General features: G+C 42.6%; 2 protein-coding genes across 2 annotated transcripts; one reads left to right on the forward strand and one right to left on the reverse strand.

Moving 5' to 3' along the window:
• The first annotated feature begins 2,437 nt into the window (after nt 1-2,437).
• LOC130079691 (ras-related protein Rab-14) lies at nt 2,438-16,660 on the forward strand. The gene is made up of 8 exons (XM_056245048.1): nt 2,438-2,594; nt 4,073-4,131; nt 10,911-10,964; nt 12,277-12,454; nt 12,829-12,895; nt 13,947-14,034; nt 14,109-14,139; nt 16,437-16,660. Exons 2-8 carry the CDS (start codon nt 4,080-4,082, stop codon nt 16,612-16,614), a joined length of 648 nt encoding a protein of 215 aa, XP_056101023.1. The 5' UTR covers nt 2,438-2,594; nt 4,073-4,079; the 3' UTR covers nt 16,615-16,660.
• A 2,342-nt stretch (nt 16,661-19,002) lies between these two features.
• abl1 (c-abl oncogene 1, non-receptor tyrosine kinase) lies at nt 19,003-54,728 on the reverse strand. Its single transcript, XM_056245047.1, has 11 exons — nt 54,214-54,728; nt 51,423-51,587; nt 45,506-45,801; nt 32,357-32,629; nt 31,775-31,859; nt 30,654-30,831; nt 25,575-25,759; nt 25,348-25,500; nt 24,596-24,685; nt 24,385-24,513; nt 19,003-21,737 (listed from the first exon to the last, which is right to left on the reverse strand). Exons 1-11 carry the CDS (start codon nt 54,296-54,298, stop codon nt 20,194-20,196), a joined length of 3,183 nt encoding a protein of 1,060 aa, XP_056101022.1. The 5' UTR covers nt 54,299-54,728; the 3' UTR covers nt 19,003-20,193.
• Between the last annotated feature and the right edge of the window lie 10,360 nt (nt 54,729-65,088).

The raw sequence follows: 65,088 nt of genomic DNA on the forward strand, positions 1-65,088 counted from the left end.
AGAGTCGTCGCCGCGTCACACACACACACACTGAGAGAGCCGTCGCCGCGTCACACACACACACACTGAGAGAGCCGTCGCCGCGTCACACACACACACTGAGAGAGCCGTCGCCGCGTCACACACACACACTGAGAGAGCCGTCGCCGCGTCACACACACACTGAGAGAGCCGTCGCCGCGTCACACACACACTGAGAGAGTCGTCGCCGCGTCACACACACACACACTGAGAGAGCCGTCGCCGCGTCACACACACACACTGAGAGAGCCGTCGCCGCGTCACACACACACACTGAGAGAGCCGTCGCCGCGTCACACACACACACTGAGAGAGGCGTCGCCGCGTCACACACACACACTGAGAGAGTCGTCGCCGCGTCACACACACACACTGAGAGAGTCGTCGCCGCGTCACACACACACACACTGAGAGAGCCGTCGCCGCGTCACACACACACACACTGAGAGAGCCGTCGCCGCGTCACACACACACACTGAGAGAGCCGTCGCCGTGTCACACACACACACACTGAGAGAGCCGTCGCCGCGTCACACACACACACTGAGAGAGGCGTCGCCGCGTCACACACACACACTGAGAGAGCCGTCGCCGCGTCAGAGAGCCATACAGAAATCATTACCGAGAAGTTTCAACATGTTTTATATTCTAATAAAGAGAGATATTAGCAGTGGATGCGCTGCTTTGAACACTTTTCCTGAGGAATGCTGTGTTTTAATGTTTTAACTACAGCGAGGAAATATCCCCTATAGAGTGCACTTCGGCATGTAGGAAACAGTAAAAGCGTGAACAAGTGACCGATGTCAGCGGCAGCTCTGTTTATAATGTAGGGGGCGGAGCTTAGGTTATAGAGAGAATTCGATTGGACAGAAAATCTGATGAGAAGCTGAAGTGCAGTGATGTCATCAAATGAATTGTATCATTGTTTCGGAGCACTAGCATAACAGTAACGCTAACATACTCAAAGCCAAAAACCTTCAGTTTTGGTTTCATGGGGACTTTAAAGGTTTTACATGGAACCAATAAAGAACCTTAATAAGAGTGTGTGTTATAATAAGAGCACCGCACACACACTAGTGGACCTTTCTTTACAAGAGTTAAGCCTAAATAAATAATATTTATTTAAAAAATAATAATATTTTAGGATGAATTTATAAATGAAACGATGGAAGCTTGTTTCAGCCACAGAATAAAACATTTTAAAAGATAATTGCGACTTCTTTTCTTAGTTCATACGTGGCAATTCGGACATCTTTCCTCAGAACTGTGAGTTATAAAGTCCAATTAGGGACTTTTTCCCTAAGAACTGCGAGTTTATTTCTCACAATTCTGACTTTATAACACTTTTTTATCTCCCAATTGAGTGTTATAAAGTCAGAATTGCGAGATATAAACATGCAATTCGGAGATAAAAAGTCAAAATTGTGAGATAAAGAGTCGCAATTACCTTTTTTTATTCTCTGGCGGAAACAAGCTTCATGAAACCGCTCACTTGAGGTTGTAGTTCAGCAATCTCCTTCACTGACGATTTTTACGTCTCTGACGAATAATAATCTAATTATTATTATTTATTTTTTTAATTTTCAAAATTACAGAATTCAATATCAAGTTCTTGACACATTTCTTTTACACATTTTCACATTTTGTGAGTAAATTGAAAGTGAGGAAAAAGGAAAAAAAGGAAAAAGAAACTTACAAATAAAGGGCATCACAAACATATGTTAAATTAATTTAGCAGAGATACAATTCTTAGTTTTTTGTATTTTTTAAAAACTTTCTTTAAAAACTATTTAAAAAATAATCTCAATACATTTAAAAGGCTGCTTTAAAATTAGCAAACTTGGGTTTTGAGTTACTCCGTTTAGTTTGATGAATATAAAACTTTCCTAATAACAAAAACTAATCAATAACATATTTTTCTTCTGGAAAACTCATATTCATTTGAATGAAGAAGATTACAGATCATTTCAACACCTATAAATTGAGACATCTCATACCAAAGATTGATAAACAGGGACATAAATAAACTAAAGTGCACAATAGACTCTCTTTCACAATGACAAAAACAGCAAACACTCAATATCCAGATGAAAACGCTCTAATGTGTCTTTCACATCTTATATTCTGTGCGCAATTTTAAATGACACTTCTTTGGTTTTATGTGTTACACAATAAGAACTCCCCAAAAATTTTCCCACTCAAATGAGGGAAACATAAAACATATAACCCGAACAAAATTAGATGGAGGAGAAGAGATATGAGCAAAGGGAGATCTAATCGGTTGGTTACTGCATTTATCATTATGGTTAAAGAGACTTCTGGTAGGGTTGTTCTTTCTAGGGTTATCAGACAACACTGGCGATTTGATGAAGGAGAAAATAAAAACAGACTAATGTTTTCCTTCCCTCGGGTCCACTGTAGTTCCCGGTGAGCGAGTGAAGCGCGCGGCCTCTGGCGCCCCCTGGCGGTGAGGCGCGGAACCGCTCCAGTCTTTGTGCCGCCGCCATCTTGACCAGAATCCGGATAATCATCATCTGAACACACTGATTTACAGCAAACACACACGACTACAGGTGAGGACATGCATCTGACACACAACGCAACTGACCCTGACCCTAAACTCGACTCGTGTGTGTACTTAAAATCACGTGTCGGCTCAGCGTTACCGTCAATACGGACCGGCGAACCTGCCGTTAGCAGCTCACGCTAGTTAGCCGTTAGCAGCTCCAAATCATCATAACAATGATAAAAAAAACGAAAAAATATCTCAAACACAGAACAAACTAACCCTAAACCCAACTTTTGTTACTCAACATTGCGTGTCAGATCAGCGTTACAGTCTCACGCTAGTTACTGTTACAAGCTCCAAATCATCATAACAATCAATACAAAACACATCTCAAACATTACAAAAACTTCCTTCAATAAAGCATTCAAAGGTTATTTTAAAGTCAATTTTTTTTTTTTTTTTTTTTACAAAATCTAGCTGTTATTCTGCCTGTGTGTTAATGTGAGTGCAGTGTGTTGTGTTGATGAGCTTCAGCGACACCCACACATCTTATTTATTTGTATGTATTATTATTATGTTACCAGTTTCACACTGTAATATCGCGTAACGAGGTGAAGCAGAATGAGCTTTTCCATCTGTCAGTCATCTGTTAAATCACTGTGAATCAAATGTTCACATGTTCTAATTTGTTACACTGTTTAAATTTATGTTATGTTACACAATGTTTTCTTCTATTATTTTGATGTTTTTATTATTATTCTATGTATTTCTAGCTTTGGCAGTATTGTATTATTTACATTCATGCCAATAAAGCAATTTTGAATTTGATGATGATGATGGTGTATTATGATTGAAGTCAGACTGTCCTTATGAATGTGTGTCAGTGTTGATTTCTGCTCAGTGTGGGTCTTATGCTGTCTTTAAATGCTTTATTAAACATTAATTATTATTAATTAATTATTTAACATTATTCAGACACCAAATATAATTTTTGATATATTTCTACTAGTGTGTGCAGGACACTATAGTTCATTTCTGTAAGTGAGGAGAGCAAAATAAAGTAAAGTGTGACATATTATACCCTAATATTCTTCATACAGTGACTACCAGTGACATTTATAATCATTCAGGAGCAGAAATGATTCCTCCACTTTGAGCTGATGATGTTTTGCTGGAGTGTGTTTTCTGTAACTGCTAATGCTCTTTTTACACACACACTGAACAACATGAAGCATTGCTTGGTCACTGGTTGAGCTAAACTGGTATTATCTAATTGTGGAGTTAAATTTAACAGCTGACAGATATTCAACATAATTCATGTGTGAGAGTCTAACAGAAGGACGGACAAAACCAGTCAAATATCCACTGATTTATCATATTTTATTAACATTTTCTAAACTATAGCGAATAAACTGATAATGTGAGAAATGTTGAAGGTGTCTGAATTAATGTTGGTTTATTAGTAACTGCACTTCTGGGATATTACAGTAGTGATATGGGATTGTTATTAGTGTGTGGTCTGATGTGTAACGTGTGTTTCAGAGCGGCGATGGCCACTGCACCCTACAACTACTCCTACATCTTCAAGTACATCATCATCGGTGAGTAACAGCAGACATGCTCTCAGTCGCAAGTCAACGCGTGTAATGGTTGTGGGCAATATTAGCCGTTAGCGTGCACATCAATCTGCACTTCGGATTCTGACCAGAAATAGTAGACCATCCGGGTCTCTCTACTGTACTCTACCTCTACTGTACTCTTCCTCTACTGTACTCTACCTCTACTGTACTCTACCTCTGCTTTACTCTACCTCTACTGCACTCTTCCTCTACTGTACTCTTCCTCTACTGTACTCTACTGTACTCTTCCTCTACTGTACTCTACCTCTACTGTACTCTACCTCTGCTGTACTCTGCTGTACTCTTCCTCTACTGTACTCTACTGTACTCTACCTCTGCTGTACTCTTCTTCTACTGTACTCTACCTCTACTGTACTCTACCTCTGCTGTACTCTACCTCTGCTGTACTCTTCTTCTACTGTACTCTACCTCTACTGTACTCTACCTCTACTGTACTCTTCTTCTACTGTACTCTACCTCTACTGTACTCTACCTCTGCTGTACTCTACTGTACTCTACCTCTACTGTACTCTGCTGTACTCTTCCTCTACTGTACTCTACTGTACTCTTCCTCTACTGTACTCTACCTCTACTGTACTCTACTGTACTCTACCTCTACTGTACTCTACCTGTACTCTACCTCTACTGTACTCTACCTCTACTGTACTCTACTGTACTCTACCTCTACTGTACTCTACTGTACTCTACCTCTACTGTACTCTACCTCTACTGTACTCTACCTCTACTGTACTCTACTGTACTCTACCTCTACTGTACTCTACCTCTACTGTACTCTGCTGTACTCTACCTCTACTGTACTCTACCTCTGCTGTACTCTACTGTACTCTACCTCTACTGTACTCTACCTCTGCTGTACTCTTCCTCTACTGTACTCTACCTCTACTGTACTCTACCTCTACTGTACTCTACCTCTGCTGTACTCTACTGTACTCTACCTCTACTGTACTCTACCTCTACTGTACTCTACCTCTACTGTACTCTACTCTACTCTACCTCTGCTGTACTCTACCTCTGCTGTACTCTACCTCTGCTGTACTCTACCTTTGCTATACTCTACTGTACTCTACTGTACTCTACGTCTACTGCACTCTACCTCTACTGTACTCTACCTCTACTGTACTCTACCTCTACTGTACTCTACCTCTACTGTACTCTACCTCTACTGTACTCTACCTTTGCTATACTCTACTGTACTCTACTGTACTCTACGTCTACTGCACTCTACCTCTACTGTACTCTACCTCTACTGTACTCTACCTCTACTGTACTCTACCTCTACTGTACTCTACTGCGCTCTACCTCTACTGTACTCTACCTCTACTGTACTCTACCTCTACTGTACTCTACCTCTACTGTACTCTACTGTACTCTACCTCTACTGTGCTCTACCTCTACTGTACTCTACCTCTACTGTACTCTACTGCGCTCTACTTTGCTCTTCCTCTACTGTACTCTACTGCGCTCTACTGTGCTCTTCCTCTGCTGTACTCTACCTCTACTATACTCTACTGCGCTCTACTGTACTCTACTGTACTCTACTGTACTCTACTGTACTCTACTGTACTCTACCTCTACTGTACTCTTCCTCCACTGTACTCTTCCTCTACTGTACTCTACTGTACTCTTCCTCTACTGTACTCTACTGTGCTCTACCTCTACTGTACTCTTCCTCTACTGTACTCTTCCTCTACTGTACTCTACTGTACTCTACCTCTACTGTACTCTACTGTGCTCTTCCTCTACTGCACTCTACTGCACTCTTCCTCTACTGTACTCTACCTCTACTGTACTCTACTGTGCTCTTCCTCTACTGTACTCTACCTCTACTGTACTCTATTGTACTCTACCTCTGCTGTACTCTACCTCTACTGTACTCTACTGTACTCTACCTTTGCTATACTCTACTGTACTCTACCTCTACTGTACTCTACTGTACTCTACCTCTACTCTACCTCTACTGTACTCTACTGTGCTCTACCTCTACTGTACTCTTCCTCTACTGTACTCTTCCTCTACTGTACTCTACTGTACTCTACCTCTACTGTACTCTACCTCTACTCTACCTCTACTGTACTCTACCTCTACTGTACTCTACTGTACTCTACCTCTACTGTACTCTACTGTACTCTACCTCTACTGTACTCTACTGTACTCTACCTCTACTCTACCTCTACTGTACTCTTCCTCTACTGTACTCTTCCTCTACTGTACTCTACTGTACTCTACCTCTACTGTACTCTACTGTACTCTACCTCTACTCTACCTCTACTGTACTCTACTGTGCTCTACCTCTACTGTACTCTTCCTCTACTGTACTCTTCCTCTACTGTACTCTACTGTACTCTACCTCTACTGTACTCTACTGTGCTCTTCCTCTACTGCACTCTACTGCACTCTTCCTCTACTGTACTCTACCTCTACTGTACTCTACTGTGCTCTTCCTCTACTGCACTCTACTGCACTCTACCTCTACTGTACTCTACCTCTACTGTACTCTACTGTACTCTACCTTTGCTATACTCTACTGTGCTCTTCCTCTACTGCACTCTACTGCACTCTACCTCTGCTGTACTCTACCTCTACTGTACTCTACTGTACTCTACCTTTGCTATACTCTACTGTACTCTACCTCTACTGTACTCTACTGTACTCTACCTCTACTCTACCTCTACTGTACTCTACCTCTACTGTACTCTACTGTACTCTACCTCTACTGTGCTCCACTGTACTCTACCTCTACTGTACTCTACTGTACTCTACCTCTACTGTACTCTACCTCTACTGTGCTCCACTGTACTCTACCTCTACTGTACTCTACTGTACTCTACCTCTACTGTACTCTACTGTACTCTACCTCTGCTGTACTCTACTGTACTCTACCTCTACTGTACTCTACCTCTACTGTGCTCCACTGTACTCTACCTCTACTGTACTCTACTGTACTCTACCTCTACTGTGCTCCACTGTACTCTACCTCTACTGTACTCTACTGTACTCTACCTCTACTGTACTCTACTGTACTCTACCTCTACTGTACTCTACTGTACTCTACCTCTACTGTGCTCCACTGTACTCTAGGCCATCCTTAAAAATATTTTGGTTTGCAGTAACAGCAAAAAAAAAAAAAAAAGGGTCGGTAGGTAGGTCTATATATTTTTTTTTCAAGATTCAATGTAAAAAAAAAAAGGATAATTTTGGTCATGGTGATTAGGTCGGTATGAATTTAAACAAATTTGCATATCGTGACGTCACTGACTGGGTCTTCAACCCCCATGCCTTCGGGCGCACCATTGCGAACCTCATTCTGATACAGGTCATAGACCACAAACAATTTGAAATCTTTGTAAAAAAAAAAACATATTTATTGCATTAATTCCAGCTGCATTCATTTGGAAAAAAATAGGCAGAATCAAAAGAAAAAAAGGAGCCACTAGATTTCAATGAAAGTGGATTTTCAGAGGGAAACAAATAAATTAAAATGACTAATCTCACCAGCGCCGCGCCGACCAATAAAACAGCGCGTTTGGCACCATTCGTTTACATTTGACCCATACTATTACAAGCCCCCTTTCTGGTCTAGGGGCAGGAAAGGAGGGTAACAAAAAGTTGCAGGGAGAGAGTGAGAGATTTGACCCATAAACATCTGCTATTATTAACGGAAATCAGTGTGGTCAAATAGCTAGGCGCATTGTAGGAAACTATAGGCCGATTAAGTAGTCCTGACATATTATGGAATGGTCGATTTTCTTTTGTGCAATTTAGTACATTTCGGTATGGGATGTGCTGTTTTATTGGTCAGTGCGGCGCTGGTGAGATTAATTCGCGCCGCTCTGACCATTGGCTGGCGCAAGCAAACACTTCTCCTGCGCTGTCGAGTCTGTCGCGCTCGCGCGTCTCGGTCCATTGAGCCACGCAGATTACAAGTCAGCGCAGCGCGAACTCTGTAACACACCGCGCCGTTTCGTCCCCCTTTCGGTGTGTTTGGCTTCCCACACTTATGTGTGTTTGTTTGTCAGAGCCTGCAGTTGCTGTGTGACGCGCGTTCGCGGTGGGCATGTCATGACGGGCTCCGAGAAAAGGCCGTTAACATCGATTCCCTATTTGACCATTAAGAATTTCGAATAATGAGCGACTAAATGTAGGCTCATACAGACGTATTTCACAAGCAGCCGCGCCGCAGCCATCATCACCGAGCGCGAACCATTGACAGTGAATGAAACGAAGCGAACGCACAGGCCATAGTGTGACATGCATAAACCAATGGTGTAAACATAATCATAATAGATGACGCCACGGGTTTTTATTTAAAAGAAAGAACGTAGCCTACGCAATTTATATTCACAATACTTACTATAATAAATGTATATTATTTTATTGCATTTGTATTAGTTGTTTGAAGAGTAAAAAAAAAAATCGGTCGGTCTTAATGCAAGTTTACAACCGGCAAGTCGGTCGGACTAAAAGGGGAAAAAAATAAATAATTGGGTCGGTCCTAATTTGAGAGGGTCGGTCGGGTTACGGCAAACAAGAATATTTTTAAGCATGGCCCTACTGTACTCTACCTCTGCTGTACTCTACTGTACTCTACTGTACTCTACCTCTACTGTACTCTGCTGTACTCTACTGTACTCTACCTCTACTGTACTCTACTGCACTCTACCTCTACTGTACTCTACTGTACTCTACTGTACTCTACCTCTACTGTACTCTACTGTACTCTACCTCTACTGTACTCTACTGTACTCTACCTCTACTGTACTCTACTGCACTCTACCTCTACTGTACTCTGCTGTACTCTACTGTACTCTACCTCTACTGTACTCTACTGCACTCTACCTCTACTGTACTCTACTGTACTCTACTGTACTCTACCTCTACTGTACTCTACTGTACTCTACCTCTACTGTACTCTACTGCACTCTACCTCTACTGTACTCTACTGTACTCTACCTCTACTGTACTCTGCTGTACTCTACTGTACTCTACCTCTACTGTACTCTACTGTACTCTACCTCTACTGTACTCTGCTGTACTCTACTGTACTCTACCTCTGCTGTACTCTACTACACTCTACTGTACTCTACCTCTGCTGTACTCTACCTCTACTGTACTCTACTGTGCTCTACCTCTACTGTACTCTACCTCTACTGTACTCTACCTCTGCTGTACTCTACTGTACTCTACCTCTACTGTACTCTACCTCTGCTGTACTCTACTGTACTCTACCTCTACTGTACTCTACTGTGCTCTACCTCTACTGTACTCTACCTCTACTGTACTCTACCTCTGCTGTACTCTACTGTACTCTACCTCTACTGTACTCTACCTCTGCTGTACTCTACTGTACTCTACCTCTACTGTACTCTACTGTACTCTACATCTACTGTACTCTACTGTACTCTACCTCTACTGTACTCTACTGTACTCTACCTCTACTGTACTCTACTGTACTCTACCTCTGCTGTACTCTACTGTACTCTACCTCTGCTGTACTCTACTGTACTCTACCTCTACTGTACTCTACTGTACTCTACCTCTACTGTACTCTACCTCTACTGTACTCTACCTCTACTGTACTCTACCTCTACTGTACTCCACCTCTACTGTACTCTACCTCTACTGTACTCTACTGTACTCTACCTCTACTGTACTCTACCTCTACTGTACTCTACCTCTACTGTACTCTACCTCTACTGTACTCTACTGTACTCTACCTTTACTGTACTCTACTGTACTCCACTGTACTCCACCTCTACTGTACTCTACCTTTACTGTACTCTACCTCTACTGTACTCTACCTCTACCTCTACTGTACTCTACTGTACTCTACCTCTACTGTACTCTACTGTACTCTACCTCTACTGTACTCTACCTCTACTGTACTCTACTGTACTCTACCTCTACTGTACTCTACCTCTACTGTCCTCTACTGTACTCTACCTCTACTGTACTCTACTGTACTCTACCTTTACTGTACTCTACTGTACTCCACTGTACTCTTCCTCTACTGTACTCTACCTTTACTGTACTCTACCTCTACTGTATGCTTGAATTTGCACTTCCTTAAGCCTGAGGATTATTCATCTCAATTTTGGTGTGAACGTATCTTTACATATTTGCCCAATAATAGCACTTTATCCTTATATAATGCACAGCCCAGGTGAGACAAAGTAACCCAAAAATAATGTAATGCATTACTTTTCTTAAAAGGTAACTAAGTAACGCAATTAGTTACTTTTTAAGGGAGTAACGCAGTAATGTAATGCATTACTTTTCAAAGTAACTTTCTGTTCGTCTCTCTCCCTCTCAAATTCAAATGAGATTTATTGGCATGACTTGTACAGTATTGCCAAAGCATTGGCCATTACATAGGCAATGAGCAAATAATCAATACAATTAATTAGTAAACAAATGCATGAATACATTTATATATCAAAATAAATAAAATAAAAATAAATCAAAAACAAAATAAAAACATTTGAACCAACATTCAGATTCTCGTAGTTTGTGGCATGCTATTACATACTTTGCTGTTGTTGTGATTGACCCTCTCTCTCTCTCTCTCTCTCTCTCTCTCTCTCTCTCTCTCTCTCTCTCTCTCTCTCTCTCTCTCTCTCTCTCTCTCTCTCTCTCTCTCTCTCTCTCTCTCTCTCTCTCTCTCTCTCTCTCTCTCTCTCTCTCTCTCTCTCTCTCTCTCTCTCTCTGTCTCTATCTCTCCCTATCTCTCTCTCTCTCTGCAGGCGACATGGGCGTTGGGAAGTCCTGTTTGCTGCACCAGTTCACAGAAAAGAAATGTGAGTATGAGACGTGAGACGGTGATGATTGTCAGGCCTTTCCTTCAGCATGTTAAACACACACACACACACACACACACACACACACACACACACACGATAAGAGACACAACCAACCTTTGTGCTGCTCTAAACAAACAGCCTCTGTGTGTTTCACAGTGTTTGTGAGATGATCACTCTGGGTTTGTTTAAGAGGGGTCATGATCTACCGTCTGAAGGAAACGCTGAGTTATGATTGCTCTTCATCATCACCATCATCAGCTGATGAAAGGGGTTTGCTGACGGTCCGATACAGATTCAGACTTTCTTTCCTAATACTGACATGCTTATGAAGTTCTTCTCAATGCTAAATTTGACCTGTTTTTAAAGGGATAGTTCATCTAAAAATAAAGATTCTGTCATTAATTACTCTCCCTCATGTTTTTCCAAACCTGTAAGAACTTCAATCATCTTCAAACTCAAAATAAAGGCATTTTTAATGAATTCTGAGAGATTTCTGTCCATTAACAGTCGATTCATCCAAGATTCTGACGCTTCACAACATTCATAAAGAGATCATGAAATATGAATGGAACAGTTTGATTCAAGTCTTCTGAAGAGACACGATCACTTTATATACATTCACTGATCAATGTTTATATGTGAATAAAGCTTAAATTAAATCTGTTCATCATATAAAGCACTTAAACAGGGTAAACATAATCTCTCAACTGTATTTGCTTGATGGTTTTCTGAAGATGCACAAAAGTCTGCTTGCATCTTATTTATGCATTTAAGTTTTTGCTTTATATTTATTTATAGGGGTGTAACAATACGTCGTGTGATTATTGCACAGGTGTGCTTTAGGCTAGCCACAATAAAAGGCCACTCTAAAATGTGCTGTTGCGCGTGAATTGAATGTTGATTTCATGTTCAAAAGTGTTGCATTTATAATTTTGTTCAGTGTACATTAAACTACTATATATAATAATGCAATGGGGAAAATTTGTGTAAAAAGTGGCCTACATTATTTTAAATATATCTAGTCAGTGACAGAGTGCAAGCATATTTGTCTAAAATAACTCATAATTTTCAGCTTCAGAATCATGAAAATTGTTATTCTGGTGTCTCTATTTTCCTATGCTTTGGGTTTCAGCACCAAGTCCAAGCCTATTCGTTTACACACACAATGTAATACCAAATTTAGCATTTACATTTTTTTACTTTTATCATATGTCTTGGAGTATCGCAATAATATCGAATCGTGACATGAGGGACATGAATGCAGATGCTCTGTTGCATAACTGTGTGTGTGTGTGTGTGTTGTCCTCAGTCATGGCCGACTGCCCGCACACCATCGGCGTGGAGTTCGGCACCAGAATCATCGAGGTGAGCGGGCAGAAGATCAAGCTTCAGATCTGGGACACGGCGGGCCAGGAGCGCTTCAGAGCCGTCACGCGCAGCTACTACAGAGGAGCCGCGGGAGCGCTAATGGTCTACGATATCACCAGGTGTGTGTGCAGGGGCTTGAAACTGAAGCCCCAACCCCAAATCATTTAATCCGACCATTACGGTCATATTTTAAGCCTGAACCCGATGTCCGTTTCTCACAGTAAATACCTTTTTTTTTGTTGCAATATGCTGTATTCTAGCTGCATGATTGCTTACAATGGTAATTAAAAAAATACATGTACACTCTGTAACTCAAACATTAAACACAACACAGCTAGCACACAGCACGCAAACTATATATATGTATAGCCTAAATAGTTCTTCTTAGTTTCCAACCCGAAACCAGGACTCTAGCGTCTGCACAGCTGTCACTCAACTGGTGCGGCTCACTTAGGGTCTGACGACGAGTGTTTATTAACATGTGTCTGTACAGGAGAAGCACATACAATCACCTCAGCAGCTGGTTGACTGACGCCAGGAACCTCACCAACCCCAATACTGTGAGTTCAAGCCTCCATCCGACAGCATGTGCACCAATAACTTAGTAGTAACCACTGAAATTACACTAGCAATGCCCTAGCAGCCACCCACAACACCCTAGTAACCATATCTGCATGAATAAGCCATATCTCAGCACCACATCATCGGGTTGGCCTCTATTGACATGTACTTATAACATAGGAACTGCCTAGTAACCACTGAAATTACACTAGCAACGCCTTAGCAACCACCCACAACACCCTAGCAACTATATCTGCATGAATAAGCCATATCTCAGCACCACAGCATCGGGTTGGCCTCTATTGACATGTACTTATAACATAGGAACTACCTAGTAACCACTGAAAATACACTAGCAATGCCCTAGCAACCACCCAGCAACACCCTAGCAACCACCCGCAATGCCCTAGCAACCACCCACAACACCCTAGCAATGTCCTTGCAACCACCCACAACATCTGAGCAACTGCCTAGCGATCACATAACAATGCCATAGCAGCTACCTAGAAACATTGTAGCAACCACCCAGAACCCTCTGCCAACTTCCTAGCAACCACCCACAACACCCTAGCAACCACATCTGCATGAATAAGCCATGTCTCAGCACCAGCACATTGTAGTACCATAGGGTTGGCTTCTATTTGACAGGACATTGTATAGTATTGATAACATAAGATCTAGCAACTCCTTAGCAACCATCTATGATGACTATCAACCACTGAAATCACCTTAGCAATGCTCTAGCAACCACCCTCAACAGCCTAGTCACCCATATCTGAACTTTATCTGCATGAATAAGCCATATCTCAGCACCAGAACATTGTAGGTAACACAGGGTTGCCCTCTATTGACATATACAGGGCAATGTACAGGACTGATAACATAGAAACTACCTACAACCCCTTAGCAACCATCTATGACACCTAGCATCGCCCTAGCAACCACCCAGAACCCTCTGCCAACCACCCAGAACATGCGGCTAAAGTTTATGCTTGTAAGGCATTGAGGTGGTTTGGCTCTGAGAGAGATGTTTCCCGTGTGCTTGTGCAGGTGATTATACTCATAGGAAACAAAGCAGATCTGGAAGCCCAGCGAGACGTGACGTACGAGGAGGCCAAGCAGTTCGCTGAAGAGAACGGTGAGTAAAGCCTGTCCTCGTGTGATGTGGAGCTGCGTTGAGTCCTGATCCTCATCAGTGTGTTTCATCCTCAGGTCTGCTGTTCCTGGAGGCCAGCGCCAAAACGTGAGTTATTCCAGCATGACGAGTGCTGTAAAGTGCAGTGTATTAATTCTCATAACATTACTGACATGTTGAACCATCTGTGTGTATTTCCCTGAACCCCAGACAATAGAGTCCAGACATCAGAATACATCTCTCACTATATACTCACTTATACTCATTACTCACTATATACTCACTAATATACTTAGTATGCACTATATACTCAGTACTCACTATATACTCACTAATATACTTAGTGAGTACTGAGTATATGGTGCGTACTAACTAATATACTTAGTACTCACTATATACTCACTTATATACTCAGTACTCACTTTATACTCAGTACTCACTATATACTCACTAATATAAATAGTGCTCACTATATACTCAGTACTCACCATATACTCACTATATACGCAGTACTCACCATATACTCACTATATATGCAGTACTCACCATATACTCACTATATATGCAGTACTCACCATATACTCACTATATATGCAGTACTCACCATATACTCACTATATACGCAGTACTCACCATATACTCACTAAATACTCAGTACTCACTATATACTCAGTACTCCCCATATACTCACTATATACTCGGTATTCACTATATACTCACTATATACTCAGTACTCACCATATACTCACTATATACTTTTGCCAGCGACAAAACCCAAGTTATTCCAGCATGACGAGTGCTGTAAAATGCAGTATTAATTCTCATAGCTTGACATATTGAACCATCTGTGTGTATTTCCCTGAAACCCAGTACTCACTATTTACTCGGTACTCACTATATACTCAGTACTCACTATATACTCAGTACTCACTATATACTCTGTACTCACTATATACTCACTATATTCTCAGTACTCACTATATACTCAGTACTCACTATATACTCAGTACTCACTATATACTCAGTATTCACTATATACTCAGTACTCACTATATTCTCAGTACTCACCTATTCTCAGTACTCACTATATTCTCAGTACTCACTATATTCTCAGTACTTACTATATACTCAGTACTTACTATATTCTCAGTACTCACTATATTCTCAGTACTCACTATATACTCAGTACTCACTGGTACTCTCTATATACTCAGTACTCACTGGTACTCTCTATATACTCAGTACTCTCTATATACTTAGTACTCACTGGTACTCTCTATATACTCAGTACTCTCTATATACTCAGTACTCACTGGTACTCTCTATATACTCAGTACTCTCTATATACTCAGTACTCACTGGTACTCTCTATATACTCAGTACTCACTGGTACTCTCTATATACTCAGTACTCTCTATATACTTAGTACTCACTGGTACTCTCTATATACTCAGTACTCTCTATATACTCAGTACTCACTGGTACTCTCTATATACTCAGTACTCTCTATATACTCAGTACTCACTGGTACTCTCTATATACTCAGTACTCTCTATATACTCAGTACTCACTGGTACTCTCTATATACTCAGTACTCTCTATATACTCAGTACTCACTGGTACTCTCTATATACTCAGTACTCTCTATATACTCAGTACTCACTGGTACTCTCTATATACTCAGTACTCTCTATATACTCAGTACTCACTGGTACTCTCTATATACTCAGTGCTCTCTATATACTCAGTACTCACTGGTACTCTCTATATACTCAGTACTCTCTATATACTCAGTACTCACTGGTACTCTCTATATACTCAGTACTCACTGGTACTCTCTATATACTCAGTACTCTCTATATACTCAGTACTCACTGGTACTCTCTATATACTCAGTACTCTCTATATACTCAGTACTCACTGGTACTCTCTATATACTCAGTACTCTCTATATACTCAGTACTCACTGGTACTCTCTATATACTCAGTACTCTCTATATACTCAGTACTCACTGGTACTCTCTATATACTCAGTACTCACTGGTACTCTCTATATACTCAGTACTCACTGGTACTCTCTATATACTCAGTACTCTCTATATACTCAGTACTCACTGGTACTCTCTATATACTCAGTACTCTCTATATACTCAGTATTCACTGGTACTCTCTATATACTCAGTACTCTCTATATACTCAGTACTCTCTATATACTCAGTACTCACTGGTGCTCTCTATATACTCAGTATTCACTATATACTCTACTCACTATATACTCAGTACTCACTATATACTCTACTCTCTCTATACTCGGTACTCACTATATACTATAAACATGGCACACTTAATCAGAGTGTTGAACTCCTGTAAGCTTCTAGATGACAGTCGTGTGTTTGTTGTCGCAGAGGTGAGAACGTGGAGGACGCTTTCCTGGAGGCGGCGAAGAAGATCTACCAGAACATTCAGGACGGCAGTCTGGATCTGAACGCAGCAGAATCAGGTGTTCAACACAAACCATCTGCGCCGCAGGGAGGCCGGATCACCAGCGAACCCCAGCCGCAGCGGGAGGGGTGTGGCTGTTAATGACATCATCTTCATCATCATCATCATCATCATCATCACACACGAACCCCAGCCGCAGCGGGAGGGGTGTGGCTGTTAATGACATCATCATCTTCATCATCATCACACATGAACCCCAGCCGCAGAAGGAAGGGTGTGGCTGTTAATGACCATCATCATCATCATCATCATCACACACATGAACCCCAGCCGCAGAAGGAAGGGTGTGGCTGTTAATGACCATCATCATCATCATCATCATCATCACACACATGAACCCCAGCCGCAGAAGGAAGGGTGTGGCTGTTAATGACCATCATCATCATCATCATCATCATCATCACACACATGAACCCCAGCCGCAGAAGGAAGGGTGTGGCTGTTAATGACCATCATCATCTTCATCTTCATCATCATCACACACACGAACCCCAGCCGCAGAAGGAAGGGTGTGGCTGTTAATGACATCATCATCATCACACACGGCCCGGATACGGCTACATGCTCTCATTTGCTCCTACCTTTCTCTTCATCTGTCCATCTTTCTTGCTCAGTGTTTTCTTATTTCCCCATCATCCTCCGACTAATCACGTGACGCATCGGCTTAGGAGAGAAGAATCTGCTGATCACCAATCAGGCTCTTTTTTATTGATATTCGTTTTCTATCTCGCCACATTCGTCTGCACCGCCCTGAGAAGCGAGACCTGTAGCTGAAAGCAAGCATGATTGTGTCGAGAGTTTCGGGTCGGCACCGCCGGTACGCCCGTCTGACGCCCCTGTAGATAAAGCACTCTGAATAATGCATACGTGTAAACCTGACCACACCAGATCCCAGATTTAAACGCGCGCGAGTGTCAAGGGTTGGACAGCTTTATGAATCGAAGACACTTTATGGAAAGATGATTCTTTCTTCTCTTCTGCTCCTTGATCATTCGTTCGTTCGTCTGTCCTTACCACTGTTATTTTATGTTGCCTTATTGTTATTCATGTTAATATTATTACCATCAGTTTAATCTTTACTAGCTCAACACAGTTTGGAGTTGAGTTTGGTTTTACAGCACTGCAACTGATTTTGTATAGATCTATGAAATGTGATGAAAACGCTCCAGTTGTTTAGCCTGTACAGTAAACGTCTGCGCCATTGGCTTGTATATTAACAACACGAGACTTCTCGTGAAGCAGCATCTGTCTTAATTCAGTGTACGTACCATATGAAGTCTGATTCAGCTGCTGTATATAAGGCCATGTCTGCTGGTGATGTGACCGACTCCTCACGCAGAAAGACGACGCTCACAAACTCTCCAAACATGGACGTCTCTGTCTGAATGACCTAGTCGAAACCGTACATATGTATAAACTCTGAATGAGCTGTGCTAACGTTTGAAAATCTGTTTTTGTGTATGTATATGATTTTAAAATGTTGACATTTTGATTTTAATGACGACATTAAATATGCTCTAGCCAGAAAACGGCTCAGTTTCATTCTGAACAAACCAGGTTTGATCAAATTTAACTATTTTTAAATATCTTCAGTGGTATAAGAAAAGTCTTAATTGTGATTTCAAGAGGTTTTAAATTTGGGGGACGGCAAACAGCAATTGCTAAACGTGATTATTAATCTTCAAAAGGCTACAATCTAATGGAATAAAAACGCTTGTTCTACAGGCCGCACTTTCAGAGCGTGAAGTTGTAAATTAAAAAAATCTAGAATATTATGTGTAATCAGATTTTAAATATATATTCATTTTATCTCTATATATCCATCATTTTTAACTCATCTATCATTTTAATATGCATTTTGTGGAAGAACATTGTTGTGGTAGAGCTTCGGTTCTGTGCGGATGAAGATGGACACCTGGATCGGAGAGGACTGGGTCTTGATTGCAGGGATGATCCTGAAACTGATATAATCCGTGTAGATGAAAGCATCTCAAGCTGAAGAGTTACTGTAGTTTTACCTATTAATAAACACGCAACATCCCGACAGGTCCAAAATATAAACTCATATAATAGGTTTGCCATAGTGAATCAGGGTGAGACAAAAACACATTTTGTATGTATTCACTTTTTTTTTCTTTTTCAAAATTAACACAATTTTAATAAGTTAGTGTACCTTTAAAAAAAAAAAAAAAGGCTTAAAAGCTAAAATGGGAAGTTTATCATTTTATATAACCCTTTTTTTCAACACGTATAAGTTGAACTGTATATTTGTTTAAATCATCGGTTTTACATTTATTTTATGGTTACCATAAACATTTACATGATGCCCCCCCCCCCCCCCCCGAATACAGTATTACATTTTTGTGCCACTCTTCAAAAGCCTTAAATTTGATTTGAACAACCATGTTTAACCCTATCTACACGAACACCTGCACAACATGCGAGAGGCATAATGACAGCACTAGAGCAGAGAATGAACTCTTTATGTTGTTCAAGTAGCAAAATTTCTTTGTATTTTATGCAACACAAAATTGCACCAAGGTTACAGGAAGAATCAACAGAAAAGAGAAAGCAAGTGACGTGTATTTACAAAGATGAGTCTACAACAGGGTGAGGTTGAATACACATTTAAAAAGTAGTGGCATGATTTTGAAGAGACAACAATAAAACATGATAAGTCAACACTGGGAGTACCATGTTGAATCAAAGGCAGCTTGTGGTTGGCTTTCTCCTCAGGCGTCACAGTCAGATGGCAGAGAGTCGGAAAGACAAACTAATACTGAAAACAATGCATTATTTCAATTACACAAGCTTTTAGCAAGACAGTCATTGACTCAGACATCCTCAATGAGAATTATAACTTTAAGACGGGCGTGTGGTCATTGGATAAAGCTGTTTCCGTCAGTGGCGTGTGGAAAACCTTTCAAATGACATCAAGTGGTAAATGCAGGACATTACAATAAAAACATCTATACATACACTGCTTCTTAAGCTCTGATTCGCACTTCCAAGTCTTTCTCCTCGAGACAGTAGTGTTTCATTCGCTCTTTAAGGCCACGGTGTATTTAGGGGAGTCATGTATGTGTAGTGATTGTGCTGAAGCAACACTTGTTCAAACCCTCGACAGGATCAGGAATGCTGGGAAGACCGCGCCGACTCTACAACCCCGCCGGTTAAGCGTCACTCGTGGCACAGTGTCGCAATCATACAATACGCAATCAGTCGGCTTCCTCATTTCACAGGGACCGTTCACATCTCACAGCAAAGCCCTTTCTTGACCAAACCACACACGCAAAAAGAGTTCAGACTCTGTCAATACTATGATCTTGAATGTTTCTGTTGTAAGCAAATATACTTTGATCCCTAAAAAAATATTGGAAATTGTGAGGTGTTGTTCGGTCACAATCACCCGCAACGCTGAGATAGCGCTCGCTTTGAGAAAATGCAAGAAAAAGTCAAAGTCAAGTTGTGGAATTGCTAAGAAACACGACTCGAGTCGACCTTTCTACCTTAAGATCGCCAAACGAACTTTCGGGGACCTTTCCCCTGCTTTAGAGTCGCTCGTAAATGTTTCTCTGTTTGGCATGAGGTGGGTTCCCGTAGAGAGTACGTCCACCCAGAGAAGAATCTAGAAATCGATCGCATCCGAGCTTTTCTCCGCTACCTCTGAACGATGTCGGTGATCTCCTTGACGGAGGACAGCAGCTTGGAAAAGTCTTGAGGCGTGTTGGCGCCCCCGGTGGCCGCTGGGCAGATCTGCAACTCACGAAGACTGTTCTCCAGCTTATTGATGGCTTCTCGGAAAGCAAACTTGTTGCGCATCTGTTGGATGGACTCGACGAAGCTCACGCAAAACTTGGAGAGGTTCTTCCCGGCCTCCAACACGGCACTATGGCTCCCGGTTTGCTCCGAGATGCGTCCGATCGCGGCTCGCAGAACATCCGTGCTGTCCAAGACCATCTCGCGCGTGATGCAAGAGTTGGAGAGTCTTTCCGACGGCTGGCGCGTTTTCCTCAACGAACGGCGAGTCGTTATGAGAGGAATGAAGTTCGATCCGGGGTCTCCGACAGTCGTTCCCATTCCCGGAAGCTGAGCACTCGGAGACACAGGAGTGGTTTTAGTGGGAGGAACTTTCGAGGTGTTTTTCTGCAATTTCTTGGCACTTTCTTGGGAAAGACCTCCCTTGCCTAGATCTGTGGATCCGGGATTAGAGGGATTCACTTCAGAAGCCTTGATTTTGGTATCCGAAGACACATCAAAAGTAGGACTCCTCGAAGTCTTCCCAGACTTGGTGCTCGAGACCGGAGGCGGAGGAGGAGGAGCAGGTTTCGGTTTCACGAACTTTCCCTTCTCCCGTTCTCTTTGTCCAGGGATCTCCGAGGTTTGCTTGAGCCTGCGAGGTCTGATTTCATCCAGAGTTGGAAACACATTGGGTTTGAAGAGCTCTGCTTGCAAGGCACTCGTTTTAGAGGTTTCTGTTTGCGGGCGTCGCCCGAGCTTCGGCGTCAGAGTCAAAGGACTTGATCCGGGACTAGACTCCGAGTCCTTGAAGACTTCATCCGACACATCCTCGGTTTTCTTGGGAAGGCGCGGAGGCGGGGTTAGGGTTCCACCTCTCGGCATGCAATCTGCTTTTTTGCGTGGCAAAGCCGGCTTGCCTCCGATGGTTCCCGACTCGAAGTGAGAAGACTGGATGTCACGAGGCAAAGTGACCGATTTCCATTCGGATCGGTCCGATCCTGGAGGCATGCTAGATGCGGACGAAGACCTTAGGAAGCGCTTTGAGTTTGACATCGGGTCTTCTTCTGCTGGCGGAGTTGTGGCGAGTTTCCCTGACGTTGTTCCCGTGCCCTTTTTCCTTGAATGAGAAGGGAAGAGCTGACCGGGATACACTAGGGCTCCATTGGTGACTCCGGACCCAATCAATTTGGAAGGATCAATGCCTTGCAAGGCATCATTGGCGGGAGCCCCGTTGTTGAAATCATCCCTGCACTCGGGGCCCCTCCGATCCAGGTGCCCATCCATCTTCCCGAACGAGCTGGAGCGTTTCGGGGGCGCCGGAGCCGTTCTCTTCTTTTTCTTGATGTAACTGAAGGGATTCATCCGGAACTTATCTTTATCTTTTGTCAAGAGCCGATCATCTTCGTTCAAGTTGCTGTCGAGGAGAGGCCTCGGGATCATCGGGAGCTCAGGCTCTGCTGCGTCTGCAAAGGGTTCAACTCTTATTAGTATCGCTCACTAATCACAGGGAACTAAAGGGATAGTTAACCCAAATATTTTAATTAGCCCATGATTAACTCTCCCTCAAGTTATCCTAGGTGTATATGACATTCTTCTTTCAGATGAATAGTTTTATTAAAAAAATGTCCTGGCTCTTCCAAGCTTTATAATGGCAGTGAATTGGTGTTTCTGTTGTGAAGTCGTTAAAAGTGCATCTATCCATCATAAAAGTGCATCTATGCACTTTTATGATGGATAGATGCACTTTTATGATGGATAGATGCACTTTTATGATGGACAGATGCACTTTTATGATGGATAGATGCACTTTTATGATGGACAGATGCACTTTTATGATGGACAGATGCACTTTTATGATGGATAGATGCACTTTTATGATGGACAGATGCACTTTTATGATGGACAGATGCACTTTTATGATGGACAGATGCACTTTTATGATGGACAGATGCACTTATATGATGGATAGATGCACTTTTATGATGGACAGATGCACTTGTATGATGGACAGATGCACTTATATGATGGATAGATGCACTTTTATGATGGATAGATGCACTTTTATGATGGACAGATGCACTTGTATGATGGACAGATGCACTTATATGATGGATAGATGCACTTTTATGATGGATAGATGCACTTTTATGATGGACAGATGCACTTATATGATGGATAGATGCACTTTTATGATGGATAGATGCACTTTTATGATGGATAGATGCACTTTTATGATGGACAGATGCACTTTTATGATGGACAGATGCACTTATATGATGGATAGATGCACTTTTATGATGGACAGATGCACTTATATGATGGATAGATGCACTTTTATGATGGATAGATGCACTTTTATGATGGATAGATGCACTTTTATGATGGACAGATGCACTTTTATGATGGACAGATGCACTTATATGATGGATAGATGCACTTTTATGATGGACAGATGCACTTATATGATGGATAGATGCACTTTTATGATGGATAGATGCACTTTTATGATGGATAGATGCACTTTTATGATGGACAGATGCACTTTTATGATGGACAGATGCACTTATATGATGGATAGATGCACTTTTATGATGGATAGATGCACTTTTATGATGGATAGATGCACTTTTATGATGGACAGATGCACTTTTATGATGGATAGATGCACTTTTATGATGGATAGATGCACTTTTATGATGGACAGATGCACTTTTATGATGGATAGATGCACTTTTATGATGGACAGATGCACTTATATGATGGACAGATGCACTTTTATGATGGACAGATGCACTTATATGATGGATAGATGCACTTTTATGATGGATAGATGCACTTTTATGATGGATAGATGCACTTTTATGATGGATAGATGCACTTTTATGATGGACAGATGCACTTTTATGATGGACAGATGCACTTATATGATGGACAGATGCACTTTTATGATGGACAGATGCACTTATATGATGGATAGATGCACTTTTATGATGGATAGATGCACTTTTATGATGGATAGATGCACTTTTATGATGGACAGATGCACTTTTATGATGGACAGATGCACTTATATGATGGATAGATGCACTTTTATGATGGATAGATGCACTTTTATGATGGATAGATGCACTTTTATGATGGACAGATGCACTTTTATGATGGATAGATGCACTTTTATGATGGATAGATGCACTTTTATGATGGACAGATGCACTTTTATGATGGATAGATGTACTTTTATGATGGACAGATGCACTTGTATGATGGACAGATGCACTTATATGATGGATAGATGCACTTTTATGATGGATAGATGCACTTTTATGATGGATAGATGCACTTTTATGATGGACAGATGCACTTTTATGATGGACAGATGCACTTATATGATGGATAGATGCACTTTTATGATGGACAGATGCACTTATATGATGGATAGATGCACTTTTATGATGGATAGATGCACTTTTATGATGGATAGATGCACTTTTATGATGGACAGATGCACTTTTATGATGGACAGATGCACTTATATGATGGATAGATGCACTTTTATGATGGACAGATGCACTTATATGATGGATAGATGCACTTTTATGATGGATAGATGCACTTTTATGATGGATAGATGCACTTTTATGATGGACAGATGCACTTTTATGATGGACAGATGCACTTATATGATGGATAGATGCACTTTTATGATGGATAGATGCACTTTTATGATGGATAGATGCACTTTTATGATGGATAGATGCACTTTTATGATGGATAGATGCACTTGTATGATGGATAGATGCACTTTTATCATGGATAGATGCACTTTTATGATGGACAGATGCACTTTTATGATGGATAGATGCACTTTTATGATGGATAGATGCACTTTTATGATGGATAGATGCACTTTTATGGACTTCAAAACAGAAACGACAATCCACTGCCATTATAAAGCTTGGAAGAGCCAGGACATTTTTTAAATAACTCTGATTGTATTCGTCTGAAAGAAGAAAGTCATATACACCTAGGATGACTTGAGGGCGAGTAAATCATGGGCTAATTTTTATTTTTGGGTGAACTATCGCTTTAACTAAGCAGAGCACAGCTTACCCGGGCCGTCACCATCCCTACTGTCCATATGTCTTCGTAGTGTCCTCGTCTTAGTGGGAAGTTCTGGGGCCTGTTGTATTGGACCCAGCGCCAGCTTCTTACCCTTCTTCCCCAACTCTTTCTCCACCTCTGCAACCCATGAACATTTAAAACATGAGCCACAAGAAAGGTACATGCAAATCTCTCTATTCCTCCAGAGATAAAGTCATACCATCAGAGATACTGGACTCTTGAAACATAGTCTCAAACGCCTGGTGGGTTTCAGCAAAAGAAGGCCGCTCTGCAGGGTTCCATCTCCAACCTGAAGACAGAAACACTAAAGTCAGTCCAAAGGGCAACCTAAGAACTGTAGTAGTTGTATTCATTTGGACCCGAATCAAATTATTATTTATTTTTTTTAATTTAGTGTACATCAGAGGGTCCAAGACCTGAGGACTTTAGTCACACTTGAACCACGAATACACAAAAAATAAAATTTAATTGAGTCGGAGGAGTTTTGTGGTTAAAATTGAAAAAAGTAACAAATCCTTCACTCTCGGGTCATTTGACCCCTTTAGGAATGAGTGGAATGCGAGGAATGCTTCAGTACACATAGAAAAACCTAAAAATGCTCAAAAATCAAACTAAAGATGCTAAAACTTTACCAAAAGATTATTGTATAATGTCTACATGTGTATGTGAGCGCACACTGAAGTGAACTGGCTTTAGGACCCAGCGGAACAGCTCCTCTGCTCCATATAGAGCTATAAGCCCATCTAGAGGCATGAAATATCATATTATATTATTTATTTAAAATAAGCTTTTTGGACAAAAAAAACTAACAAATCAAGTATAATTTTAGGGCTTCGGGTCATTTTGACCCGCGAGGGAAAGATGTGTGCCCACAGAGTGCGAGGGAAGGACACAGTTTACTCGTAATCATATTGGAGTCACTTTTCTTAAATGATCTGAAGAGCTGCTTACAGGCCCTCATGAGCTCATAGACTTTCTCCGGGCATCCCTCGGGCCGGTCCATGCGGTAATCCTTCTCTAGTAGCTCGTAAACTTGGGACAAGTCAATTCCAGGATACGGAGACATCCCATAGGTGGCGATCTCCCAAAGCAGGACTCCAAATGCTGAGGAGTTCAAGCAAGAATGTCAGTTCGACACAAGCACCAACAGCATCAGCATGTCATTGATCTGTGCTTACCCCACACATCGGACTTGATGGAGAATTTGTTATAGGCCAGGCTCTCCGGTGCGGTCCATTTAATGGGAAACTTGGCTCCGGCGTGGGCTGTGTACGTGTCTCCCGTCATCAGGCGACTCAGCCCAAAGTCTGCCACTTTAACCAAGTGGTTTTCCCCAACTAAGCAGTTACGGGCAGCTAGATCCCTGAAACAACAGCCAGATTGTAACGGGAAACATGTCATTCATAACAGTTACTAATTCTATGTTGTCCTGTATCTGATTTTTTTGTGCATAGAATGTTAAAACTGGAATCGTGTGATAGGAAAACTCTCCAAAAAATTGCACACAGTATTGTGAAGACTAGGGTTGAGAATCGAAAATCTATTCTAATTCTGGACTCGAATGCTTGAGGTCAGGGATCGGATACTTGGTATAAAATTAAGAATTCGATTCCTCTGTGAGCATCTCAATATGAGTGTGAAGCGTTGGAGCGCGAGAGACTCTGTTCTGTCCTCATGTGTATCAGTGTATCGGACCCGTGCGGCTCTTAAAGTGACAGCACTGATATTCCTGCCGTCTCTATAATAACACTAATCACACAACACAAGACTGAGAACACTCACTCGCTCTAGACTGGATATCTATAACTATATTTCTAATGTATATTTTATTTATAAAGTGCAGAGTTATTTTACATTTGATTAGTTTCTGAACCTGAACACCTGAAAATCTTAAAATAGTTTATTTCAATCGTATCTTTGTTCAGTTGTGTCTATTTGTTGCGATTGCTAATTTGTTATTTTTTAATAACTGAGTGTTTATTGTCTTTAATAATGCTTGAAATGTATATTAGTTCGGCTAGTTGTTTTTCTATGGTGTTTTTAAACCACAGGCAAACGTTGAATTTTGTTCATGATATTTCAGCAACAATTAAATGTTTTGCAATAAGACTAAATGTGAATGATATCCAAGTTAGTATTTTGTTTTTTACCTTATTGGAATCGAAACCGGAATCGTTAAAATTAAAACGATACCCAACCCTAAACACAACGGCGTGTGTAGGCTGGTGTTGTCAAACGTACAGACTTCGGTACCAAGTCGATGCTGAAATTGTAAAAATGTGAGGCTTTGAGCGGAATCATAAACGCCTCTGATTGGCCGTTGTGTTCACGAGCTCATCAGAAATGTCAAGTCAAGTCAAGTAGACATGTGCCGGTATTCGGTAATGCGATAAATCGCGGTAATGAATATGCACGATATTGTTATCGCGGGGACTTCGAAATACCGTGAAAAATAATAGATCCGAATTTAGATTTTTAGAACGCGCATCAGCTTATTTTCCATCAACCGCTTAAAAAACAATGCGTATATGCTGCGCAAAACACATGTGCACTTTGATGTAAACAATCCCCACATCACATGCAGGGTTCCAGACTGCGACCAAATTGGTCGCATATGCGACCATTTTTTGAGAATGTGCGAGTTAAAATGTTATGTGGTCGTATTAGTGCGAGTGGACGCTCGAGCAACAGAACGCCGTTGCGTTGTATCAGCTGCTGCAGTCCGTAACTTATGTTCAAAATGAACGAGTAGGCTACATCATGAATCCATTTTCCAAACCGTGTTTTTGACTTATTCTGAATCACTACGGTACGCCTAAAATAAGTGTTTATATTCAGAGTATTTTATCCCGGGCTCGGCTGCAGAGTTGCCCAGTGCCTGCGTGACTCGCCATAGACATTAACGGAGAGAAGTAGCTCCGGCTACAGTGTTCTTCCGCAAGACACGTGCAGTTTATTTATTGACGAACGTAGACGTCACGCGCATTGCACACTGATGGTGAAACGCGCCAATTACGAATTCCCGAATTAAGGCATATAAAAATGGTCTCACGAAACACAGAGCCCCTTCCTCCTACGTCTTTCCAGCGGTTATATTTTCCTCTGTTGAGCGATTAATCTCATGATCGCTCGACAGTGGAAAAAGAAATTATTATAAAATGCAGAAGGTAAGAGTGTGACATTTCTGCTTTTTGTTACAACTATAAACTTTGATAACGAAAAATCTGTATCATTTATTATAATACTCTAATCTTTTAAAATGTAATGCATACATTTGAATGTTTAATGATTTTTAAAAGATAGAAAGATGATAATAGACAGATAGATAGATAGAATATGATTCAAATGTAAATAGATAGATTCTATATATTTCAAATGTAAAATGCTTACAATTACAGATTAAAATTACTGTCCAAAATCCATGAAAATCCTGAAATTTGGCAATGATAATTAATATATTAGAGGTATTTCTGCTGCAACCCAGAAAGCCTTTGCTAGCCTTGGTCCATTAAAACCACTATTCATCAGCATGCATTGATTAATCCCATGGCATGTAGCAAAAAAAAGAAGAAAAAAGGTGCGACCAAATCATATGCTGGTGCGACCAACTAGGAAAGTTGGTCGCACCAGTGCAACCAGTGGAAAAGTTAGTCTGGAGCCCTGACATGTATAAGCACTGTGTGCATGCAGTGCGCACTCTAGTCTAATGTAAACAATCCTCACGTGGAGAAGAAGCACGGCGGAAGGAGGAACGCTGCCGACTATTTATCCCCTGCATGGCTGCCAACTCTCACGCATTCAGCAGCTTGAGACTCACGCAATTGACACTTTCACACGGTCTCGCGCCACACATCCATTTTCTCACGCAGAGAAAAATCGCGGAGCAAAGAGGACACTGACACCGACAGACTAGACAGAGCAGGTTACTTTTGATATGAAAAAAATATCAGCTCTCAGGTTTTATAACGAAATTCAGACAATAAATACTGTTTTGGTGCTTGTAAATGTGACGTGACAGATCGCGCGCCTCAGATCAAGTAAACCGATCATCTGTTACTTTTCATTAAAGATACAGTACAACCCACCGAAAGGTACGTACTTTCGATCAATCAGTGTTTTTCAACCACGGAAAGAGGTCAATAAAACTGCAGGAGAACAATTATGTCACAGAACGTTACATTTACCTCAGGAAAGCCATTTAATGTTAGTTGACTATAAGAAAATAGCTATAGAGAGGAGTATTTTGCTAAATATGTGCACTATAATATTTTAATATATGTTTACTTGTCATTATATAATTGTTATTATAATGAAAATTACGGCATATTACATTTTTATATTTATATTATAATTATATTTATATTGTATGCATTATATTTAATTTCTCTCTGTATGTTTACAGCATTATGTGAGATATATTTTTTCTTGAGAAACATATAAATGCAGGCTATCTACTGTACCCTACCTAATATTTATCCAAATGAGTCAATATTGAATCAAGATTGAAATTAAATCCAAGAATTTAATTGAAATCATGAAAATTGTGTTAAGCAATAATACAAACAGTAGCCTCAGTAACCATGTAAACATTATAACATGTTGTCACTAAAAAATAAAATTAATGTTTTGACAATCACAATTACACATTGTGATGCAAGTTTTTTTTAGATACCGTATTTTCCGGACTATAAGTCGCACTTTTTTTCATACCTTGGCTGGTCCTGCGACTTATAGTCAGGTGCGACTTATATATCAAAATTACCAAGATTTACTCGTCACAGGATCGCTGACGGCCCCAGATTATTATTTGCGAGTTTTTTATGTATGTGGTATGACGTGAATGCATCATTTGCCGAAATTGGGGGTGATATTACCGTCTACAGCCACGAGAGAGCGCTCTATGCGCTTTAGACTACAGCTAGTTTTACCGCTGAAAAAATTAACTGAAAACAAACAACTGATATTAACTGAAATATTAGACTGAACGCAAACAGTGGAATAAGATCGCGGGAGCTTGGTGAAATTGCTTTACCGATAACTGTTGGACTCGCTGTCTTGCTATGTTATTTTATTTTATCCTATTCAGCCTCTCAGGTATGTTCTTTATGCTATTGTGTTGCTAACTGTTGATGTGTTACGTTAACAACATACCGGACACATATTCAGCCTGTTGTTCTTTGTGCTATTGTGTGTAGCTGAATAACTTAAATGCCTTCTGTTTTAATGAATTAAAGTCTGTTTAAATAACTTTTTCTTGGTTGGGGATTTTGTTAAATAAATTTCTAAATAAATGCGACTTATAGTCCAGTGCGACTTATATATGTTTTTTTCCTCGTCATGACGCATTTTTGGGCTGATGCGACTTATACTCCGGAGCGACTTATAGTCCGGAAAATACGGTACCCCCAATCCATCTGTTTCTCTTGTGCAATTAAAATATCGTGATAATACCGTATACCGTGATAAAAGCTCAATCAATTAATCGCAGCATGAAAATTTTATACCGGCACATGCCTAAAGTCAAGTCATCTTCATTTATATAGCGCTTTTAACAATGGAGATTGTTTCAAAGCAGCTTTACAGAGATAAACATACAATTTACGGTAACAGAGATTGTTTTGGCTTTATAGCGATTTTGAATAATGTTATTTTCAGCTAAAGTTGGTTTTGATTGATTCACTTCCAGCTAAATTATCATTTGTTATTACATTAGGGGCCACTAAGACGACAGCGTTCTCTCTAAACAGACTTTAAACGCGAACCTGTGACCTGATGGCGTTCACATGCGCATTAAAAATTTATTCTATAGTTTTATTCGTTTGAATATGTGTGCGCATATGTCTGTGATTGGCTAAAATGTCAAAATGGCCAAAATGTCTGTGATTGGCTACGATGATCAGCGCGCGGGAGTGTGTGAGCGTTTATGAAAGCACAAGTAGGACCGATCCGCTGATATACGCCTGTTTCAAACGCTCGTGTGTGTGTGTGTGTGTGTGTGTGTGTGTGTGTGTGTGTGTGTGAGCGCTCGCTGAAGAGCCTCACTGATGTATATTTACAACATGTCTTTGAAGCGCTGATCATTGTAGCCAATCACAGACATATCCGATGAGCTCGTGAACACCACGGCCAATCAGAGGCGTTTATGATTCCGCTCAAAGCCTCACATTTTCACAATTTCAGTCTCGACTTGGTACCGAAGTCCGTACTTTTGACAACACCAGTGTGGGCTTCCCATCTGGACTGCAGTTCTGGCTCACCTGTGTATGAAGTTCTTCTTCTCCAGGTACTCCATGGCGGAGGAGATCTGCGTGGCCATGTGGAGCAGCACCACGGCGTTCACCTCCTGGCGGTTGCACTCGCGCAGGTAATCCAGCAGGTTCCCGTGCGTCATGAACTCTGTGATGATATAAAAGGGAGGTTCCCGTGTGCAGACGCCTGGCATAAGAGACGAGCACAGAACATCCAGCAGTGATTGATAAGCAGCTCTCCTTCAGAATCATCAAGTCAGCTTTATTTATACAGCACTTTCTACAACACAGAGTGTTTCAGAGCAGCAGTTTACTATAGCAGAAGCACTCGCGGTTTTATTAATCTTGATTGTGTGTGTGAACTGCAGCGCTATTAGAGTCTCATGGAGTTTTGTTAAATCATACATTCAATTTCAGTTTGTTTTCCCCCAACTCGACCAGAACACGTGGAGTATACGACACTCGTAGCATCCAATCATTCTGTGACACGTTTGTGTCTTTTTAAAAAAGCTTGATATTCACTGCCATTCAATGCCATTTTAAATTCTGCATATTTGGCCCAAAAATTAAAGAAGGGCGTACGGCATTAGAACAACACCAGGGTGAGTAAATTATGACTTAATTTCCTTTTTTATGGTGACCTATCCCTTTAAGTAGCAATACTTATATCTAATTACAAATGTTTAGCAGTCTTTCCACCTCTGTGAGTTATTTGATGGAATTGTCAGCTCTAAAAGTGTTTTAATAAGGAGAGTTTAAGGCTTCGTGTCGGGGGGGAAAGAATACTGTCATAACGACTGCAATCTTCTGTTCTTATTCTGTGTTGATTCAAAGTATATGGAGTCGTGCAGTCCATTAGAGCAACTCACAAACTCACTCAAATCCAGGATCGAACAACCCTGTGAACCGGCCTTTAGAAAATCATCTGCATTTCCAAGGCATTCAACTCGGTTTACTTTGGGAGTATTCTCTATTTATTTAAAGATTATTTGGGAAGCACTTCATATGTTACATTACAGGATCACAGCGTAATGCAGGACACATGAAGAGAGGCGGGCCTTGAGCGCGATCAGACGTTTAGCTCTGTAAACCTGTCGAGTCGGACAGTGTGAAGCCCGGTAAACACTCACCTAACAGCTGCACCAGGTTCGGGTGTTTGATTTCTTTCATGACCGCAGCTTCTTTTAAAAACTCTTCCACTTCCATCGTGTCTTCCTGCACAAGAGGGAGAAACAAACAATTCACACTCAACTTGATTCTATCGAACCCTGGTGCGCTCGTGTGCATCTTAGGTCATCGCACACGTGCACGGCGCATGACAGAAAACAGAACGTGGGTCAATATATTGTGTTTTTTATTAATTTGGTGCTATTATGCGCAGCTGAGTGAACAACATAGGTTGTGTGTGTGTGTGTGTCGCATAAGGAGACAGTGGATTTCCATTAATTATTTGCCACGCGCTATAGGGAATACATTGCAGGCTCACTCTAATTGAGTCGCGATTGATCGTTTCACAGCGCTAAAAGCATACAAAGAAATTTTAATTTTAATTTTAATGACATTTTGAAATGCACTGATCTGTCACCCGGTGGAAGCTCGTCAAATTACATGTCAACATGGACTTAAAAAAAAAGAATGACTAAAACTACAGCAGGACAAAGCAAACCCGAGCCGAGGACGTTAGCGGAGCAGACGCAGTGTGTGTCACTGACCTTTAGTGTCTTGACGGCCACAGTGAGGCTGTACTTCTTCCACACGCCCTCGTACACCTCTCCATACTGCCCTCCGCCCAGCTTGTGCTTCATCGTGATGTCCGTGCGCTCCATCTCCCACTTGTCATAGTTGGGCGACACGCCGTAGATGGTGGGCTTGTTGCGCTTGGGAGCCGGGTAATGCAGCGTCGTGATGAGGCCGTCCGCCACCGTGGAGTGATGATGGACCAGCTCTGCCAGCGTGTTGAAGCGGCTCTCGGACGACACGTACAGCTGGAGAGACACGAGAGCGTGAGATGCTCAACCCTGCTCTGAACACACCAGTTAGACAAGCACAATGTGGGAATGCTTGAGGTCAGGAATCCGATACTTGTTATAAAATTAAAATTTCGATTCCTCGTATCGATTCCTCTGTGAGCGTCTCAATATGAGTGTGAAGCGTTGGAGCGCGAGAGACTCTGTGTTCTGTCCTCGTGTGTATCAGTGTATCGGACCCGTGCGGCTCTTAAAAGGGACAGCACTGATATTCCTGCCGTCTCTATAATAACACTAATCACACAACAGAAGACTGAGAACACTCACTCGCTCTAGACTGGATATCTATAACTATATTTCTAATTAGAGCCCGACCGATATATCGGCCGATATTAGGCATTTTCCTAACTATCGGTATCTGCATTTATAATGGCCGGTAAATTAAATTTTTTTTAAAAATGCGGGTGCGGGGATTCATGTAAGCAGAGTGCGAATTACCCCACCATAATTGGGGGGTACTGCTCCTTCCCTCATTTTTGAAAACACTCTTATCTGAATAATTTTATGTACCTTTATAAAAGGGCAGTTTTCCTTAATTTTATTTAATGTATGCTCTAAATTTCATTTCAAATTCTTACATTTTATTAATAGGCTACATTCAATTAAAATAATAAGACAGCCTAGCGGCCAATCAAATTAAATAATTTACATTGAAAAATTATAACTGTATTAAATGAGATTATTTTAAATATTTTTTGAATAATATAAGGAATGTTGAAAAGAATGATACTTTGAAACTAAACCGCCAGTAGGAGGCGGCAGGCGGCCGTCTTAGTGAGCGATTCATTGAGTCATTCATTTAAACGATTCGTTCAAACGGCTGATTTACTCAGAATGAGGCGGTTTAATAATGGGTAATTGAATCTTTGACTGAGCGATTAGTTCAAAACGCTGAATTATTCAGTAATGAATAATGGATGAGTGTTGCTGTGAGATGCGCTGGTTCTGTTGTTTGGAACTATTTTCGCTGCTGAAACAGAACAAAAACAGTCATTGCGTCTAAAAATGTAAGTAACTTAATTTGAACTATTTTACTTGTTTATCGAACTGTTATGAAATCAATATCTCGGTTTCAATCGTGATGGCATTCAGGAAAACAGCACTCTGGTCGTGTGTAGCCTGCTATTGTTTCTTAACTATAAATTAATGTTATAAATAACTGCGCGAGCCGCAACAGCGCAACTTTGTCCGTACATTAGCAGGAGCACAACAACAACAACTCACTCGGCTGGCTGCCCTTCTCTATCTCCACGGTGGTTAAAAATGGTACGGTCCACAATAGGGGTGTTCGCTGAAATCGCTTTACATTAAAATGTTCCTACAGTTAAAATAGGAGTTGACTTGTATTGTAACTGTAATTATATTTTTTCACAATATCAGAAAAATTATCTGACCCCCCCAAAACTGATATTTCTGTCCCTTTGGGGGTACTGGGTCTTCATTGGGGGGTATAGTACACTATAGTACACTTTTTGATTGCTAAAAAATGTACACCATGTATCCGTAACACACCCGCTCCGCAACACTAGCAGTTTCTAAAGTGTTGCGGAGCGGGTGTGTTACGGATACATGGTGTACATTTTTTAGCAATCAAAAAGTGTGTCTAATTAATTGAAATAATGTATTATGAATCATTAAACTTATACAACATTTAAAAAAAAAAATGCAAATAAATTTCACTATCTCTGTGTTGTGTTTTTTCTGGTAATAAAATGAAGACATAAAACACAAATTTGATCCTTTATCATCAATTTTAATCATATGAAATTAAATAAACTTTTTGTCAAATAACGTGCTGCACAATGAGCTTTACTGTTAAAATTAAAACATGGATTATTCCTTAAATTCAGTTTTGATGTTACTTTATTTGGATTAGTGTTAGTATTATTACATTGGGACATATCTAAATTCTACTGTACAACGGTAATATATTTCTGTCAAGTTAAACCGAACTTTTATTTTGACGGGTTGCCGTGAAGACCTTTTGAGTTTGTGTGTTTATGTCATGATGAGCGTTTTTCTCAAATGAAGCGGTTAAATGATCACGAAGTGACTTTCGGAGTGGAGAGGAAGTTCATGCATTTGTGTCTTCATATAGGCAAAAAAAACAGCGCAAGCGTCACACGTGCTTCAGTGTGTGTGTGTGTGTGTGTGTGTGTGGTAAATGAAACCACACACACACGGTTCGGCTGCACCATTCATTCACACAGAACAAGCAGGATTCGCATTTAAATCGTCTTTCTGGTTTAATATCCACACACACTTGTCTACATCGCGATTTGATTTCAAGTGTACTGAACTGCTTTCTATTTATTCCTCAAAAGATTTACAAATTCCGTGAAATTCCGGGTAAATTCCTTTTTTATGACTGGATTTCGTAAGCATTTTAGGGGGGGCGGGGGGTCGTTTTGGGGGGGCGGGTCGCCCCCCTAAAACAATGGTAGGGGAAACACTAAATATAGCAAGGAGACATTTTAATTGTTTATTAATAAACAAGTGTTTTCAGTCAGTGTCGCTGCAAAGTTTACGACGCTGGCTCGCGATCTTCAGTGAACACGCCAGAGAGAAATGCACATTTCATACGGATTACAGCAGAGAGCTGTCTGTCTTTCGTTTTGAATTGTTCTTATTAAAAGTAGACATTTCAATATATATATATATTTCTCAGGTCTATACGCTGAGTTTCGGTTCATTTATGAGACGAGTTCACGCGCCGGCGCCTCCGTGTCGAGATTATCTATTGTCCGCTATATTTACTTCTTATTTATTAAATGCAGGCAATCGGTTGATGAAACATTGATTACAATTAATACAAAACGAAATTCACTTTAATGAAAGGGTTTGTGCTTTCTGTTTGAGCGAGGTCTCAGCAGTTTTAAAGCACTTTAGTGCCGCTTTCAGAGCTTGTCACGTCCGTAACATTGTTTTTTCCTCATAAATGCGAACACGAAAAATAAAATAAAATGAATATTTTATGTTCTGTTGAGAGCCAACCCTTCTTCATCCGGTGGGTAGTAGACTATTACTTTTGATTTGCGCAGTGTAATTCACAGAATGGATTTCTCTGCTGCCAGCCTCTGTCACGTATTGTGTGAGCTTGTGATGACTAGGGAAAGCGCGCAGCCTAGAAGTCCTGATTATATTGTCTGCTATATTTACTTCTTATTTATTAAATCCAGGCAATTGGTTGATGAATCATTGATTAAAATGCGTTGCGCGAGCGACAGATCTCCGACAGTAAACTGATGGCCCATTCTGCTTTGTAACGGGCGCTTTCTGCTTTGTAACGGGCGCTTTTTCGCGTCTAACAGCTGTTGCGACGCGAGCAGTAACGCCCGCGTCCGGTGTAGACAGTGTTAAAGCTCATTCTGCCTAACGCTACGCTACACAAGCAATACTTTATATAATTATAACACTATGTTTCACGTTTAGCACTACATTTTGCTTACTACTTATTTAAAAATAGTATAAAGTACTGTACATATGTAATTAAAAACGTTTTCATTATGATATTATTAATTTTACTTTAGTAAAAAGATCTGAGTTCTTCCTCCACTGGTAGAGATTAGAGGAATTAAGACTAAAAATAGAAGATAATAAGGTTTTGTCAGTGACACTTTTGATATATTTATTGATACAAGTTATCTCAGAGACGAGCTCCTGAAACTTTTTAACAGCTGCCTTGTTCATGAGTGTGTACCTCAGGACTTCAAGGATGCACTGATTGTCACAATCTACAAGAGAAAGGGAGACCGAGCAGACTGTGGAAATTACAGAGGCATTTCCTTGTTAGCCATAACAGGCAAAGCTCTGGCTAAAATTATACTCAGTCGGCTCAAAAACATCGCCGAGCAAGTCCTACCAGAGAGTCAATGCGGCTTTAGGTCGGGAAGATCTACCACTGACATGATTTTTACTCTACGGCAGCTACAGGAGAAAGCAGTGGAGCAACATCAGTCTCTCTTTGTGGTGTTCGTAGACTTTTCAAAGGCTTTCGACACGGTCGACCGAAGAACTCTTTGGAAAGTCTTACAGATCTATGGATGCCCCGAGAAGCTTGTCAACATCATCAAGCAGTTTCACATAGGGATGAAAGGACAAGTTTTCATTGGTGGGGAACCCAGTGAAGCCTTTGAAGTTAACCATGGTGTGAAACAGGGATGCGTGCTTGCACCGACGCTTTTTTCGCTATATCTCACAGCTGTGCTAGATTCAATGGGCCTTGATCTGCACAAGGGGATCTTTATTCGCACTAGGACAGACGGCAAGCTTTTCAACTTAGCCCGACTTAGAGCAACCACCAAGACCAGAGAACTATGCATCCGGGAGCTGCTCTATGCAGATGACTCTGCTCTCGTGGCTAACAACGCTGAGGACATGCAACATATAGTAAACCGGTTTTCGTGGGCAGCAGATTTGTTCGGACTGAACATTAACATCTCTAAGACCGAACTTTTGTATCAACCACCCCCAATGGGTTCCAACAATATGAGAGAGCCACAGCCAGTGATGGTACATGGAGAGCCCCTGAAATCTGTCAAGGCCTTCACATACCTTGGCAGTACAGTGACCTACACAAACTCCTCAGATCTGGAAGTTGAGAGGAGAATTCAGTCTGCTACCAAGGCTTTTGGCTCTCTCGAGAAGCGCCTTTGGAGCTGTCACGACATCTCGTACAGCACAAAAGTGAAAGTCTACAATGCTGCTGTACTTCCTTGCTTGCTCTATGCCACCGAGTGTTTAACGCTCTACAGCAGACAGATCAAAATACTCACACGAGTTCAGCTACGTCATCTACGTGCCATTTTACACATCAGATGGCAGGATCGAATCGCAGATGTAGAGGTAATCCAACGAGCTGGCTCTGTCAGTGTTGAAGCCCTTATTACATCATCACAACTGCGATGGGCTGGACATGTGCGCCGGATGAGTGACAGCCGACTGCCCAAAGCAGTTTTTTACGCAGAGTTAAAAGAAGGCAAAAGAAGCCGTGGTGGTCAAAAACTGCGTTTTAAAGATGCCCTAAAAAGACATATGAGGAACACCGGGATCTCCCCGGAAAGCTGGGAGGAACAGGCCCTGCATCGTGAGAAATGGCAGCGTGGATTGAAAACAGCCGTCGCAGCTGTTGAGAAAAGGCGTCAGAAAGACTACGAGAAAGCCCATGAGAGGCGGCACTATTCCATTGCAGCAAAAGACTTTGTCTGTAGCAAATGCCATCGCTGCTGTAGATCGAGAGCAGGCCTTCTAGCCCACATGAGAGCCTGCCTACAATAGCCTCTAATCCAGACAGTCATCGTCGATATACGACGGACTGCCGATGATGATGATGATGATACAAGTTATGTTTTATATAAAGTGACTAAATTAAAAGACAAAGTCTTTAGTGAAGATTATGCAACAGTATTTATAATATAATATAATATAACATGCAATGCAAAGTAGTTTGGTTACAGGCTCAACTGTATAATTCTCATTCTATCATCACCCTGTCTCCATTACATATCTGTGTCACACAAGTGTTTGATCACCACATTTGAGTGATCATTGCAAAACGTGTATATATTTATTCTGTTTAAACTGTGTATTCATACTTTTTCTGTGTATTCTATAGTTTATACTGGTCATGACAAGATGGCGCCGTTATGTCTGGCACGCCGTCTGTCGCTCTCTCAAGTTCTTTCGACCTTAGTGCTTTTATGCATGTCTTTTTTAATCACTGGCTGTAAAATGGTGTTGACATACGATCGTCAAACACTTATGAACATCCGAGCGGCTGCTGAAACTACCAGGTGTGACATTTGCTTGCCTCGTCCCTCTCCTTTGCCTACCTACACTTATCCTCCAGTGTACCAATGTTGGCGTCCTGCTGACTTGCCCTGGAAAAGGAGGTGTCATCGAAAACGGAGAAAACGCGGAAAGCGTGGTGGAGTTGCTGCTCGGCTTAGATCTCCTGCGTGGTCGCCCTCGACTATGCCAAACCGGCCTGGGGGGATCCGTGAACGGCGCGTTCGCCGGCGCCCGCTGACTACGGGTGCATGGCTGCCGTGTGCTGAAAGCCTGTCTCCCCTGTCTATATGGCTGAGGATGCCCCGCGAACGCCGTGCTCTTTGGCGTCCGCTGGATGCATCGTATCGATGGCTTCGACCCGTGGTTCCCAGCATTCTCTCCACGTCTCCGCGCCGCCTTTCTCCCCATCTTCGCTGTCGTGGAGTGAATACCGCTAATCTTAGACCGCTGCAGAGATCAATGCAGCCCCAGGAGGAAATGCCGATGCTTAACATGGCTTTGATCAACGCGCGCTCTCTGGTAAACAAGACATTTATTTTAAACGACTTTTTTACTTTGCACGCCCTGGATATTTTATGCATTACAGAAACTTGGGATTAAATCTGGAGATTTAAGTCCATTCACTGAACTGGTGCCACAGGACTGTAATTTTCTTAACACCCCTCGAGTATCTGGCCGTGGTGGGGGGTTAGCGACAGTGTTCAAAAACAGTTACCGCTGTCGTTGTTTGCCAATTAGGACTCGCAGAAGTTTTGAAGCTCAGCTGTTTCAACTTTCTCTGGTAAATCCGGTGGTTTTTGTTATCATATATCGGCCTCCCCATGCAAATAAGGATTTTATCAATGAATTTTCGGAATTTATGGGGGAAATTGTCACTAGTTATGATAGAATCTTAATTCTTGGGGACTTCAATATTCATGTGTGCTGTGACTCTAAGCCTCTCTCAAAAGACTTTCTTAGCCTACTCGACTCTTTTGATCTTGTGCAATGGGTGTCTGGACCAACTCATGTTCAGGGACATACTTTGGACTTGGTTTTAACTCGTGGTCTATCAGTGTTGAACATCAAAATTGGCGAGCCTGGCTTATCTGACCATCTGCCCATATTGTTTTCTGTGCCATTTGATGGAACTACTGATGATCATTCTCCACCACCACGTTGGACTCGAATCTTCACCGATCGTTCAGTTGATGAATTTTCCTCCAAATATGTACAATTAAGTACTGTTCAGGAAACGGACCTTTCCCTATGTCACTTAGATGCTGATGAACATCTAAGTGTTTTCAACACTACTTGTTTTAATATCTTAAATTCCATTGCACCTTTAAAAGTGAAAAAACACAAGCATAATTCAATACCTTGGCATAATGATATCACTCGTTCTCTCAGACAGAGCTGTCGAAGGGCAGAACGTAAATGGAAAAAAGACAAATTACAAGTTTCATATGAAATTTTAAGGGATTCTCTTTCTGCTTTTCAACGAGCTGCTAAGGCTGCAAAGAGTAAATACCTCTCAGAATTAATTTTGCGGAATAGCCATAAGCCAAATATTCTATTCTCCACTATCGAGTCTGTTCTCCATCCAAATGTTAATCCTTTTCCCGAAGCATCTGTGTCTTTATGTGAGGACTTTGCAACACATTTTAACGAAAAGATCTCCAAAATTACATCTACAATGCTTATTTCAACGTATAAACTGTCTGATGTTCCATTCTCGTCTCTTCCACTTGGTCTGTCTTTGAGCCTGTTAATTTGAATACTCTATTCGAGACTATGTCTCGTTTGAAACCCACTATGTGCCCAAACGATGTTATTCCATCACGTTTTCTTATGCAAGTTATTGAGACTGTTGGCTTTGATTTGTTGTCTGTAATTAACAAATGTCTCCGTACTGGGATTGTACCTTTCGATTTCAAACATGCCACAGTGCGGCCTCATCTTAAAAAACCATGTTTGGACTCCACATTGCCGGCAAACTTTCGTCCTATTTCAAATTTACCTTTTCTCTCAAAAATTCTAGAGAAAGTTGTTTTAAATCAACTTCAGTCTTATCTGACTTTAAATTCTATTAATGAAAAATTTCAATCTGGTTTTAAATCCTGTCACAGTACTGAGTCAGCTCTTTTAAGAGTTTTAAATGATATCATGTTAACTACTGACTCCGGGCAGTCTATGGCTCTGGTTCTGTTAGACCTCAGTTCTGCCTTTGATCTAATCAACCATGATATTCTTATATCACGTCTTGAAACATGTGTTGGACTTCGTGGCACAGTATTACAGTGGTTTCGGTTATATCTGTCTGACAGGAGGTACGTTGTCAATATTGGACACCATTCATCTTCTGAAATATCTTTAAATTCAGGTGTTCCTCAGGGTTCAATTTTGGGTCCTGTATTGTTTTCCCTTTATATGCTTCCACTAGGGTCTATTTTTAACAAGTATGGGGTCTCTTTCCATTTGTACGCAGATGACACCCAAATGTATATCCCTATGAAGCGGGATAACAAGCAGGCCCTAAAGCCCATTATGGACTGTTTGGAAGAACTAAAACACTGGCTTGCAACTAACTTCATGAGTATTAATGAGAGCAAAACTGAACTTATTGTGTTTGGTTCAAATGAGCACTATGTACATCAGTGGTCACCAACCTTATCAAGCCTAAGATCACATCCCAAGTCCAAATGTAAACCAAGATCTACCACTTGCAGACAATTATGAAAAAACAAGGCCACAATGTAGTTCTACTTTGACATTCTTTGTTGCCTGTTAGTCACTAGCAAAATATTTATTTAACTATACAAATAGTATATAACTATACAAACTGTCAACTATAATTCAACATTTTCAACAGTAATAAAACATTGTTAAGTATATATCCACAGGCTTATTACTCATATATAAACACAATAATCAGTCAATTACAGGCCTAAGCCAATAATGTACTGTTTCATTTTCCCTTTTAAAACATAGGCTATTTCAAATCAAAATGGTAAGTGCAACTAGCATACAAAATATTATGACAACAGTCATCCTTCAATTCTTCAAAAATATTTTCACACAAATTACAGACCTACTACTATTCATTACCTCAATAATCAATCAATTACAGGCCTAAAACAGTCATGTACAGCACTTCTCTTTCCCTTTTCCAACAACATAAAACACAGATCTCCTTTTAACAATAGCCAATAAAGGGTTTTTCCCGGCTCTAAATGAGGCGGAGGTGGTAAAATCGTAACACTAGGGGGGTCCGGGGGCTTGCCCCCCCGGGAGAAAAATTTGTATATTTTAAAGATAAATTCATTAATCTGGTGCACTTTGAGTCACTCGAATCTGTTGTTAAAAATTAAAAATAATCCACCTGCCAACCACCCATATTCTTTGATTTAGATATCTGCATCTGATCATCACATTACAATTATTCAATTAAGCGTGATAATATGGTAACATATCACACTGAAGTAGGCTGATTTAAAATTAACATTTATTTAAATTAAAAGTTCTTCTTTTGGCAAAATTACATTTCCTTTATAGCCTAAACAGAGGCTTTAGCCTACTCCCTTTAAACTTAAATTGTCAATGTTTCATTTTTGAAAACACTCTTATCGGAATAATTTTTTGTACCTTTATAAAGGGCATTTTCCCCCTAATTTTATTTCATGTAGGCCTACTGGTATGCTCTAAATTTCATTTCGACAAGGCTGTTACCAAACAAATTAAATAATTTACATTGAAAAATTATAACTGTATTAAATGAGATCATGAGATTGTTTTGAATATTTTTTGAATATACAAATAAGGAATGTTGAAAAGAATGATACTTTGAAACTAAACCGCCAGTAGGAGGCGGCAGGCGGCCGTCTTAATGAGCGAGTCATTGAGTCATTCATTCAAACGATTCGTTCAAACGGCTGATTGATTCAGAATGAGGCGGTTTAATAATGGGTAACGTTAATTGAATCTTTGACTCGAGCGATTAGGTCAAAACGCTGAATCATTCAGTGATGAATAATGGATGAGTGTTGCTGTGAGATGCGCTGGTTCTGTTGTTTGGAACTATTTTCGCTGCTGAAACAGAACAAAAACAGTAATTGCGTCTAAAAATGTAAGTAACTTAATTTTAACTATTTGTTTATTGAACTGTTATGAAATCAATATCTTGGTTTCAATCGTGCTTGCATTCAGGAAAACAGCACTCTGGTCGTGTGTAGTCTATAACGTTATATTGTTTCTTAACTATAAATTTGACGGAGGCGGCCGCCTCATAATTGTCTATGCAGGAAAACCCCTGCAGATTTCAATATAGCAATAGCCTACTCCCTCACCGTTGTGCCATCGTTTCGTTAGCTTGCGTATCGTTAGCTTGAAGAGCTTGATGTGAGCGTAGTGTGAAGTGGCTGAGCTGGTTAAAGCGTGAAGCCTTGTTTATACTCGACGCGTCCGCATGAGCCAAAAATGACGTGATTGTAACGGCGCGCGCGCCTCTGCATCCCCTAGACACGATTTACTACACACAGTAGGCTCACACATGGTGCATTTTTAATTAATAAATAATAAGGAATACAAATATTGGTGTTTTTTCTCTGATTTTGAAAACTCTTCGCGATCGACTTAAAATGCTTCCAAGATCGACTTGTCGATCGCGATCGACGGGTTGGTGACTCCTGATGTACATGATCTTGAACTTGCATCTTTGTCACCTTATACTACCACATGTGTCAGAAACTTAGGTGTCTGGCTTGATAATAATCTTCACACACACACACACACACACACACACACTCTCACCTTGCCTTCGGAGGCGGTGTTGATACGGTAGTGGTAGACGCGGCCATCACAGCGCAGCGATATGGACCTCACACACACACACACACACACACACACTCTCACCTTGCCGTCGGAGGCGGTGTTGATACGGTAGTGGTAGACGCGGCCCTCGTAGCGCAGCGATATGGACCTCACACACACACACACACACACACTCTCACCTTGCCTTCGGAGGCGGTGTTGATACGGTAGTGGTAGACGCGGCCATCACAGCGCAGCGATATGGACCTCACACACACACACACACACACACACACTCTCACCTTGCCGTCGGAGGCGGTGTTGATACGGTAGTGGTAGACGCGGCCCTCGTAGCGCAGCGATATGGACCTCACACACACACACACACACACACACTCTCACCTTGCCTTCGGAGGCGGTGTTGATACGGTAGTGGTAGACGCGGCCATCACAGCGCAGCGATATGGACCTCACACACACACATGCACACACACACTCTCACCTTGCCGTCGGAGGCGGTGTTGATACGGTAGTGGTAGACGCGGCCCTCGTAGCGCAGCGATATGGACCTCACACACACACACACACACACACACTCTCACCTTGCCGTCGGAGGCGGTGTTGATACGGTAGTGGTAGACGCGGCCCTCGTAGCGCAGCGATATGGACCTCACACACACACACACACTCTCACCTTGCCGTCGGAGGCGGTGTTGATACGGTAGTGGTAGACGCGGCCCTCGTAGCGCAGCGATATGGACCTCACACACACACACACACTCTCACCTTGCCGTCGGAGGCGGTGTTGATACGGTAGTGGTAGACGCGGCCCTCGTAGTGCAGCGATATGGACCTCACACACACACACACACACACACACACACACACTCTCACCTTGCCGTCGGAGGCGGTGTTGATACGGTAGTGGTAGACGCGGCCCTCGTAGTGCAGCGATATGGACCTCACACACACACACACACTCTCACCTTGCCGTCGGAGGCGGTGTTGATACGGTAGTGGTAGACGCGGCCCTCGTAGTGCAGCGATATGGACCTCACACACACACACACACACACACACACACACACACACACACACACACTCTCACCTTGCCGTCGGAGGCGGTGTTGATACGGTAGTGGTAGACGCGGCCCTCGTAGCGCAGCGATATGGACCTCACACACACACACACACACACACACTCTCACCTTGCCGTCGGAGGCGGTGTTGATACGGTAATGGTAGACGCGGCCCTCGTAGCGCAGCGATATGGACCTCACACACACACACACACACACACACACACTCTCACCTTGCCGTCGGAGGCGGTGTTGATACGGTAGTGGTAGACGCGGCCCTCGTAGCGCAGCGATATGGACCTCACACACACACACACACACACACACACACTCTCACCTTGCCGTCGGAGGCGGTGTTGATACGGTAATGGTAGACGCGGCCCTCGTAGCGCAGCGATATGGACCTCACACACACACACACACACACACTCTCTCACCTTGCCGTCGGAGGCGGTGTTGATACGGTAGTGGTAGACGCGGCCCTCGTAGCGCAGCGATATGGACCTCACACACACACACACACACACACTCTCTCACCTTGCCGTCGGAGGCGGTGTTGATACGGTAGTGGTAGACGCGGCCCTCGTAGTGCAGCGATATGGACCTCACACACACACACACACACACACACACACACTCTCACCTTGCCGTCGGAGGCGGTGTTGATACGGTAGTGGTAGACGCGGCCCTCGTAGCGCAGCGATATGGACCTCACACACACACACACACACTCTCACCTTGCCGTCGGAGGCGGTGTTGATACGGTAGTGGTAGACGCGGCCCTCGTAGCGCAGCGATATGGACCTCACACACACACACACACACACACTCTCACCTTGCCGTCGGAGGCGGTGTTGATACGGTAGTGGTAGACGCGGCCCTCGTAGCGCAGCGATATGGACCTCACACACACACACACACACACACACACACACACACACACTCTCACCTTGCCGTCGGAGGCGGTGTTGATACGGTAGTGGTAGACGCGGCCCTCGTAGCGCAGCGATATGGACCTCACACACACACACACACACACACACACACACACACACACTCTCACCTTGCCGTCGGAGGCGGTGTTGATACGGTAGTGGTAGACGCGGCCCTCGTAGCGCAGCGATATGGACCTCACACACACACACACACACACACACACACACACACACACTCTCACCTTGCCGTCGGAGGCGGTGTTGATACGGTAGTGGTAGACGCGGCCCTCGTAGCGCAGCGATATGGAGCGCTGGCCGGGGCTGCTCTCGCTCTCGCGCACCAGGAAGCTGCCGTTGATGCCGCTGCTGAGCAGGTACTCGGCGGCGTTGCGCGACACGGGCCCATGGTACCAGCTGTGCTTCTCCAGGCTGTTCACCGGCGTGATGTAGTTGCCCGGCACCCAGCCCTGCCCGTTCTTCGTCTGCGCCTCACACCACTCGCCATTGTGATTGTATCCCAGAACCCTCAGCTTCTCTCCTGGTTATAGACACGTTACAGTCAGTCACTCAATGCATTGGGCCGGCTCTACCACATCACATGTCAGGGTCTATTGCAGTGTTGTCAAAAGTACGGACTTCGGTACCAAGTCGAGACTGAAATTGTAAAAATGTGAGGCTTTGAGCGGAATCATAAACGCCTCTGATTGGCCGTGGTGTTCACGAGCTCATCGGATATGTCTGTGATTGGCTACAATGATCAGCGCTTCAAAGACATGTTGTAAATATACATCAGTGAGTCTCCTCAGCAAGCGCTCACACACACACACACACACACACACACACACGAGCGTTTGAAACAGGCGTATATCAGCGGATCGGTCCTGCTTGTGCTTTCATAAACGCTCACACACTCCCGTGCGCTGATCATCGTAGCCAATCACAGACATATCCGATGAGCTCGTGAACACCACGGCCAATCAGAGGCGTTTATGATTCCGCTCAAAGCCTCACATTTTTACAATTTCAGCATCGACTTGGTACCGAAGTCCGTACGTTTGACAACATCAGCCTATTCAATTCAATTCAATTCACATGTATCTGTATAGCGCTTTTCACATTACACATCATTTCAAAGCAGCTTTACAGAAAATGCCACATTACATAGTACAGTGATGAGTTATCAGAGGAGACTGTGAGTTATGCATTTCAGAAATGTATATATAAAAACACAGTTAGCTAAAAAAAATATTATTTAAAGCTGCAGTCCGTATCTTTTCCTCTTTGTCGCCATCTCTCTGTTCGAAATCTGTAACTGCAGTGATTGGCTGAATTATCATCTTTCCGTGGGTTGTAAATCGGCATGAAACAGCGCGGATGAACACAGTGCTTTGAGGCGAGTGCTGCTGTCAGTCACCGCGCTGTGGATACTGGCATACAGAATCACAGATTCACTTTTTGAAAGTTTGACCAACATAAGAATTTTCATAAGAAAATGTCTTCTGAACAAGTAAGTAAAATCCATTTTTGTTCTGACCAACTAAGGGGGAAAAAGCATTCGACATGATAAGCTTCGTTAGATTTAATCAACGCGATTTACAGCAACCGTGCAAATTATAGCCTACTTTGTTCTCAAATTGTTCATGTTAACAACATCAGCATTGCGTGACTAATGTTAAATTTAATGTGTTTTATGGTTACCTGTGTAGTTCAGAATTCATATTCTCCATAATAGCAAAACGAGAAAGGCACAACAAAGGAAACTCCATAACTGTGTGAATTAAGAAAACGTACTGTTACACGATTGAACTATTGAAATGTCTTACTTGTTCAGCAGAAAAAAGCCGTCTCTTCTTCCGTTTCGAACCCCTTCAAAACACGGAGTTCACGCACTTTTCAAAAGCCCCGCCGATGTTTAAATCCTTGTGTTCGCATGAGACGGTTTCTTTCTCTTTCTCTAGCCACCTTAAATCCGAAGTACGAAGTCTTTTGGGTTTTATAACTGCTGAATCTCCAGTTGACACTGATGATTGTTGTTTGGATCTTTCTGGATCCGCCATAAGTTTAATTATGTAAAGTGCTGCGAGAAAAGCCTATACATCTAACGTTAAACATCTCGTCACGCGCAGTATAGCCGGCTAGCCGAAACTCCTTCTTTATGTGTACGGGTGTGACGTCATGACGCAAAGACATGCTCGAATTTCCCGCGGAAACCCACCAGTACCACTGGAATTAAAATCATTATTACAAGCTAACCGTTTTGAATCTAGCTATGGCAAGCAGATAGTTTTGACCACTGGCAGAATATGTTTTTTTATATATAATTATTTTGGATTATTTTTAACTTAAAAAAGTTACGGAGAGCAGCTTTAAACAATGTAAGTTGAAGTAATTGTGAAGAGATGTGATTATTAAAGGTTGCTTCAAAGGTTTCCATTTACATGTTTTTTTGCATGAATGCATTGACCAATTAGAGGCATTTAAATACACACACAGTCAACTTTAATACTTACAGATCATATGGAATTACCTTTGTGCCAATAATACTGAACGTAACATTAAGAAACTAATGCAAATATAAATGAGTAAAATATCTGTAAAACTGAAAAAAAAAAAAAACGCAAGCAAATTTTTGGACTTTGTTTTTAATACACTGCATGTTTTGCTATTCTTTCGCTGATCTGAACTTACTAATGCGCTTCCAGACTTTTCATTTACGCTTCTGAAGTTTTTCGTAGTGTAATTTACCGCTTTAATCCTACACAAGGTTCATACAGATACTGTGAAATTAATTTCCAGGACTTTTAAAGCACTATTTTTTAGATTTCCAAGGACTACAATCAGAGATCGCACTTATCAAACAATATCTTTGTTTTATTTTTTTTTACTCAAATTACAGATATAAGCTATCCAAAATACAACTTACCACATATTTAAGAATATATATTAAATACAAACTTTATAATGGCTATTGTTGTTCAATAAATAATATTTTATATTATAATGTTGGCTTCATACTTCATATCCAGAAGCGCCTGATGGGGGTTTATCAGTTAACACTGCGTGAAAAGATTATATTTGTTTTTGGGGATTTTTTTTTACTATTTCATATACAGTCAAACCAACATTTATTCAGACACCTTCAACATTTCTCACATTATCACAGTTTATTCGCTATAGTTTAGAAAATGGTGATAAATATGATAAATCAGTGGATATTTGACTGGTTTTGTCCGTCCTTCTGTTAGACTCTCACACATGAATTATGTTGAATATCTGTCAGCTGTTAAATTTGACTCCACAATTAGATAATACCAGTTTAGCTCAACCAGTGACCAAGCAATGCTTCATGTTGTTCAGTGTGTGTGTAAAAAGAGCATTAGCGATTACAGAAAACACACTTCAGCAGAACATGATCAGCTCAAAGTGGAGGAATCATTTCTGCTCCTGAATGATTATAAATGTCACTGGTAGTCACTGTATGAAGAATATTAGGGTATAATATGTCACAGTTTACTTTATTTTGCTCTCCTAGTAAATAATACTAGTAAAAAAAAATCAAAAATGATATCTGGTGTCTGAATAATTTTTGGTTTAACTGTATTGTATTTAAATGCGTAAAGCACTTTAAGCACCTCTTCATAATTATGGCTGTTTTCAACGATTTTTCCAGGACTTTAATTTAAAAAAGTCAAATTCACGCACTTTAGGCACCCTGTACGAACCCTGCAACACATGAAAACGACACTCGTGTGTGCTGTGAATAGTGTGGCTGTGTGATGAACTGCTTGTGATGTTCCTAATTTGAAGGTTTTAGATAAAAACATCTGCTAAATGAACAGATGTAAATTAAATAAAAGCTGAGTGAAATATCTTTATACTGAATCATGCTCTCGTTATCTAATGAAGTGACGCCGGTTTTCACGGGCTGAATACAGATAAGATAAAGGAAGAGGAGAAGAGAGGAAGAATGTGTGTATTTCCAGTCAGTCATGTGACCGAACACCGGCTTCTCTTCTCTCGACTCAAAAACACAGGAGGAGGAGAAGTACTGGTCAAACGCACTAGTAATTATGAATAATGTTGACACAAAACAGTGTGTGACCGAAGTGTGTGAGAGCTCAAACTCTAAGAAGAAACCTTTTTGTTTTTTTATGTAATTAATGAAACCAGGAGCAAATTTCCGATCTGTGCAAAACATCAGGAATGAACATTATTAGGTTATACTGATACATGCCATTGTTTTAATAATAATAATTATAAACTTGAATTGTAACACTTTACAATAAGGTTCATTAGTTAGCATTAATACATGTATTAACTAACAGTGATCAATACATTTGTTACAGTATTTATTAATCTTTGTTAATGTTAGTTAGTTCGTTGTTTGTTCATGTTAGTTCACAGTGCATTAACTAATGCTAACAAATACAAAACATTGATTTTAATAACGTATTAGTAGATGTTGAAATTAATATTAACTATGATTAATAAATGCTGTAGAAGTATTGTTCGGTCTTAGTTCATGTTAACTAAAGTAGTTCACTAATGTTCACTAATGAACCTTATTTACTGTGAGATTTCACTGGTATTTGTATCGACCTCTGAAGTTTTGTCCTTTTAATCTTATAACAAGTATTCCTGACCTCAAGTATGTGATTCCAAACCCTAGTTATGAACATTATTAGGTTATGAATCTTGCTGACACATGGCACATTGTTTTTAATGTAATAATAATTATAAACTTTAATAATTAAAGGAGTCTGTAGCCGCGTTTTACCCTTCAATTACCCTTTTATTACCCAATTATCCATTACCCTTCAAATTGCGCAAATTGAAATTGAAATTGCAAATACGCCCAATAAAAACACGTCAATTTCGCAAAAAAGCTTTGGCGCTCGCATGAGGAGGTTTTTCAGGCCATTCGAGAAGGGAAAATTTCGCAAAACTGCAATGGAAACAGTTTTTAGGCATTTACAGTCACATGACGTAGACGGCGCGGTGTGTTTGGGCAGAAGACGAGACAGTTCTTTATAAACTCAAAAAAGACTGAAGAATTACAGGAATACTGGATCCTAAACCTCAAAGAAACGCCATAATCAAGACCTGGAAGCAGAAATGAGGAGAAACACCCAGAAACGCCTCATAGGAGCCGCTCTCAGTATAACGGGCTTTCCTTGCCATTAATGCTAGATAATAGGGGTGTAACAATACATCGACATGGATCGATGCATCGATCAAACGTCTAACGATACGATGCATCGATACCACACATAAAATATCGATGTACGGTACCTTTATTTTGACACACTCCACATCCTCGCGTAGCTTTTCTCCGCTGAAATAGACGCCTGACAAGATTGACTGAAGCCTTTGTCACAAAAGTACTTTCCACTGTCATCACGAGTTCATGTTTTACAGCAGAAACAACAAGCCCCGAAAAGTCTGTTTAGCAAATCAGTGCGCAGTATTCAGGTCAGGTGACACGGCTGCTTGTCACTTTGAAAAGACGCGCTAGCTGAGAGGAGTTTCGTCAAGCTGACTAAAAGTGATCGAGGATGGATTTCAGCGAACTTGATGAACCCGTGATATCTTCTTCGGGGCGTAAAAGTAAATTAAAAGCTGAAACTTTGTCACGGAATCAGCAGTTTAGAGGCGAGTGAACAGCTCTCTGTAATCACAACAACAAAGTTTGACAGGCGTCTATATCAGCTGAGGAGATTAGCGTTACAAAGATTAACCAAGTGTTTTATTATGTATCATAGCAAATACTTGGCTTTGTTTTACTCTGAAACATGCAATGTGGAGTTATCTGCTTTTGCCACACAAATATAAATATATATAGGCCTATATATATATAAATCCTTTCAATGAACTTTAATATAACAGAAGAGTTTGTTTCCAAAAACAGATAACTCCGTTCTTGTTCATTTTCATTTATCATGTTTTTTTTTTACTTGTAACAAACAACTTGTCAATGTCCCAATTGGGAGAGGGTGTGCAATTTTCAAAGAGTTTAATTAAACTTTCATGTTATATATATTTTGATGTATTGTGAGTTAATAAACGTAACCGGTTGTGTACACTTAGCACGTAATATGTAAATTGGAGGTGTCGGTGTGTTTGCAGGCTTCAGGTGATGAGTGTGAGTGTGTGTCCCACCTTTGGTGATGCTGAGAGTGTTGTCGCCGCTCGCTACGAAGTCATACAGCGCCACGAACAGGTTGGGGTCGTTCTCTCCGGGTCCCGCCAGCAGATTCTCCTTGGAGTTCCAGCGAGCCGCTTCAGAAAGACCCGGAGGCTCGAAGCCGGGCCGCTGAAGAGCTTCTGCACACACACCAGAGGTCAAAGGTCAATGCACCACACTGAATGTTGACATGCGAGGGTAATTCCCATTACGGTCACAGAACAATCTGACCAACGTAAAAGAAATATTTACAAAAAAATTCTTAAAGGTGTAATATTCAGGAGGATCTGTTGGCAGAAATGCAATATCATAAACATAACCATGTCTTCAGTGGTGTATAAACCCTTACATAATGAGCTGTTATGTTTTTATTATCTTAGAATGAGGCGTTTCTCTCCACACACACCGCGGGTCCGCTTACACCGACATGTTTCTACGGTGGCCCTGAGCGGACAAACGCGTTTCGTCACTATGTTGTTCTTCATGATAAGAAGCTGCTAAAGTCAGCGAGTAAAACACTGACACAATGATGAACAAGCAACAATAATATTTATGATAACACCGTTTTACTGAATAATCAAGTAAACATCATTTCTTAATATATCTTTGTAAAGAAACGTCATTGCTTAACTAGCTACTCTCTGCTGTCTCAGACGACGACATCACTTCCTGTCGGCCACCGTAACTTCTGTGGGGTGCAGTTCACCACCTCACCACTAGATGCGCTGAAACTTACACACTGCAGCTTTAAGTAGAGTTGGTAAGTTTTAATAACAACTCAGTAATGTTCAATCATCATGAGGTTAATTTCACAAGGCAAATTTTTTTTTAATGTTTCTGAAAGAGTGAAAAAGGCTGCATTTATTTGACCTTAAAAACTGTAATATTACTCCAGTGTAAATCAGCTGTTCTCTATGTGAATATACAGTAAAGTGTAATTTATTCCTGTGATCAAAGCTGAGTTTTCAGCATCATTACTCCAGTCTTCAGTGTCACATGATCCTTCAGAAATCACTCTAATATGAGGATCTGATGATCAAGACACATTTATGATTATTATCAGTGTTGAAAACAGTTCATATTTCTGTGAAAATCTTGATTCACTATCATTTAAAACAAGAACATTTTTTTATATTTTTAAAGAAGTTGATACTTTTAATCAGCAGCAAGGACACATTAAATTGATCAAAAGTGACCGTAAAGATATTTATAATGTTACAAAAGATTCTGTTTCAAATAAAGGCGGTAAAAACATTATTAGCATCTGTAATCTTCCATTTCACACAATCCTAGAGAGGTTTGACATGCTTCAGGCCATTCCCGGAGTTAGACAGCCGGATAGAGATGTTCCCTGTGTTGCACAGAACAACACGAGAGTCAGCAAATGAGGACAAACTATTACGACAACACTGGGTTCTGGTAGTAGAAAACTTTGATAAAGGAGTAAATCTTAGATAATGTAACTTGTCTTTCAGCATAGTTAACATGAGCTCATAAAACTGCATGAGATATTGATGATTATACAAGAATCGGACATTGTTTAACATTGTTTACATGAATTATACCGTTGTGTCGCCATAAACTGCTCATTCTTTGCTTCACGTCACACTCAGATCCATCACTGTGATCAAACACAGGAAAGACTTGCGTATTTCTGAGATAAAACATCAATACATTACATCCAACCAGACGATTTTCAACTTTTGCCCTGATAATTGTCAGTCACACTTGGTTCTTCTATTTATTTTCATTTTCCCCTTTCATATATCTTAGTAAATCACCAAATATCATCTGAAAGCTTAAACACGCAAAAATCTTCCTGTGAAACCATTGTTACACCATAGAGCGATACTTTAAAACCTTTTAGCAACTCAATATTTTTGTGATATCAACTTCAAATTTGGAACAAAACTTGCTTAGACATTTCTTTGGTTTTCTAGAGTCCAAACTATTTCGTGAAATATATATTTTGTATAACAGCATTATATAAGAACTGAACTGAGCTGGACGATGACATCACTGTTCACTCCAGAGCCGCTATATATATAAATTAACTAAATTAATAACTTTTTCACAACAGAAATGAAGCATCACTGAACTGACTTAAGCTGGACTGAGACGCTATTCTCTTCTAGAAACACTGTTGCATTATTCTCCTGTTATCTCTGTAAAGCTGCTCTGAAACACTATATAAAGGTGACTTGACTATTAAATAAATGTTTAGTTCAGTACATTTGCTCTACAGTAAACTTCTATACTTCTACACTCTTCTTGAGTGTTTTCTATAAATAGAGACCAACATTAGGTCAGTATTTCAAAGCATTCCTGAATTACAACTATGGTTAAAAAGATGTTGCCTGAGAGTTGAAATCGAACACACACACTCAATAAGATCATTCAGTAAATGAGCTCAAAGATGCATCCAAACTCTCTCCACACACACACACACACACACACACACACACACACACCAAACTGCACAGCTCAATCCAGACAGGAATCAGATTTCCCAGTGTTTTCTCCTCCCTCGTTTTTTCCTCTCTTTCTTTTCCTCGAGCCAGTATGTCTGGCTTTGCTCTCGCTCTTCCCCCTCCTCCACTTTCCAAACACACAGGAGAACCGAGGCCTGGGATTTTCACGAGTCCATCGACACAGACCCATCCGTGTGTTGATCCGAAGCCCGAGTTCGGTCTCAGCCACTCTGTAATTGAGCTTCTCACACACACACACACACACACACACACACACACAAACACAGTCGCTTACCTTCAAAGTAACAGCTGGAGGACGAAGAAAGACCTTTCTTGGATTTACAGCCCACCAATTTAAGACAAATTTCCAACATTTTCATTTGCTTCCCAAACACGTCCAAATCGAAAGATATAATCCAGTTAGTTTCTCTTTTATCCAAAGGAAAGTTCAAAAGAAAGTAGCCAAAAACATGAAAAAGTTGTGTGTTAGTAGCTCAAGTCACATACAACGCGAAGATGAAGTCAAACGCGGCTTTTCTTCATCTTAAACCCACTTCGCTCCGTTCTTCTAGCGAGTTTCCAAAGTAAGAGGCTCCATTTTTTCCCCCGCTCTTCCCGTTCTTCTGGTTTTCTCTGGAAACTAGGAAACTAGCCATCCACACGGATACTTCCCACAACCACCACAAGCGTGTAGGAGTTAAACGAAGCACTTTGACGATAGTGTTGTCTTTTTCATGGCGTATGTCGTCTTGAGAGACGGTCCAGAGGAAAAGCAAGAACTGATCCCTGCCAACAAAGAGGCCCTTTCAGGAGCGGGGCCGATGACATCACTGGCTCCGCCCCCCGGCTGAAACCTGCAGCATTATCTGAGTGTAACTGGAATCTGCCTTTGTCTTTCCGTTCCACCGGCCCCTCCTACACAGACCTCGCTATCTGTTGCTCTCAAAATGTGTTCAGGCTTAAAACAAAGGCACTGGAGCACAAGTGCACAGGATCAAGAGCAGTTATGCCCCGTCCAGTATGAATCCGTTACAAATATGTGACCCTGGACCACAAAACCCGTCACATGGGTCAATTTTTTTAAATTGAGATGTATGTATCATCTGAAAGCTGAATAAATAACCTTTCCATTGGTGTATGGTGTGTTAGGATAGGACAATATTTGGCCGAGATACAAAGCAAAGGAATCTGAGGGTGCAAAAAAATCAAAACATTGAGAAATCTCCTTTAAAGTTGTGCATTTATGATCGACTTGTGCTGCATTCACTCACAAAACTAAATGTTTTTTATATTTACGGTAGGAACTTTACAAAATATCTTCATGGAACATGATCTTTACTTAATATCCTTATGATTTTTGGCATAAAAGAAAAATCAATCATTTTTAACCATAGTTGGGTATTGCCACAGATACACCCGTGCGACTCGAGACTGCTTTTGTCACATATATTCACTTGCACTTTTAAATGCTCAACAAACTCGAGCGTTTGAGCAACCGAACACACATCTCCAATTTTTTATTTTTTAATTACTGAGTGTTTACTTTTAAATGCTCAACAATATCGCGGTAAAGAGATAATTATTATGGACACTGGGTCTTGTTCACTAATACTTTTGTGAATTATTTGCACTTATACGTGTACATTTTATATAACTGGTTAATCAGTGGATTATTTCTTCAATAAATTGGATGAAAAGACAAATATTAATGTATTTTATTTAATTTTTTTGTGAATTGCAATGATAGGATTTCAATTAAACCAATGAGAAAGTAGCGATAATCAGCGCTCGGGTTCGCTTCCATGAGCTGTCAGTCTGTGGGGTAAACTAAACGCTATTGGCGGTTTGAAAAAGGGGGAGGAGCCATTCAACATGTCCCGCCTTAGGTTCCTGTTTCAGTGGAAATTGCATCAACCCATCATATAAAGTTGTGCGTTCCAAGGCACTCCAGTGGGGCTTTAATTACTGTATTTTATTTAAAAACCTGCCCAGTGTTGCCCTCCAAACAATGATCTACTGACAAAAATAAAAGCGAATTGTCTACTTTGTGTTTGTATTTGGATCTACTATTTTGTCTGCCATTGTTTAGGTGCGCCAGACATCGGGATGCTTTAAAGCCGAATCGGTATTTAACAAAAAAAATGTTTTTTGTAATTGTAATGTATATTGTATTTATAAAGTGCAGTGTTATTTCACATTAGATTACAGTTTCTGCACCTGAACACCTGAAAATCTTAAAACACTTTATTTCAATCGTATCTTTGTTCAGTTGTGTCTATTCCTTGCGATTGCTAATTTTCTCTTAATGACTGAGTGTTTACTTGTCTTTAATAATGCTTGAAACTTATATTAGTTCGGCTAGTTGTTTTTCAACACCTCGTTGTATTTTCAAACCACAGGCAAACGCTCCTTGAGTTAGTGTTCTTTAGCAGAATTTACCGGTATATGCGCTGTGTGAACGCGGAGTGAAGATTACCGGTATATGCGCTGTGTGAACGCGGAGTGAAGATTACGGTATATACGCTGTGTGAACGCGGAGTGAAGATTACGGTATATGCGCTGTGTGAACGCGGAGTGAAGATTACGGTATATGCGCTGTGTGAACGCGGAGTGAAGATTACCGGTATATGCGCTGTGTGAACGCGGAGTGAAGATTACGGTATATACGCTGTGTGAACACGGAGTGAAGATTACGGTATATGCGCTGAGTGAACGCGGAGTGAAGATTACGGTATATGCGCTGTGTGAACGCGGAGTGAAGATTACCGGTATATGCGCTGTGTGAACGCGGAGTGAAGATTGCGGTATATGCGCTGAGTGAACGCGGAGTGAAGATTACGGTATATGCGCTGAGTGAACGCGGAGTGAAGATTACGGTATATGCGCTGTGTGAACGCGGAGTGAAGATTACCGGTATATGCGCTGTGTGAACGCGGAGTGAAGATTGCGGTATATGCGCTGTGTGAACGCGGAGTGAAGATTACCGGTATATGCGCTGAGTGAACGCGGAGTGAAGATTACGGTATATGCGCTGAGTGAACGCGGAGTGAAGATTACGGTATATGCGCTGTGTGAACGCGGAGTGAAGATTACCGGTATATGCGCTGAGTGAACGCGGAGTGAAGATTACGGTATATGCGCTGTGTGAACGCGGAGTGAAGATTACGGTATATGCGCTGTGTGAACGCGGAGTGAAGATTACGGTATATGCGCTGTGTGAACGCGGAGTGAAGATTACCGGTATATGCGCTGTGTGAACGCGGAGTGAAGATTACCGGTATATGCGCTGTGTGAACGTGGAGTGAAGATTACCGGTATATGCGCTGTGTGAACGCGGAGTGAAGATTACGGTATATGCGCTGTGTGAACGCGGAGTGAAGATTACCGGTATATGCGCTGTGTGAACGCGGAGTGAAGATTACGGTATATACGCTGTGTGAACGCGGAGTGAAGATTACCGGTACATGCGCTGTGTGAACGCGGAGTGAAGATTACCGGTATATGCGCTGTGTGAACGCGGAGTGAAGATTACCGGTACATGCGCTGTGTGAACGCGGAGTGAAGATTACCGGTATATGCGCTGTGTGAACGCGGAGTGAAGATTACGGTATATACGCTGTGTGAACGCGGAGTGAAGATTACCGGTATATGCGCTGTGTGAACACGGAGTGAAGATTACGGTATATGCGCTGTGTGAACGCGGAGTGAAGATTACCGGTATATGCGCTGTGTGAACGCGGAGTGAAGATTACCGGTATATGCGCTGTGTGAACGCGGAGTGAAGATTACCGGTATATGCGCTGTGTGAACGCGGAGTGAAGATTACGGTATATGCGCTGTGTGAACACGGAGTGAAGATTACGGTAAATGCGCTGTGTGAACGCGGAGTGAAGATTACCGGTATATGCGCTGTGTGAACGCGGAGTGAAGATTACGGTATATACGCTGTGTGAACGCGGAGTGAAGATTACCGGTACATGCGCTGTGTGAACGCGGAGTGAAGATTACCGGTATATGCGCTGTGTGAACGCGGAGTGAAGATTACCGGTACATGCGCTGTGTGAACGCGGAGTGAAGATTACCGGTATATGCGCTGTGTGAACGCAGAGTGAAGATTACCGGTATATGCGCTGTGTGAACGCGGAGTGAAGATTACCGGTATATGCGCTGTGTGAACGCGGAGTGAAGATTACCGGTATATGCGCTGTGTGAACGCGGAGTGAAGATTACCGGTATATGCGCTGTGTGAACGCGGAGTGAAGATTACCGGTACATGCGCTGTGTGAACGCGGAGTGAAGATTACCGGTACATGCGCTGTGTGAACGCGGAGTGAAGATTACCGGTATATGCGCTGTGTGAACGCGGAGTGAAGATTACCGGTACATGCGCTGTGTGAACGCGGAGTGAAGATTACCGGTATATGCGCTGTGTGAACGCGGAGTGAAGATTGCCGGTATATGCGCTGTGTGAACGCGGAGTGAAGATTGCCGGTATATGCGCTGTGTGAACGCAGAGTGAAGATTACGGTATATGCGCTGTGTGAACGCGGAGTGAAGATTACCGGTATATGCGCTGTGTGAACGCGGAGTGAAGATTACCGGTATACGCGCTGTGTGAACGCGGAGTGAAGATTACGGTATATGCGCTGTGTGAACGCGGAGTGAAGATTACCGGTATATGCGCTGTGTGAACGCGGAGTGAAGATTGCGGTATATGCGCTGTGTGAACGCGGAGTGAAGATTACCGGTATATGCGCTGAGTGAACGCGGAGTGAAGATTACGGTATATGCGCTGAGTGAACGCGGAGTGAAGATTACGGTATATGCGCTGTGTGAACGCGGAGTGAAGATTACCGGTATATGCGCTGAGTGAACGCGGAGTGAAGATTACGGTATATGCGCTGTGTGAACGCGGAGTGAAGATTACGGTATATGCGCTGTGTGAACGCGGAGTGAAGATTACGGTATATGCGCTGTGTGAACGCGGAGTGAAGATTACCGGTATATGCGCTGTGTGAACGCGGAGTGAAGATTACCGGTATATGCGCTGTGTGAACGTGGAGTGAAGATTACCGGTATATGCGCTGTGTGAACGCGGAGTGAAGATTACGGTATATGCGCTGTGTGAACGCGGAGTGAAGATTACCGGTATATGCGCTGTGTGAACGCGGAGTGAAGATTACGGTATATGCGCTGTGTGAACGCGGAGTGAAGATTACCGGTACATGCGCTGTGTGAACGCGGAGTGAAGATTACCGGTATATGCGCTGTGTGAACGCGGAGTGAAGATTACCGGTACATGCGCTGTGTGAACGCGGAGTGAAGATTACCGGTATATGCGCTGTGTGAACGCGGAGTGAAGATTACGGTATATGCGCTGTGTGAACGCGGAGTGAAGATTACCGGTATATGCGCTGTGTGAACGCGGAGTGAAGATTACCGGTATATGCGCTGTGTGAACGCGGAGTGAAGATTACGGTATATACGCTGTGTGAACGCGGAGTGAAGATTACCGGTATATGCGCTGTGTGAACACGGAGTGAAGATTACCGGTATATGCGCTGTGTGAACACGGAGTGAAGATTACGGTATATACGCTGTGTGAACGCGGAGTGAAGATTACCGGTATATGCGCTGTGTGAACGCGGAGTGAAGATTACGGTATATACGCTGTGTGAACGCGGAGTGAAGATTACCGGTATATGCGCTGTGTGAACGCGGAGTGAAGATTACCGGTATATGCGCTGTGTGAACGCGGAGTGAAGATTACCGGTATATGCGCTGTGTGAACGCGGAGTGAAGATTACCGGTATATGCGCTGTGTGAACGCGGAGTGAAGATTACGGTATATGCGCTGTGTGAACACGGAGTGAAGATTACGGTATATGCGCTGTGTGAACGCGGAGTGAAGATTACCGGTATATGCGCTGTGTGAACGCGGAGTGAAGATTACCGGTATATACGCTGTGTGAACGCGGAGTGAAGATTACGGTATATGCGCTGTGTGAACGCGGAGTGAAGATTACGGTATATACGCTGTGTGAACGCGGAGTGAAGATTACCGGTATATGCGCTGTGTGAACGCGGAGTGAAGATTACGGTATATGCGCTGTGTGAACGCGGAGTGAAGATTGCGGTATATGCGCTGTGTGAACGCGGCGTGAAGATTACGGTATATGCGCTGTGTGAACGCGGAGTGAAGATTACCGGTATATGCGCTGTGTGAACGCGGAGTGAAGATTACCGGTATATGCGCTGAGTGAACGCGGAGTGAAGATTACGGTATATGCGTTGTGTGAACGCGGCGTGAAGATTACCGGTATATGCGCTGTGTGAACGCGGAGTGAAGATTACCGGTATATGCGCTGTGTGAACGCGGAGTGAAGATTACCGGTATATGCGCTGAGTGAACGCGGAGTGAAGATTACCGGTATATGCGCTGTGTGAACGCGGAGTGAAGATTACCGGTATATGCGCTGTGTGAACGCGGAGTGAAGATTACGGTATATGCGCTGAGTGAACGCGGAGTGAAGATTACCGGTATATGCGCTGTGTGAACGCGGAGTGAAGATTACCGGTATATGCGCTGTGTGAACACGGAGTGAAGATTACGGTATATGCGTTGTGTGAACGCGGAGTGAAGATTACCGGTATATGCGCTGTGTGAACGCGGCATGAAGATTACCGGTATATGCGCTGTGTGAACGCGGAGTGAAGATTACCGGTATATGCGCTGTGTGAACACGGAGTGAAGATTACCGGTATATGCGCTGTGTGAACGCGGAGTGAAGATTACGGTATATGCGCTGAGTGAACGCGGAGTGAAGATTACCGGTATATGCGCTGTGTGAACGCGGAGTGAAGATTACCGGTATATGCGCTGTGTGAACGCGGAGTGAAGATTACCGGTATATGCGCTGTGTGAACGCGGAGTGAAGATTACCGGTATATGCGCTGTGTGAACGTGGAGTGAAGATTACGGTATATGCGCTGAGTGAACGCGGAGTGAAGATTACCGGTATATGCGCTGTGTGAACGCGGAGTGAAGATTACCGGTATATGCGCTGTGTGAACGCGGAGTGAAGATTACCGGTATATGCGCTGTGTGAACGCGGAGTGAAGATTACCGGTATATGCGCTGTGTGAACACGGAGTGAAGATTACGGTATATGCGCTGTGTGAACGCGGAGTGAAGATTACCGGTATATGCGCTGTGTGAACGCGGAGTGAAGATTACCGGTATATGCGCCGTGTGAACGCGGAGTGAAGATTACGGTATTCTGCCCGTACGAGGTTCATTAGCGCTGACGTAAGAAGGGATTTGGGCCAATCAGAAGCCGCTGAAAGAGCAACGGATTCGAGCCAATCATACAATGTAAGACGCAGATGATGCGTTTACTCATTACTGTTTACAAATGTCTTCAAATTGGAGCGATAGCAAGCGATTTTTCCTCGTCCAGGCGGATGAAGAGGTGTGTCAACAACGTTAGCGATACTGTCATGCATGATAAATAACTAGCCTTCGTCAGGAACAAGCATACACTTCGTAACAGAGTTTACTGGTATTTCAGAGCTGATGTGTGAATGGTCCGTTACCGGTAAAAAGCCAGAACGCTGTGGCTCGTGTGAACAGCACATTTTTTAATTTACCGGTAAAGTCGTTCTGGCAATTTCACAGTAATTTACCGCGATTGCTGTGTGAAAGGGACTATTGTCACATTATAATTTAAGGTCATATCTGAAATGGTGCAACAAATGTCTTTGGAGATGGAAACATGATTATTAAAACTATGATATAAATAAATAACTCGGTTTCAGAGCAGTTCATTTATCGCACATTTATAAGAGATTGCTTATGATCTACTGTTGGTGTTTATTTATAATATGATGTAAGTGATTGTAAGAGTGCGTATTTTATCTTCCTCATCTTTTTGAATGAAAAACCAGCAATAGTAAAGCATAGACATTTCAAAATAAGAGTTCTAGGCTGGTTTATAATTAAAAGTCCTGCATTATGCATAAAGCTTTCTTCCCCTGGGTTATTATTTGTATCTTGCATTTAATTCAAGGTAAACTCTTATTGCTTTTTACCCTAAAACAGGAAGTAGTAAGTAAAGTAGATTTCCTTATAAGAATACCTCCAAAAAAGCAAAACCTGTTGATCAAAAAGATGTTGCAAAAGATTACAAAACTTGCATTGCAGTGGCTTAGGTATTAGCTTTTCTGAGTGGTTTATGTGGTTGCTAGTGAGATGTATGCGGTTGCTAGGGTGCTATATGTGGTTGCTAGGGTGCTGTATGTGTTTCTTCCTATCTGGTGTTCAAGAGTCCTGCATTAATTGAATGTTAAGAAGTGTTTTCTCCTTTTCTCAGACAAAAGCCAGGGTTGCAAAGGCAGGTTTAGTGGGAGAGGGGGGAGGTGACAGATGTAGAAACATGAAGCACATTTCTCAGAGATGAGCTCATAGAGGATCATTTATATAATCCACTCTCCGCTAGCTGACGCACACCATCCCTCGCGGTCATCAAACACACACTCCTGCCCGACTCAACCAGGGGGTGGCGTCTGCAGCGCTCCGCGTGAGACGCGTCTGTGTCAATGCAGGCGTTTAGTTCGACGGAGGGTTTCATCATGAGCCCAGGAATGGAAACATGATCCAGGTGTGCTGGGAAATCACAACAGGCCCTAACGTCACACACACACTCACTCTCTCAAACACACACTCACTCACTCACTCTCACACACACTCACACACACGGTCCAGTGCATGAGCTGCTCTTCCACTTACACTGCAGTCACACCTTTTCCATTAAAGCTGCAGTGTGTAAGTTTCAGCGCATCTAGTGGTGAGGTGGTGAACTGCACCCAAGAGAAGTTACGGTGGCCGACAGGAAGTGATGTCGTCGTCTGAGACAGCAGAGAGTAGCTAGTTAAGCAATGACGTTTCTTTACAAAGATAAATTAAGAAATTATGTTTACTTGATTATTCAGTAAAATGGTGTTATCATGAATATTATTGTTGCTTGTTCATCATTGTGTCAGTGTTTTACTCGGAGAGGGGGGAGAGGGACAGGGAGAGGGAGAGGGAGAGGGAGAGGGGGAGAGGGGAGAGGGAGAGGGAGAGGGAGAGGGGAGAGAGAGAGGGAGGGAGAGGGAGAGGGGAGAGAGAGAGGGAGAGGGAGAGGGAGAGGGGGGAGAGGGAGAGGAGAGGGAGAGGAGGGAGAGGGGGGGAGAGGGAGAGGGAGAGGAGGGAGAGGGAGAGGGGAGAGGGAGAGGGAGAGGGAGAGGGAGAGGGGGGAGAGGGAGAGGGAGAGAGGAGAGAGAGAGAGAGAGAGAGAGAGAGGTGATAGAGGGAGAGAGAGAGAGAGAGAGGGAGAGGGACTAGGGAGAGGGAGAGGGAGAGGAGGGGAGAGGGAGAGGGGGAGAGAGGGAGAGGGAGAGGGAGAGGGAGAGGGGGAGAGGGAGAGGGGAGGAGGAGAGGGAGGGAGAGGGGAGAGGGAGAGGGGAGAGGAGGGGAGAGAGAGGGGGAGAGGGAGAGGGAGAGGGGAGAGGGAGAGGGGGGAGAGGAGGGGAGAGGGAGAGGAGAGGTAGAGGGGGGAGAGGGTGAGGGAGAGGGAGAGGGGGAGAGGAGAGGGAGAGGGAGAGGAGGGAGAGGGAGAGGGAGAGAGAGAGGGGAGAGGAGAGGGAGAGAGAGAGGGAGAGGTGAGAGGGGGAGAGGGAGAGGGAGAGGGAGAGGGAGGAGAGAGAGGGGGAGAGGGAGAGAGAGAGAGGGAGAGGGAGAGGGTGAGAGGGAGAGGGGAGAGGGAGAGGGGAGAGGGAGAGGGAGAGGGGGGAGAGAGAGGGAGAGGGGAGAGGGGGAGAGAGAGGAGAGGGGGAGAGGAGGGAGAGGAGGGAGAGAGAGAGGGGGAGAGGGAGAGGGAGAGGGGGGAGGGAGAGGGGGGAGAGGGAGAGGGAGAGGGGGAGAGGAGAGAGGGAGAGGGGGGAGAGGAGAGGGGGAGAGGGGAGAGGGAGGGGAGAGAGAGGGAGAGGGGGAGGGAGAGGGAGAGGGGAGAGGGAGAGGGAGGAGGGAGAGGGGGAGAGGAGAGGGAGAGGGGGAGAGGGAGAGGGAGAGAGAGAGGGGGGAGAGGGAGAGAGAGAAGGGGGGAGAGGGAGAGAGAGAGAGGGGAGAGGAGGTGAGAGAGGGGGGTGAGGGAGAGGGAGAGGGAGAGGGGGAGAGGGGACAGGGAGAGGGAGAGAGAGGAGGGGAGAGGAGAGAGGGAGAGGGAGAGGGAGAGAGTGGGAGGGGCGGGAGAGGAGAGGAGGGGAGAGGGGACGAGAGGGGAGAGGGAGAGGGAGAGGGAGAGGGGGAGAGGGAAGAGAGGAGAGGGAGGGAGAGGGAGGGAGAGGGAGAGGGAGTGGAGAGGGAGAGGGAGAGGGACAGGGAGAGGGAGAGGAGGGAGAGGGAAGGGGAGAGGGAGAGGGAGAGGAGAGGGAGAGAGAGAGGGGGAGAGGGGGAGAGGAGAGAGGGAGAGGAGAGGGAGAGGAGAGAGAGGGGGAGGGAGAGGGAGAGAGGAGAGGGGGAGAGGGAGAGGGAGGGAGAGGGAGAGAGAGAGGGGGGAGAGGGAGAGAGAGAGGGGGGAGAGGGAGAGGAGAGGAGGGAGAGGGAGGAGAGGGGGAGAGAGGGAGAGGAGAGGGGGAGAGGGAGAGGGAGAGGGAGGGAGAGGGGAGGAGGGGGAGAGGGAGAGGAGGGAGGGAGAGGGAGAGGGTAGAGGGGAGAGGGAGAGGGAGAGGGACTGGGAGAGGGAGGGAGAGGGAGAGGGAGAGGGAGAGGAGAGGGAGAGGGAGAGGGAGAGGGAGAGGGAGAGGAGGAGAGGGAGAGGGGGAGAGGGAGAGGGACAGGGAGAGGGAGAGGGAGAGGGAGAGGGGAGAGGGAGAGAGGGAGAGGGGGAGAGGGAGAGGGGAGGGGAGAGGGAGAGGGAGAGGGAGAGGGAGAGGGAGAGGGGAGAGGGAGAGGGGGAGGATAGGGAGAGGGGAGGGGAGAGGGAGAGGGAGAGGGAGAGGGAGAGGAGAGAGAGAGGGGGGGGAGAGGGAGAGGGAGAGGGAGAGGGGAGAGGGAGAGGGGGGGAGAGAGAGAGGGGGGAGAGGGAGAGGGAGAGGGAGAGGGGGGAGAGGGAGAGGGAAGAGGGAGAGG

The sequence above is a fragment of the Rhinichthys klamathensis genome, unplaced genomic scaffold (genome assembly GCF_029890125.1).
Source record: "Rhinichthys klamathensis goyatoka isolate OS25496 unplaced genomic scaffold, OSU_Roscu_1.1 h1tg001256l_1, whole genome shotgun sequence".
NCBI classification, from domain to species: Eukaryota; Metazoa; Chordata; class Actinopteri; order Cypriniformes; family Leuciscidae; genus Rhinichthys; species Rhinichthys klamathensis.

Excerpts from the sequence above, each read along its gene's own strand:
- LOC130079691 (XM_056245048.1), top strand. The coding sequence starts at position 4,080 with ATGGCCACTGCACCCTACAACTACTCCTACATCTTCAAGTACATCATC. Across the intron at positions 12,896-13,946 it reads ACCTCACCAACCCCAATACT|GTGATTATACTCATAGGAAA; the intron begins GTGAGTTCAAGC and ends GTGCTTGTGCAG. Across the intron at positions 14,140-16,436 it reads CTGGAGGCCAGCGCCAAAAC|AGGTGAGAACGTGGAGGACG; the intron begins GTGAGTTATTCC and ends TTGTTGTCGCAG.
- abl1 (XM_056245047.1), bottom strand. The coding sequence starts at position 54,298 with ATGAAAATGTTGGAAATTTGTCTTAAATTGGTGGGCTGTAAATCCAAG. Across the intron at positions 32,630-45,505 it reads ACACCGCCTCCGACGGCAAG|CTGTACGTGTCGTCCGAGAG; the intron begins GTGAGAGTGTGT and ends GTGTCTCTCCAG. Across the intron at positions 31,860-32,356 it reads TGGCCGTCAAGACACTAAAG|GAAGACACGATGGAAGTGGA; the intron begins GTCAGTGACACA and ends CCTCTTGTGCAG.